General features: G+C 36.2%; 4 protein-coding genes across 5 annotated transcripts; 3 read left to right on the forward strand and 1 right to left on the reverse strand.

The window, feature by feature from the left end:
• Positions 1-16,604: 16,604 nt before the first annotated feature.
• LOC131644135 (zeta-carotene desaturase, chloroplastic/chromoplastic-like) lies at positions 16,605-22,439 on the forward strand. 2 transcript variants are annotated; one of them, XM_058914550.1, is made up of 14 exons: positions 16,607-17,008; positions 17,681-17,805; positions 18,011-18,145; positions 18,309-18,381; positions 18,528-18,601; positions 18,778-18,882; positions 19,160-19,404; positions 19,489-19,576; positions 19,668-19,710; positions 19,801-19,957; positions 20,091-20,219; positions 20,974-21,046; positions 21,162-21,326; positions 22,003-22,439. In XM_058914550.1, the coding sequence occupies exons 1-14, from the start codon at positions 16,876-16,878 to the stop codon at positions 22,165-22,167; spliced, it is 1,710 nt and encodes a 569-aa protein (XP_058770533.1). In that variant the 5' UTR covers positions 16,607-16,875; the 3' UTR covers positions 22,168-22,439. The 2 variants fall into 2 exon arrangements, with proteins under 2 accessions (XP_058770534.1, XP_058770533.1); XM_058914551.1 differs by lacking the exon at positions 19,668-19,710 and having other exon boundaries at positions 16,605-17,008; positions 19,489-19,514; positions 19,879-19,957.
• Positions 22,440-22,857: 418 nt separating this feature from the next.
• On the forward strand, positions 22,858-24,483 carry LOC131644136 (uncharacterized). The gene is made up of 7 exons (XM_058914552.1): positions 22,858-23,255; positions 23,364-23,467; positions 23,611-23,676; positions 23,773-23,855; positions 23,937-23,983; positions 24,073-24,151; positions 24,247-24,483. The coding sequence occupies exons 1-7, from the start codon at positions 23,026-23,028 to the stop codon at positions 24,334-24,336; spliced, it is 699 nt and encodes a 232-aa protein (XP_058770535.1). The 5' UTR covers positions 22,858-23,025; the 3' UTR covers positions 24,337-24,483.
• Positions 24,484-24,519: 36 nt separating this feature from the next.
• On the reverse strand, positions 24,520-25,080 carry LOC131644137 (uncharacterized). Its single transcript, XM_058914553.1, has one exon. It carries the CDS (start codon positions 24,922-24,924, stop codon positions 24,520-24,522), a length of 405 nt encoding a protein of 134 aa, XP_058770536.1. The 5' UTR covers positions 24,925-25,080.
• A 35,936-nt stretch (positions 25,081-61,016) lies between these two features.
• On the forward strand, positions 61,017-63,283 carry LOC131616468 (uncharacterized). Its single transcript, XM_058887806.1, has one exon. It carries the CDS (start codon positions 61,498-61,500, stop codon positions 62,401-62,403), a length of 906 nt encoding a protein of 301 aa, XP_058743789.1. The 5' UTR covers positions 61,017-61,497; the 3' UTR covers positions 62,404-63,283.
• Positions 63,284-72,089: the final 8,806 nt, after the last annotated feature.

The raw sequence follows: 72,089 nt of genomic DNA on the forward strand, positions 1-72,089 counted from the left end.
ACCCTATATATATATATATATATATATATATATATATATATATATATATATATATATATATATATATATATATATATAAAACAAGTGCTAAATAGGTTCACTTATATATGTATATATAGGTCGACCTACAAGACTTCTTAAGTTATACAGATTAATTGAAAACTTTAATAAGATACAGGCTTTTTAAATAGGCTTTCAGGCCAGGTCAGACTTTTAAAAAGGCCAGGCCAGGCTAAAAAACTGAGCCTATGATAGGCCTTAGGCCAGGCTTAGGCCTTTTAAGTTTATCGTAGGCCAGACTCAGGCCTTCTAAAGCCTAGCCTAGCCTAGCCTATTTCCACCCCTAATCATAATCATTATTGGATATTCCTTTTCCTGTTGCACGCTTCTTGATAAACACAACGTCATTAGTCAGCTTTTGAACAACCAATGAAGCCTTTTGAAGAATTGCAAGAAGGGTTGAAAACATTTATTTAGTTGAATATCCTTGATGATACTTGTTATCATTTGCTTCCATTGGAATATCCTTTAAGCCTCTATCACCAACTTTGATAAGTAATAGGCTTATAGACTTTGAATCAATCTCCAGGGAACCTGGAATTGAGAGTTTATTATCTAGATTATTTCCAATTTAAACTAGGATCTTGGTGATCAAACTTGTGTAAGGTAACCATGTTTCATTGCTTCTTTGGCACTTGAACATGTAGTAAATCATTCCATAAGTCCAATGAACTTGAAAATAATGAGTTAGCAGGAACATAACAACCACTTTTTTTAGGAGGTCATCACAATATCCCCTTCTTAGAAAAAGTCACATGTTACAAGGTGATACACAACGAGACAACTTGTTTTTACGAATTTCTCATATAGAGGAATTTTCTTATCTTTTGTTGGGTTGATAAGGAAACTTGCAATTTCAATAAAGTGATCGAAATTGAGATAGTCGTCAAGATAGTTAATATTGTATATTTTTCTATAAGTGGATATTTTACACAAAACCCCAAATTCCTATATGGTGAAACTAATCATGGTTTTGTTAATTTTTGATACAATAGACATGTCTTTAAAAATATGGCTTTTCTATAATGTTTTGAATAGCTATGGATGCACTTATTCTGGTTTGGTGATGAAGAATTCTCTAAGTAACCCTGGACATACATTCTCATAGAAAGTGAAATATTTGAGAAACTTTCCTCCATGTAGTGGGACTTGAGGACTTGGCGGTTTGAGAAATCCTTTTCTTCTTGAGCTTTGGATGAAGAAGCCTTTGAGGGAGACCCTTTTGATAAAGAATTTTCAATACAAAAATTCTTTGATGGATCCATAGTAATGATGATAATAGTAACAAAAGTTAGACACTTGCACAAACAAGAGAAGAGATAAAGGATTGGGATGTACAAAAGGTAAGGAGTTTGTACCTTTATATAACGTGTTTCTGAGCTATTTTTGGTGTGAAAAATCATGTAAAATCAGAGTAGTCTAAGAGGAAGTTAATTTTAAAAACTCCCTAAAACGAGACTTCTAATTGATTAATACCTTAGTTAATCAATTAGATCTTTATGAAAATGTGTATCTTCAATGTTTTTGATTGATTATTTGATTTGATTGAGATTAAGGGAAGATATGGCCTTTTGCATGATTGATCTCCTCTTAATTTAATGAAGATTTGAGTAAAAAATAGATTTAATCGACTGGGCCCATAGGGTTAATTGATTAGGTGGCACAAAATTTGAATTTCATCCGCGCCTAGTCAATTAGCCTATTAGGGTTAATCAGTCATAAGCATCTTTTTTAGATTTCTTGGTTCATTTGGACCTTTGATGACTTTAGGCTTAACTTATTTTTGCATATGTTTTCTTTTGGCTTTGCACCCATTGCTTAAATTCATATTTTCTCAAACTAAAAAGGTTAATACCAATAAACCAAATGAACATGTCAAATAACTCACCACTTGTTAGAGGATTAATCAAAGCTTTCCGATTTTTATTCTCTATCAAGTTTTTTACCTCAAATAAAAAAAACACTTGAGATCTCCCTAATGAAAGAACGACTTCACGACATTGATTTTCCATCTCTCTGAATCGCTTGACATGAGATTTGGTTCATCCATCTCCAATGATGATAACTTTTCCAAAAACCTTTCACTACAAACTTTTCAGAGAGTTCTGCAACCATTAAGATAAATGTTGCACCCCAAAATTTGCCCTCTTTATTTGAGCTATAAGTTATCCAAGACGTTTATTTCGTCATTCAAAAGGGAAGAAAAATAATAAAGAGTTTTCATGGTTTTGAGGAGATATGGTGGAAATGTGGTTTATACAGTGGAAATACGAGAAAATTCATAAGTCTTATTCGGAAGGTGCCATGAGTTGAGTTCCCGCGCCAGGAATGTTTCGACGTTCCTTATAACTTTTGTGTTTGACTCAGAAGCCAATTCTAAGAGGAAGGTGGTCGAATCAGCAAATTAATCGAGCTTTCACAATGAAAAATGGTGCTGAATGTAGGTTTTTGAGCCTTAGAAAATTCATCTCTCATGATCCGCTTGTCAGATCTTCTCGAGATTTTAACTGTAGCTCTATGCCATTATTATCAAGATTTTGTATGTTCGGGCTGTCGACCAATTATGCACCGAAAATGCCCAGCATTTTAAAGATCGTCGCGTTTTTCCACTAAAAAATGTGTTTTCGGGTATGTCGCGACAAGTTTGAAAATTCATAACTTCTTCGATTTTTATCGTATGTGGTTCATTCTGGTGGCATTATCTCGGAAATTTCGTTAGCTTCGATTCTTCGTCACACATGCTTGTTCAAAATTCGAGCCGAAGATGGAGTTTTATCGAGTTCTTTGAGCGATACGCACGAAATTCTGCACAGTCGCGCCAGATGAATCGTCGTTTCTCGTCATTCAAACGCGTGTAATTTCTTCATCGCTTATCGAATTGAGACAATTCTCGCGGCTACAATCCAAAATTTTAGTCATCTTCGAGTTGACGTTGGTCCCGCTTTCAAACTTCGCACTGATTTGCGTTTCCTCGAAAACTAGTCAAAAAAGAGATAATTAAGGGCGTTTTGGACATTTCACCACCCTCACTATATAAACTATTTTTCTTCACATTCTCTCATAACTTCACTTCACCCAAAAACATCAAAAACACTTTCTCTCAATTCTCTCTCAGTTCCTTGAGATCAAAACCACAAATATTATAAAACTTTTATCAATCTTCACGAACATTCATTGATCTTCATCAAGATCAAGAACAACATGGATTGAAGATCAAGATTCCGAGTTCGAAGTTCTTCTCCTCCTCCCTACATAGCTCGCGCGCCTCTCTCCCCTCTCCCTTGGGATTCGCGTTTCGACTTCGCTTCGTGCTCGCGTTCGTGTCGTGTTCGTGTTCGCGCGTCGGTTTAGATCTTCATCCGGTAAGCATTCGGATCTTGAATTAAGTACTTAATTGTTGATCATTATGTGAATTCGAATCTAAATTCATGTTTTGTTGTTGATTAATGTTGATTGATGATGATTGATCGGTGAATTTGCATGTTGATTAATCGAATTGATAGTGATCATGTGAATTTTGGTTAGATCTAATGATTGTTGTATACAATGGATGATTGTTGATGACGAATTGTGACCTTCGGGCTTTGGATCTATGAATTCTTGGTGGTTTTGTGTGCTTAATTGTTAAAATCCATGTATGTAACTTGTGGTGCACTCAAGGTGTTTGTACAAATGCATGCGATAATTCTTTTCTTGATAATTGCATTGCTAAATGCTTGAATCATGACTTGAGCTTGTTATGTAACTTTATTACTTGTGCATGTGTTAACTCTTGTGGTCTTTGTCGCATAATGTGATCATTGGTGATGATAATCGAATGTTGAAATTGGTTGACGCGTCGCACTTAGTACAATTGTTGGCATTAGGTTCATTTGATTGGTGGATTCATGGTTATCATTCTTTAAGATGTTATATTGTGTTCAATCATTGAAATCGGTACTTGTTTGGATTTGTTAACTTGGTGCTCAATTCTTGTTCGCTTGTTGCTAATAATGTGCTTCGCGTCGATGTTCGATTTGCATTGTGTATGTGTGTGCTTACCATTGCTAAATGCCTTGATTTTGTGCCTTGTGTTCATACATGTTTCATTGTGCACCGCATATATTTTGATGGCTCTTCATGACATGTTAGTTTTGGCATTGACTTGGATTGAGTGGGAGTGGCTCCCAAGCACTCAAAGTTATTAAAGTTTGGTTTTCCTACAGTGGAACCCGGTTCCCAGAATGGAGAAACCAGTTCCCGCTCAATCTAAGGCAAATTTAGAACTGGCAGCGTGTCCTGGAACCTGGTTCCCAGTTTGGAGTAACCGGTTCCTGGTGGCTTGATGTATTTTTGAAGACTGGCAGGGGGGTCTGGAACCCGGTTCCCAGTCTGGAGGAACCGGTTCCTGCTGTTTGTGTGTGGTTCGTGACTTGGGCAGAATGCCCTGGAACCCGGTTCCCAGTTCGGGGGAACCGGTTCTTGTGTGAGATTTTGTGCTGGAACCCGGGTTCCCATATAGGGGAACCGGTTCCCTTACCTGTTTTTTGCCCTTTTTTTTTCTAACTTCGATCTTTCGTAACTTTTTGCTCGTAGCTTCGTTTTGCATGTTCTTTATATCCTTGCAAAGCTTATAAGATGTATTATTTAGCTAGATGATTGGTTTTCATTAATTTGTAGATTATTCATGTTTGTTCTCTCTTTGACATTTCATCGTCCATCTCATGTTTATATTACTCGCCCGTTTCTTTTGGTTTATAGCAATAACGCAATTCCATTGCGATGTTTGTTATCTCTAACTTGTGTGTTAGTGTGCAAGGCTTTTCGATAGTCACCGATCGACGCTTATTACTTGAGTGTTTCGCTTTATTTGCGGGACACGATTTCATTCACTCGCATCGTGTTCTCATCTTGGAGACACGTTCCTATTACTTTATATCTGCTTGTTTGGTTTGCTTGTTCCTCTTGCAGGTGTATTGTGATTATGCTCGACGCGCATGTCGACCTTTGTATGCTTTCATGGCTAATCGGTGTGCTGACTATTTGCTTTTGCTTTGCTAGCTCGCTCGCGGGATCCTTAGTTTTCTTTCTCTCTTCGCTACAGTTTACGGATCATAATCCGTTTGGTATTGATCCCGTTTCATTTTATTTTTCTCGCACTTTATCGCTTTCTCGCATCATCCTTTAACATGAGAAGTAGGACTTAGGCATGCATCTGGCCAAGCCCTCGAAAGAGGCTCTGTTTTTGTTGGTGTGTTTATATTTGTGCTTTGCGGCAGGGAGTCACGGTGTAATAAGACCTATATGGCACTCTATTAAGTCCTCTTGGAAGGCATGCGGAAAGGGTTAGCAATCAACCCTCGCCCAGTCTCATCGAGTCCGTTCGTTATGCGCACGTTACGCGTTGCTTGCTTCTGAACTAGCACAAGATCTTGTTATCGAGTATGTCAGGAAAAGGGTCCATGCAATCGGACCCCCGCATTTCCTATAGCTTGCGTCGCTCGACGTTGATGCTCGGTGTACGCATGCATCGTTTTCCTTTCAGATCCGTGACGGCTTGGTTGCTGAGAGGGACTCGCTCCTCTTGTCTAGGGCCCGATCATTTTCGCGAGGTCTAATGCTTGGTTGACTCGGGTGATTCGCTCCCCTTGGCTATGGCGGGACCGCTTTTCTACCGTTCGGCCAGTGCCGTTGGTTTTGTTTGCTTTACGAGCGGAGCTCGTTTGTGTGATACTTTTGTTTGCTTTCCATTTTCCCCCGTAGGTTTTTAGTTTAGTTTAGACTTGTACCCTTTGTATGATAACATAAGTAGCAAGCTTTCCCCCTTAGCTTAGGTTTTCCTCATGCATTCTTTAAAACACAAACCACACTCTTTGATTTTCTTTTCTTAAGAGCTTGTTATTTCCGCTCCATTCCCAAGCCTAAGCCTCCAAAGGTCGAGCAACGGAGTGTGAATGTAACTTGTTCACCTAAAAAACATAAAACAAACAAAAATTAGTTAGCCGAGCTACGATACCTCTGATTCCTCAAAAAGGATACGTAGGCAGCGGGGTAGGGCCCGTGCGAGTATAACTCTTTCTTTTCCCTACATTTTGCATGCATTTTAGTCCAGATTAGCACAGTTTGCTTACACACCCATAGTTTTAGACACACACGTGGATACCATCGAGTACGATGGGCGCGTTGGGTGCTTATACCTTCCCCTCGTGTAACCGACTCCCTTACCCTCTTCTCTGGTCGTGAGACCGTTGTTTTGTTTTGTGGTTTGCTGGCATTTCCTTCCTTTTCAGGATAAATATGTTAGTGGCGACTTTGTTGATTTTCGCGGTAGCGACAATAAACAAAAACTATCTTCTGATCGAACCTTCAAACTCATGTTTTGCACAAATTTTCTTAAATTATAATTAATCCCTCGAAGCTGCAAAACATTCATGCAAAACAAGTTAAGTTTTCACCTTTGATACCCAAGTTGTTTTTGGTCTTTGAGTGTTAGTGGATTTAAGAGGTCTAGATAAATTTCTCTTTGACAATGATAAATCATGCACTTTCGAATAACAAAAAACTTATAAGTTAAAAAGCTTATTTTAAAAATTTCATTTAAAGACGCATCAATTGTATTTCTTTCTATTGTGGTAAATGCTAATGAACGATTTATTAGGTTGATACTATAATCCAATTTTATTAATGGAGGCCCTTTGATTAGATAAATTATGTCTAGATTCTCTTTACACTTAGTGAATTTTCCTAGCGTTTCATGCAATTTATTTACTTCAATTTTCAATGAATTACATGTTTCACATTTAATTGATTCTAAAGATTGGTTTCCAGTATTAGTTATCTCTTCCCCAAGAATTTGCTTACTATTTTCTAGAAAATAAATCTAGTCTTTAAACTCTAAGATGCTTCTTTCTAATTTTTTATCTTCTTTACTGATCCTGACACTTAACTTAAACGTTTGCTTATAAGTTAGAGTTTTACTTTAATATCATCATCTTTTTTATGGACTTGAAGCAAACATATTCTTCTTCGTCATATTCTTTTATCTTTCCTCTAGAGGATACTTCACAAAAATATTTGAACGAGCTAATAGATATATGTGTGAATACATTTTTGAATGAATCTCTTGAGAACTATCCTATTAATTCTCTTCTTTTTTAGATGCTTGATATGATGACTCTCCAAAAATCCCTCGAATAGTGATCTTCAAAACTTCTTTTGGATATTGATTCTTCAGAGGATCTTTTATTTACTGTGGTATTTCTTTCAAACGAAACATATAATGTTGATCTTTCAACCACTTCTTCAAGTATTCTCTTTGAAGCCAATGAAGATTATGATGATTCTTTGAATGTTCTTGAATTTTATTCATCTTTTAGAAGCTGCACTACTTCTTTGAGTTTCAATATGATTTCTTCCTTTATGGGTTTTTCCCGTAATTTAACACAAGTTTTTCTATCTTTGGAATCAATGATTGGATTATATTTGTGATACCAATTATTGAGTTTGAGATATATGTTAGAAATATACTTTCTAAAACAGTCCAAGGATTCCAATATTTAAAACCATTTGTAAAGATGATATTCACTTTCACTTGGTGACTCATCTTCTTATATATGTATGTTAATTATATCTTACTTGACTTTGGAAAAATATACCTAGACTAATTCAAGAATGACCAATACTTCCTTTGCTGAATTACAATTAAAATAGGTAGTTACTATCTGGTGCTTAGAGCACTCATCATCGAGTACTTAAATTTAAAGTCAAGTCTGACTTTTATCTTATCATCTTGATTCAAATATTATCTGGTTTATTCACTATTTTATTATTGATGTAATAAGTAGGAGTAAACAGACCATTGATAACAAAATCACACATTTCAAAATCATTCAATTTAGCAAAAAAATTCATTATAGTTTTTCATAACTTTCACCCTCAAAAGATGGACATGTATTTATGAAAAGACCTTTGTTAAGAACAGAAGAAGTGTTCTTAGTCATCATTTTACCTCCTAAGATAATTATTCTTATAATATGAGTTAGGCTTTGTTGTCGCTCGTTGATCAAGTGACTCAAAATACAAGAGAGCGAGTAAATTTTGTAGGTTGAAAAATGATATCCAGTTATAAAAATCATGATTATAGAAATGATTAAATCCATTAAATTAATCAAATAGAGAATATGCAGCAAAATATTTAAAATATAGAAAACAAAAGAGATGTAGAGGTGGAAATGCAACAGAAAGAAATAAAGAGCTGAAATGCAAAAAATCAAGGGAATCGAGAAATGAAACCGCGATTTATATAGGTTTAACCTAACCACTTAGCATATTTCTATCCCCAAGAATTTCTTTTTGATAGTTTCCACTATAGCTGATGTGAGCTTTTTGTTAAGTGCCAAAATGTAGTTATTTTGTGTTTGTAAATAGTGGCACTTATCGATACTTTTTGTTAATAACGTTTGAATAATACCCCGTTTTGTGTATAAATACGTATACTTTGTGCATAGATGTATTTTCATATACTTTTATACTTTTTGATAGTTTTCTACTCTTTTTGTAGGTATTCTTGCGTATTTGGAGCATGAGCAATAAAGTGTCGAAGACACGGCTTCAAACGCGCGATTTTAAGCGACGAAATCAATTCATTCGGTGGTTAAGGCTCATAAAAATCATAAATTGGACTTCCATTTATTCATTGTTAGATAGAAAATTGAATAAGCTTTCCAACGCTTCGAACCGGGCGCAAATCGGAGTTACGGTTCTCAAGTTACGCCTTTTTTACTAAAAGCTGTTTTTTCAAATCAGCAGTTTGGGCGCGATGCGCGCTGGACAGAACTCAAAATTGCATAAATAGGCGGAAATCAGATTTTTTAGGTTATGTTTTGGGTATTTTTGAACCCCAACTCATCTTAGGTCATTTTTGGTTAGATTTAGCTTGGAAACACCATTGGAACTTGTAATTAGATGATCGGAGGTCGAATTTCTCATCGATTGGTGTTGACAAACCAAGAAATGTTTGGTTCCTCTTCTTCTCTTCTCTTTGTATTTCTCTTTCGGTGAGTTTGTATGTAAATTACTCTAAACCCATGGATGTTTGTTACTCTTTCTACTAGTTGTATAAAGTTTACTTTATAAATCTTAATCGGTGTTTCCTTGATCTTTTTGCTTAAATGTTTTGGATTTGTGTTGTTATAGAAATAGCCATCATAAATCTTGATTAGGGGAGCACCTGTTAGCTTTTGATTCTAGACATAGGGTTGAGGTTAACATCCACTTAATATCTGAGTTTAATGTCTCTGTGTTGTTCGATCGGTTGAGACATCGTCGAAAGAGCAATATAGTTAAACTCTGTCGGTATTGCAGACATGGACATTGATGTGAGGGATATGTGGCGATTCTGGCGAGTATTGTAGATTGAGTACGGCGGAGTGATAAATCTAAGTTTGTGAGGAGTAGTTTAGATTCAAACCAGATAAGTTATTATCTATCAAGAATGAATTCTTTTTATGTTTATAGTTACTTTTTAGTTTTTGCCGTCTAAACCCATTTTAACCCAAACTCATAACTAAGATTCCGTCGAACGGCAGTTCAGTAGCACTAATCTCTGTGGACACGATAATTTCCTGGATAAATATTTCCAAAACTTTTGTTGCTTGCCGCTTTACCGCTCCAACAAATTAGAGATTATGCTCACGAAAGTTCTTACAATCAAACAAAAAAATTTACACAGGCTAATCCCCAAGTCAAATGAAAGGTTTTACATTGGGATAATCTCAGAACCAAACAAAGTTTTTACACAAGGCTAATCTTAGTAACTAAACAAAGTTTTTGATGACTAAACTCAATAACCAAGTGAGAGCGTTTAATAGAATAAGCTCACGAACCAAACAAAGATTTTATCCGGTTAATCTCAAGAACTATATAAAGCTTTTTAACTGGTTTAACTTAAAAACTAAGCAACAACTTACTTCAAAGATATTGCACAAGAGACAAACTCTCTTGAGTAACTTATAAAAATTCTCACAACACCAAAACAACGAAAGCCTCACTAATATTTTCACTCTCAAAGCTCTAAGGCAATTGCGTGAGGACAAAAAAATAAATGAAATGTAAAGAGTAAAAAGTAAGAAAGTATTATATAAATGTGTTTTCTAATTTATTTTAAAATGAGGAGAAACCCTCTATTTATAGGAGAAAATTTTGGCTAAAAAAAGAAAAATATCTGTGAGATATTGGATCTAACTCTAGTATGGTCGAAGGGTAGCTTCTTGGTTCGACAGGATTAAGCATGAAGTCGAAGGTTGTTCACATGCTTGTGTCGAAGATGCTAAGGTTGTTAGCATGTTGAATTAGGTTTTAGTGTTTAAACCCTAATTTGTTAAGTTTGCTTGTTTATTAAGTTGGCTTGTGTAATGGGACTTGTTGAAAAAGCCCATTAGTTAGTATGTTAGGTTTTATTATAAATAGCATACTAGTCTCTCATCATTGCTAAGTTGCAAATCCTAATTTAGGGTGAGAGAGGTTATTTGTTATTCTTGTAAACTTGTAATCTTGTTTTAAGAGAAAGTAAAAGAATAGCAGTTATAACCAATTCTTGTGTTCTTCTTATCTTCCCTAATTCATATTATATTTTGTTCTTGACATCATTTTTCACAACAAATTGGTGCGGTGAGCGTGGAGAAGATTCCTTCAACAAAGTATGAGATTGAAAAGTTCACCGGAGTGAATGATTTCAGTCTGTGGCGCTTGAAGATGAAAGCCCTACTGGTTCAGCAGGGTTGTTTGGAAGCGTTGAAGGGAGAGGCAGCTATGAATGCTGCATTAACGGCAGCGGAGAAGACAATTATGATCGAGAAAGCACACAACGCAATTCTGTTAAGCCTTGGTGATAAGGTTCTACGACAGGCATCAAAGGAGACGACGGCATCAGGGTTATGGGCGAAACTTGAAAGTTTGTATATGACCAAATCGCTGGTAAATCGACTCTACCTAAAGCAGGCTTTGTATTCATTCAAGATGATTGAAGACAAAGTGTTGGCTGAGCAGTTGGATATGTTCAACAAGATGATTCTTGATCTTGAAAATATTGATGTGAAGATCGATGATGAAGATCAAGCGCTGTTACTATTGTGCGCTTTGCCTCGATCACATGCTCACTTCAAAGGAACTCTCTTGTATGGAAGGGAGTCCCTGACCTTTGAAGAAGTTCAATCAGCCCTATATTCAAAGGACCTGAACAAACGAAAGAAGCATAAACCTTCGACTGTTGGTGAAGGTTTGGCCGTTAAAGGAAAACTCTTACGAAAGGATGGTAAGTTTAAGAAGAAGAAGGGCAAAAGCCAGTCGAATTCTTACAATGGCGAAGCATCTGGCATTCGATGCTATCATTGTAAGAAGGAAGGTCACACAAGAAAGGTGTGCCCTGAACACCTGAAAGATCATGGAGGTAAGGATAATGGCAACGCTGCCATTGTTCAAGATGATTTCGAATCATCCGATGTCCTTGTGGTTTCAAGCAGTGACTCTAGGAAGGAGTGGATTATGGATTCAGGTTGCACTTGGCACATGACTCCAAACAAAGACTTGTTCGAGGAATTATGTGATCAAGATGGTGGATCAGTATTGCTGGGAAACAATAAGGCTTGCAAGATTGCAGGTGTTGGATCTGTGAGGTTCAAGCTCCATGATGAGTCAATAAGGTTGTTGACTGAAGTCAGGTATGTTCCTGATTTGAAGAGAAATCTGCTTTCTCTTGGTGAATTTGACAAGAAAGGATATGTTTTTCAAGGAGAGAAAAGTATCTTAAAAGTCATGAAGGGGTCGAAGGAAGTCTTGAGAGGCGTGAAGAAACAAGGCTTGTATACCCTTGAGGCTGAAGTTGTAAGTGGTTCGACAAATGTTGCATCCACGAAACCATTGTCGAAGACAGAAATCTGGCACATGAGATTGGGCCATGTCAGTGAAAGGGGTCTGGTCGAATTAGGGAAACAAAATCTGCTTGGTGGAGACAAAGTCGAAAAGCTGAAGTTTTGTGAAGCCTGTGTACTTGGAAAATCTTGCAGAGTAAAGTTCAACAAAGGCAAACAAAGAACACATGGATCCCTTGACTACATCCATGCTGATCTTTGGGGACCTGCAAGGTGTGCATCACATTCTGGGGCGAAGTATTTCCTATCCATAGTAGATGATTATTCCAGAAAATTATGGGTATTCATCCAGAAGACTAAGGATGAAACTTTTGAGAATTTCAAAAGTTGGAAGACTCTGGTCAAAAATCAGACTGGCAGGAAGGTCAAGAGGTTGAGAACCGATAATGGCCTTGAATTTTGCAATGAAGCGTTCGACAGTTTTTGTGCTGACTCTGGTATTGTAAGGCATAGAACTACTGCAGGTACTCCACAGCAAAATGGTTTGGCTGAAAGGTTTAATCGAATTATTTTGGTGAGAGTCAGATGCATGTTGACTAGTGCGGGGTTAAAGAAGGTGTTCTGGGCTGAGGCTGTTTCGACAGCAACATATCTGATAAACAGATGTCCTTCGACAGCGTTAGATATGAAGACACATGAAGAAGTTTGGTCGGGACATCCACCAGATCTTGACAAATTGAGAGTATTTGGCTGCGTAGCCTATGCTCACATTAGGCAAGACAAGGTCGAACCTAGAGCTCTAAAATGCATGTTCATGGGATACCCTGAAGGAGTCAAAGCTTATAGGCTATGGTTCCTAGAGCCAGGTCACAGGAGGTGTATCACCAGTCGAGATGTAGTTTTCAATGAAGCTGAAATGGCTTTCAAGAAAACTGATGATGATGATGGTCGAAGTGCAGAAAAGCTGGAACAGGTACAGATTCCTGTTGAGATGGAGCATGTTGATGCTGAATTGCATATCCCTGATGAAGTCGAAGAAGAAGCAGAAGATGCTGAGGAAATTGAGGAAACAGTCGATGAATACCTATTGTCAAGAGATAGGTCGAGAAGAGCCATCAAGCCACCTCAGAGACTTGGATATGCAGATCTTATAGCTTATGCCTTAATCTCTGCAAGTGAGGTTCTAGACGAAGAACCTAGAGACTACAAGGAAGTTATGAGGAGTCAAAATAAGACTGAATGGCTGAAGGCCATGGATGATGAGATGAAATCTCTTCATGATAATCATACCTGGGAACTGATCAAGAAACCTGATGGATTTTCAAAGTAAATGGATTTTCAAAGTTAAGGAAGGAATCGAAGGAGTGACGTCGAAAAGATACAAGGCAAGGTTAGTTGCAAGGGGTTTCACTCAGAAAGAAGGTGTCGACTTCAATGATGTGTTTTCTACTGTCGTGAAGCATAGGTCCATTCGAATGTTACTTGCCATGGTGGCACAGTTCGACCTTGAACTGGAACAAATGGATGTGAAGACTGCGTTCTTGTATGGTGATCTAGATGAAACAATCCTGATGAGACAACCTGAAGGGTATGTCGAAAAGGGGAAGGAAGAATATGTGTGCAAACTGAAGAGATCTTTAAATGGGCTGAAACAATCTCCTCGACAGTGGAATAGGAGATTCGACAAGTTCATGGCACGCATAAGTTTCATTAGAAGTCAGTTCGACCACTGTGTTTACTTTCGATTTCGACCTGGTAATTCATTTGTTATTTTGTTGCTTTATGTGGATGATATTCTCATAGCAAGCAACAATGTCGAAGATGTGATGAGGGTGAAGGTTGAACTCAATAAGAAGTTCGATATGAAGGATCTGTGAGCTGCTTCTAGGATTCTTGTAATTGACATTCAAAGAGATAGAAAGAAGTCGAAGTTATGCTTATCTCAAGAGGCATATCTACGAAAGATTCTCGAAAAGTTTGGTATGTCGAATTCGAAGCCAGTTGTGACTCCAACAAACCCTCAATTCAAGTTGAGTATTGATCAGTGTCCCAGTACTGATGTCGAAAGAGCCTATATGAATAGCATCCCATATGCTAATATAGTTGGTTCTTTGATGTATGCTATGGTCTGTACTAGACCCGATATAGCATATGCATTGTAAGAAGGTACATGGCGAACCCTGGAAAGGCTCACTAGCAAGCATTGAAGTGGATTTTAAGGTACATAAATGGGTCTCTGAACATAGTCCAAATTTATGGTGGAGCCTTGGGTGAAGATAGTAAAGCAAAAATTGAAGGATATGTCGACTCTGATTATGCAGGTTATATGGATTCCAGAAAATCTATTTTCGGATATGTTTTCACTATGTTTGGCACTGCAATTAGTTGGAAAGCAACACTTCAGAAGGTTGTTTCTCTATCAACCACTGAAGCGGAGTATATTGCCCTAACTGAAGCTGTGAAAGAAGCATTGTGGCTTGAAGGTTTTGCGAAGGATCTGGAACATCAAGGTCGAGGTATCACTGTTAAATGTGATAGTCAGAGTGCAATACACCTGTCAAAGAATTCAGCCTATCATGAGCGAACTAAGCACATTGATGTGAGGCTGCATTTCGTCAGAGGAGTAATCGAGCGTGGAGAAGTCCAAGTGCTGAAGGTTTCGACTGAAGACAATGCTGCTGGTATGATCACCAAGACATTGTCGAGTTGCAAGTTTTTCCACTGTATGCAGTTGATAAAGCTGCATGAAGAAAGCTAGTTTGTTCCCTTGACGTTGTAGAGTTAGGTCCAAGGTGGAGATTTGTGAGATATTGGATCAAACTCTAGTATGGTCGAAGGTTGTTCACATGCTTGTGTCGAAGATGCTAGGGTTGTTAGCATGTTAAATTAGGTTTTAGTGTTTAAACCCTAATTTGTTAAGTTTGCTTGTTTATTAAGTTGGCTTGTGTAATGGGACTTGTTGAAAAAGCCCATTAGTTAGTATGTTAGGTTTTATTATAAATAGCATACTAGTCTCTCATCATTGCTAAGCTGCAAATCCTAATTTAGGGCGAGAGAGGTTATTTGTTATTCTTGTAAACTTGTAATCTTGTTTTAAGAGAAAGTAAAAGAATAGCAGTTATAACCAATTTTTATGTTCTTCTTATCTTCCCTAATTCCTATTATATTTTGTTCTTGACATCGTTTTTCACAACAATATCCATGGTCTCTAAATGATCTAATATATTAAGTCATAAGGTTTAGTAGCTAGAAGCTTAAAAAATACGACAATCCTAATTCCAAAAAGGAAACCCTACAACAGTTATGTAAATTAATCAATTAGGAGTATTCTTAATTGATTAAAAATCTTTTTCCTTGTTCTAATCGATTGTGTGTGTATATATATCTAGAATTTTTTTACTCATTGGTTTTTAGAGATTGGTATAGTCCGTCAAAAGTGTGGATTCTTATTTCACTCACCGCCTTCTTTCATTCCACCACCATGATTCTTTGTCTCTAGGTCCAAAATCTATTGATTCACTCAACTTCTCTTTAGCCACGTTTCTAATCTCTCTGGCCATCTTATCAATCTCTCTCTCTGAATAACTTTTATATTACTAACAAAACTTCCTATTTAACTTTCTGATAAGAAAGAAATCTATTTGAGAACATGTCACCCCACTTTTATATGTGATAAGAAGTTCATCCATTTTCCTAAACAAAGTATTTACTATTGTCAGGTCAAAAGCGGATGAAAATTCCAAGATGGATTTACTCTCCGCATTCACCTCCCCTAGACTAAACCATCCATGCACGTTATCAAAACTTTTTGCCCCGCTACCTACATGTCCATTGAGATCCCCTCCAAGAAAAACTTCTCTCCTTGGGGTATATCCTGAAGTAAGCCTTCTAAATCCTCCAAAGTTTTTATCTTAAGTTATTTTGCGGACCCAACCTAAGATTCGTAAACACTAATAACATTAAAGATGTCTTGTTCCATTACAAAAATTCAAGGCTATGATTCAATCTCCTATTTTTTCACAACCACAATATCCTTCTTCCACTCGCTGTCCACAATAATCTCCACCCCATTTCACAATCTAATTTTTTTCGGTGTACCGAAGCTTAAATTGCGAGCTGATTAATTCTTTCACTTTTCACTCGTCTTTTTAGTGTCTTGTAGGCACATAAAATCAATCTTCCTCTTAACCATATTGTCTACTATTTTCATGGATTTTCCAGTAAGCGTGCCTATATTCCATGATCCAAAACCAATCCTACTTTCATGAACTACCTTCTTTACCCACACATTTTCACGAAAATATGGGAACCCTTGCTTATTTTTTACTACATCCAAACGATGATGCAACGACCCTAACTCTCTTGACATTGTACTTGAGACATACAATGTGTTGCTTACAAGCAACGATCTAACATTCACATTATTTCGCAGTTGATTCATGTCATAGAGATTCAACAAAATTTTACACTAATTGCCGACTGTTTACCACAACTTTTTTTTTTATCTGAACTTAAAATCGACTATAGATAGTAAAACTAAGCTAATCAAGATTACCCCAAAGGTTCAACGATCAACATATTAAATTATTGATGTAATTATCATTTCTCTGAATAATAAGTGGATTAGTAAAAAAACAATAATAAAGTGTGAAAGTGGAGTCTCCGAAGTTGTATTATTTGTTGTTCGATTATGCATCGCTAATGCCGTAGGAAGTGGCATCTCCATTTTCCATAAACACTTTAGGGGATTAGTTTACTACTACCACTCACAAGTTGTAACCCTCTCAACTAACTACCAGACAAATTCACCAATCTCAGCATCTCCTCCCAACCCACGTACCTAGATACCCTTCCTTCTTTCCATTCCTCCAACTCTTCATGCTCTTTCTCTTCTACACTTATAACATAACTACCTTTTTTTTCTCTTCCTTTTTTTCCTACTAACTAACTCGCTTTTCATATCTCGACCATGGCTTCTTTGATTCATTGTCCCGGGTTCATTGTTCCCACCCGTAGTAAACGTTTCATGAAGACCCATACCTACAAGCTTCGACGACTTCGTTGCTCTTTGGATTCTAATGTTTCCGATATGAGTACCAACGGTTAGTATTCTCTTTACTTCTACTGCTGCTACTGCTTTATATATCATCAAATTTGTGCTGAAATTTTCCCTAAATTATTCTTTGATTTTGACTCTGTGGCGACCAGAATTGATTCGGAGTAAATTAATTTTGTAGAATTGATTATGGTTAAAAGTGAGTTGGAAGTAAAGTGATTATGTTTGGATACATTTATGTGAAAATGAATTGAACAATACATTTTTGTGTAAAAATCTAGTTTAAATTCAAAAGCTACAAATTTTAACTTTAAATAGAATCAATTTTGGAGGCAGAAAGAATTCTACTTTAGAAAAACCAAACATTTGAAAATCATTTCTAAATCAATTCTACACAACTAAAATTGTTTTTGGCTCTTCCAAAAGTTATTCCAAACATACACTAGGTTAAAAGGTGATTCTATAATACTACAATTAGAATATCAATGTTTGAATACCTAAGTTCAAAGAAGTTTGATTTTGACATGAGTTGTTAATGAATGTTATTGCTGGATGAGAACTTGTTGTTTGTTGTTTGTGCTGGATGATGTTCAGATTCTAGGTGGGTTTTGTGGGATTATGTATGTGATTGTTGATATTGATAATTGGTAACTCTATGTAACATTTCCTAAGATGAAAATTTGACACAAAAGAAATGTTTTTTACTTTCACCTGCCAGCGCCAAAAGGACTGTTTCCTCCTGAGCCTGAACATTATCGAGGACCGAAGCTAAAAGTTGCTATCATTGGAGCTGGGCTTGCAGGCATGTCAACTGCAGTGGAACTTTTGGATCAAGGCCATGAGGTTTTGCTTCTTCTCGAATCTCAATGATATTTTGAAATTGGATGTTATTATGGTGCATACTGCATACAGTGAAGTTTTCCTTTTGAAGGAAACTGAAGTGTGAATATTTTATGTGTTTTCTTGTGTAAATATGCTGTTTTAGTTAAGATCTCTGGCCAATGTATTGTGTTTATCATCTTTCATTTTTTAAAATCGTCTCGTTCAGGTGGATATATATGAGTCGAGATCTTTTATTGGTGGAAAAGTTGGTTCTTTTGTTGATAAACGTGGAAATCACATTGAAATGGGATTGCATGTTTTCTTTGGTTGCTACAACAATCTTTTCCGACTAATGAAAAAGGTAAACAATCTTTAGATGCAATCCAAATGAATGTGCTTCTTCAGTTGTATTCTTCCTCCTTATTTTTGTTGGTATACTTGTACTATTGCCTTTCTTGCTCTGTCCATTTTTTGTCATATAAATCCATAATTAAATTACCTTTTCTTCATAATGTTGGGGTTAGGTGGGTGCAGATAACAATCTACTTGTGAAGGATCACACTCACACTTTTGTAAACAAAGGGGGTCAAATTGGAGGTATGTTATAAGCTGCTAATTGTAATACCTCTTGTTTCATTTTGTTCATTATTTTCTTGTTTATTTTTCCTATCCTTGAGAGTGTCACTTTTATGAGTAGACAATAGTTTATAATGCACTGTTCTTAACTTAGTTTTACAGTGCAGAACTAGATTTTCGGTTCCCGGTTGGGGCTCCATTACACGGGATAAGAGCATTTTTGACCACAAATCAACTTAATGTAAGTGCGTTGTGTATTCTATTACCATACTGTTCTGATGGCGTGACTGGATCAAGAGTATTCTGCAAAAAAAGAAAACTATAGCTGTGTGTGTGTGTGTGTGTGTGTGTGTGTGTGTGTGTTTGCCTCCTTGGGGCTGTCACTGCATCTAACTTTACATATTGTTTATGTATCAGACTTATGATAAGGCTAGAAATGCTGTGGCTCTTGCACTGAGTCCAGTTGTCCGAGCTCTTGTTGATCCAGATGGAGCATTGAGGGACATAAGGAATCTAGATAGTGTAAGTGGATGCTATTTTCTTGTTATTTTTTGTCCCTTTCCAAATACTATTTCCTGATCGTTTGTCTTCTGAGCTTTATATTTGGACGATTTTTACGCTTTCACATGTGCACGCCCATCCACACAATCACATTCACACATGCACTCACATACAAAGGTCCCAGTGGAAAGATATCTTTTGTGGCGTTGGCTGTACACCAAATCTAAGTCTATTGTTTCACTTTGTACCAAGTTTGTTGATCTTCTGTTCTTTTAACTGTTACGTGCATTTCTTCCAGATTAGCTTTTCAGACTGGTTTATGTCTAAGGGTGGCACGCGCACGAGTATTACAAAAATGTGGGATCCAGTTGCCTATGCCCTTGGGTTTATTGACTGTGATAATATCAGTGCACGTTGCATGCTCACCATATTTGCATTGTTTGCCACAAAGACCGAGGCTTCCCTTTTGCGGATGCTGAAGGGTTCACCAGATGTTTATTTGAGCGGACCTATCCAAAAGTACATCACAGATAGAGGTGGAAGGTATAATCCGGAAATAAGGATATTTCCATCATCGCAACTATCCAAATTTCTCCATATGTAGATTCTAATTCATTGCTGGAACAGGTTCCATCTTAGGTGGGGATGCAGAGAAATACTTTATGATAAATCTGCTGATGGGAGCACTTATGTTACAGGACTTTCCTTGTCAAAGGTGATGAGCTTTACCTGTTTTATTTAAAATCTTTACATGCTTGGTTAGATTTCAAATAATATTCTGAAAGTCATAATGTTTATTTTTTCAGGCTACTGAGAAGAAAATTGTGGAAGCTGATGCTTATGTTGCTGGTTAGTAGTTTACTTGTCATTGTTTTTGTATTGATCTCATTTTACCGCAACAATCTACAATGCCTTAGCCAATCATTGACTTGATATCAGCCTGTGATGTACCTGGAATTAAAAGATTAATCCCACCAGAGTGGAGGGAAAAGGAGTTGTTCAATAACATATACGAACTTGTTGGAGTTCCTGTGGTCACAGTGCAACTCAGATACAATGGTTGGGTTACAGAATTGCAGGATCTAGAACTGTCAAGGTAATTCTCAAATTTTGGCTTCATATTGAAACTATGATATTAGATATTTTTGTTTCAAGATCAAGCGATCAGATAATTCCTTTGATCACTACTCGGTACATTTCCTTATGAACCCTTACATTCTGGATGGCAGGCAACTGAGGAAAGCTACTGGGTTAGATAACCTTCTCTATACTCCTGATGCTGACTTTTCTTGCTTTGCCGACCTTGCTCTTGCATCTCCTGAAGATTATTACATTGAGGGACAAGGATCGTTACTCCAGTAAGTGATGTTTATGTTGAGTTGTTTGAGAATTAATTTCAAGAGAGACTTCTGTGAGTTTCTTTAGTGTTTTTCACGCTCACTATACTGATATTTAGATACATGGAAAAATAAACAGGACTTATAATTACTATGATTGGACTATTTTCTACAATCATAATAACTACTTTAATCATTTCCATCAATTTACATATATAATCATCTATGGCTAAGTATGTTATGCAACGGATGAAACTGCACCATCAGTTCATCATGCAACTTGTAGTTCATGTAGTAGTGCTAGTTTGGATAAATGTTTTCTTAGAGGAAAAAGAATTGAAATGATCTTTCAATGGCCATGAATCTTCTCTGTGTTAACTTCTTGCATAAGTTGAAATTTGCTTATGCACCTCTACTTTTTTAGAAGCTCTCTCATCTAACTTCTCCATGAGCACTTAGAAATATATAATGACGTTTTTGCAAGTTAGGAATGAAATAGTTACAATGGGACTATATATTCTAATACTTTATAAGCTTCTATTATTACCACTTACAAAAGCTATAAGTTATAATAGCTACCATTATCGTTTTCAACTATTAATACATAAAATCACACACAAATATGTTGTGTAATGGTTGCATCGTCAGTTCAGCATATGTGAATGCACCAGCTTTACTGGTTTTCCCCTCTCACTCCAAATCCAACATATGTTCACATAACATTTAGTTTTTTGTTGACCCTCCAAGTATGTAATTTCATTTATCCATCTGTCAGATGTGTTCTGACGCCTGGAGATCCATACATGCCCTTGCCTAATGAAGAAATTATTTCAAGAGTAGCAAAACAGGTATTTTAAAAAATGTGTGGTATTTGTTATGGTTTTGTTTTAATGATAATTTCATTATTGTTTTAGTAATGGCATGAAAATGCACATCTTCAATTGATTTTAAAATTATTATCAGGTCATATCACTGTTCCCATCATCTCAAGGTTTAGAAGTGACTTGGTCATCTGTTGTTAAAATTGGCCAATCTCTGTACCGTGAGGGACCTGGCAAAGATCCATTTAGACCTGACCAGAAGACACCAGTGAAGAATTTCTTTCTTTCTGGTTCTTACACAAAGCAGGTAAGCTCAAAATACCCTCCACCCTCTTGACTAACATTACTCCCATACCTTCAAGTTTGCAGCTACCGATATTTTTTGTGGCTGAAACACATGAGATCCTATAGAGGATCAGTTAATCTTTAAATTCTTGCATAGGTGCCTCTTTGGGCTTCAGGTGTGAATGAAAAGATTTTATAAAATGATGTTATGTTTCTCTAACAAGAAATTCCTGCTTGCTGCTGCATTTGATTGAATGAAGGATCAATTGCCAGTGTTGTTATGATGTTTTATTATATCCTCAACAGTTTACTGGCATACAGAAAAAATAATATAAGGCTAAAGAAATATAGTATGCACCTTTCTTTAATAAAGTTTGTATTAGTATGTACTTTTTTTCTATGCTTGTCTTCATCTTAAAACAAACTCAACTAGTATTCCACTTCCTGCTGGGAATAGAGCTTGCTCCATTTTTTCAAATGGATTTCACCTTTCCTTTTGACTTTGTATACAACCTTTTTATTAACCTACTTCACTTTCTAGTTGATGCCAACATTTTGAGGAACCCTTACAGTGTGTTTGTCCTGCAATTGCTACATGTTTTTGCCAGTGTCACAGTAGTCTATATATCTAGTTTCACGGATATTGCTGACTTCTATTGTTTTATCTAGTTGCATGCTGAAATATTTAACCTCTTCAGGATTACATAGACAGCATGGAAGGCGCAACCTTATCCGGCAGGCAAACCTCAGCTTATATCTGTGACGCAGGGGAAGAATTGGTGGCATTGCGGAAGGAGCTTGTTGCACAGTCTAAAGACGACATTAAATTTACAAACACTAAAGATGAATTGAGTTTAGTATGAGAGGAATATTCAGATAAGCTAGTCACGTTATATGAAGTAAAGCTTGTTCTTTATGCATGTAATATTTTATGTTGTATATTTAATCAAAAAGCAATTACGAAAATTGTTAGTATTGCAGCAAGTAGTGCTGTTTATACTTGTGAATTATGGTGTCTATAAATTGTGATTCGCATTCAGTGGTAGACATTCTTAATAATGAGGTAATGCTGGTGGAACTGATCACTGTAAATGGGGATTCATTTAGAGTAAATACTAAATTATGTCTCTATAAACTCTTTTACAATATTTCTTTAACTTATGTTCCCTCTCCTACCTTGCCCCCTCAAATAAGTAAAAATAATAACAATGATATCACTATCAAGCTTTTCCATGCAGAGTAAGTCTGAATTTGAAGTTTTAAGCAAATAAAAAATCATGTATACCATATGCCAAGGTTGGACTATAGGCAATTCTAAAGCTAACTCCAATTTGTTCTCTACCAATTTTTGAACTAACAAATTATTGTCACTTCTAGCCAAATCAAGGTTAAGGTAAAATATGCATCCCTTGATAACAATCATACATTTCTTGATCTTAACAAAAATCATGTTTAGTAGAAGGTGTAATCAAATACGAAATATTTCATCGAAAAACCAGACATCCACTGTAGGCAGTTATCTTTTTTGTTGCCATTGTCAATTGAAGAGCTTATATAAATAAGTTAGTTCTGTTGGCTTTTATTTGTGCCAATATTGCTGTTGGGCTTAACTCAAAATAAATTGGGCTAACGTGAAGAAGTTCTGAATTTATTGACCAAAGACACTTTGGTTCATCCGGAAAGGATACATGTAGAGAAGCCTTAGCCACACATATGAATGAATGATAAAGAAGTGGTATGAAATGGCAAAAATATGCTGGTTCAACAGAGCATCCTCTGCACCACCCTTACAGTTCCACTCCCAGGTACTACTAAATACTAATAATAGCAGAAAGCATTATGCAATATATAATATGGCAAAAGAAAAAGACAAAACCCCTCAGGTATTGAAGATTGCTGTCAGTGGAGTAACTGAGCTTCTGAGGCTTTTCTCTCCTTCCCACCAAACAAGGTATCTATGGTGTCTAACATGTGTATCTGTCTCTAGTGTCTGTGTGCTATGTCTCGATCACTTTTATTTTCTAAAATTATTATCGTGTGTGTCTGGTGTATGTATAAGTGCTTCAAGTGTTGAGAAACAGAACAATGAATTCACAGTTTCAAGTGTTGATGATGTTCTAATCATCATCAAGTCTGATTATGACAACGCATATTTTGTCACAGGTACTTTAACAAATATTTTGTCACAAAATTGCTCTTACTCCCTAGTTTAGTACTAGTATCTTTTTGCTATTAGTTTTAAATTTCAGCATCAGCTTCTTTTCTGGTATGTTATCTAAAATTGTCTCACTTTTTTTGACATATAGGGAACTTCACTTCTTCAATTTATGCAGAAAACTGTATCTTTGAAGATCCAACTATTAAATTTAGTGGTAAGAATCATAGTTTTGCTATCCTCAACTTAATTGATCATTAACTAAAAGCTATGTATTGCTGTCACTTTCTCTCTTGATGTATCAACCATACAGGTAAGGAGTTATACGCGCGAAACTTGAAATTGCTTGTTCCCTTCTTCGACAGTGCCTCAATTAGACTACTAAAGATAGAAAAGGTAAATATTCTCAGTAAATTAACATTTTTTTCTTCACAGAAACGGCACCATGCTTCACTCATGATATACATTCTAATGCAGGATGTTAAATCTGACACAAATTTTCTGCGCGCATCTTGGAAACTGAGGTGCTTAACTTGCTCATCAAGCATGTTAATTTAACATAACATGTGAATCTATTTTCTCAAAACACTATAATCCTCAATCTGTTATGCAGAACGAACTTAAAGCTTCCTTGGAGGCCTCTGATTGCTATCGATGGAAGCACTTCTTATGAACTGGATGATGATTTCAAAGTCAGAATCAAAGTCTCTCTGCCATATATAACTTTCCACTCATTAATATGATTTGAGATCCATATTAACTAATGGTTGCAACTTTTCTTTCGCAGATCATTAGGCACGTCGAGAGTTGGAATGTTTCCGCACTCGAAGCAGTTTTGCAGATTTTCACTTTCAAGTTTGAAAAATCGGGCGGTTAATACTTTAATGTCACAAAGTTTCGCAATCATACTAATCTCTTTAGTACAAATTAAAGAAAGATTATAAATAAAAGAGTTTTATTACAATGTATTTTACAGCCAGAAGCAGAAATTAAAACGTACAAGAAATAACTCAAATCAATTAACACATCAATGTTAAACAAAAGACATAATAACTATAATTCATGAAGGACATGATTGTGTTACCAATTCTCTTTGAACAGCCTTCATAAGCAAGCTATCTTTTTCAATAGCAACAATAATAGGCGAACCACCAATTCCACGAGCCACCGCATTCATAATCTCCGTCATTAACGACTTAAACTCGTTTAAATCGAGTGATCCGTTTTGATCTTCGTCGAATCTCGTGAATATTAACTCCAACATACTATCAACCTCTTCTTGTGGATGTGAATATGAGCCTAATGGCATAAACATTCCAAATCCGCCACGGACTTGATCTCGCGAGAGACTACCGTCGCCATTGGTGTCTATCATGGCAAACCATTCGTTCACAAAAGTGTCGAAATCCGTTGCGTCGTTGACGAATTCTGTCACAGTGTGGCTGTTTACAACTGCTACATTCATTTTTAGTAATGTGGAATAAATATCAATACTAACAAAATTCAATTTACGTTGGAATATGGTTTTTGATGTTTGTAGATGTATGTATAACGTAATGGTTGCCCTGTGTTCACGTTTCTGACTTTTTCGATGGTTGATTAGCCTTTATTTTAGAGTATTATTTTAATGTTATATGAGCATGATATGCATCATGTAATAAATATATTTTTGTGACAAAATCGTGTAATGTTGAATATACACAAACACACTCAACCGTTGGCAGTTGCTTGTGAGTGAATCACAATATTTAATTATCAATAAAGAATTAATGTAATATCTATAAAATTGAACTAATCAAGTAAGCCTCTATATTGGGTTTGAGAAATAATAAAATTGGAGAAATAAGTATATTGATACATTTTTTAAAACAAAAAAAAATTATATGTTCTTGTTGAGCCCTGAAATCCAATTCACTTAAATTTTTTGGGACCAAAAAGAAGTAGAACAAAAGATGGATCTCTTAGCAATGTGATATGATCAAGGCTATGAGTGTTTATGGTGATGATGTTCTATTAGCAATGGTGTTGTAGAGAAGACTTGGAACGTGTAGGGTTATGAATAGCTTAGCCTTTAGAGGTATTATGGTGTTTGAAGGTTAATTGGATTTTTGGGTGGGTTTTATTCTAAATGGACTATTTGGTATGAAGTCTTTGATTAGACAATTTCTTTATAGACCCCATCCTTCTTGGTCACCCGCGGCGAAATTTTCAAATTGTCTTTCTATTTCGGAAATGCATCTCCGAAATCACCTTTGTATGAAAAAAAAGCTGGTTTCGGAGACGCATCTCCGAAATCACAACAAAAAAGGTAATTTTGGAGATGTACTGTTAGAACAAGATTTGTTCTGATCAATTATCTTAGTTTTGATGATAACAATAATATGAATTTTGCTTAAGATAATATGGTACTCTAATTCAATGCAATTTCCTTTTCAGGAAATATATAAAGAGTACGCATAATTCAGCGCTCAGAAGCTTTGTCTCAAGGGTTCAGCATGCAACATCAGAACATGGTCTGGCAAGACATCAGAAGATGGTCGAAGCAGAATCAGAACATGGGTCTATGGAAGCATCAGAAGAACAAGAGAACAGAAGCACTGAAGTTCTGATGGTATCACGCTCAGAAGCACTTCAAGGTCAGAAGATCAGAAGATGCTATGCACCAAGCTGTTTGACTCTGATGATATTCAAACGTTGTATTCACAAACATCAGATCAGAAGAAAGTACAAGTGGCAAGCTACGCTGACTGACAAAAGGAACGTTAAAAGCTATTCTAGGCTACGTCAGTAGACACAGCGTGAACAAGGCTCGAGGTAGTTGACAAAAGCGTATAACATTAAATGCGATGCTGTACGGAACACGCAAAGCATTAAATGCACTTCAACGGTCATCTTCTTCAAACGCCTATAAATATGAAGTTCTGATGAGAAGCAAGGTTAACGATTCTGCACCAAAACAACTCGTATCAAACTTGCTGAAACGCTGTTCAAATCTAAACTCAGAATCTTCATCTTCATCAAAGCTCACTACATTGCTGTTGTAATATATTAGTGAGATTAAGCTTAAACGATTAAGAGAAATATCACAGTTGTGATTATCGCTTTTTAGAAGCATTTGTAATACTCTTAGAATTACATTAAGTTGTAAGGAACTAGAGTGATCGTGTGGATCAGAATACTCTAGGAAGTCTTAGAGGTTATCTAAGCAGGTTGTAACTAGAGTGATCGTGTGGATCAGTAGACTCTAGAAAAGTCTTAGAGGGTATCTAAGCAGTTGTTCCTGGAGTGATCAGTGTGTGATCAGAAGACTCTGGAAGACTTAGTTGCTGACTAAGTGGAAAACCATTGTAATCCGTGCGATTAGTGGATTAAATCCTCAGTTGAGGTAAATCATCTCTGCGGGGGTGGACTGGAGTAGTTTAGTTAACAACGAACCAGGATAAAAATAACTGTGCATTTTATTTTTATCTGTCAAGTTTTTAAAGCTACACTTATTCAAACCCCCCCTTTCTAAGTGTTTTTCTATCCTTCACTTGGCATCAGAGCGCCGGTTCTAAGGTGCAAGCACTTAACCGTGTTTAGAAAAGATTCAGGAAGAGAAAAACGCTTCAGTAAAAGATGGTTGATGAAAGTGAAAAGTCTACACCTACACCTGCATCTACATCTGGCTCTGCTGAGCAATACAACGGTAACAATGGTTATACTAGACCGCCGGTATTTGATGGTGAAAACTTTGAATACTGGAAAGATAAACTGGAAAGTTACTTTCTTGGTCTAGATGGTGATCTATGGGATCTTCTGATGGATGGTTACAAACATCCAGTAAATGCCAGTGGCGTAAAGCTGACAAGGCAAGAAATGAATGATGATCAGAAGAAGCTTTTCAGGAATCATCATAAATGCAGAACTGTTTTGTTGAATGCTATCTCTCATGCTGAGTATGAGAAGATATCTAACAGGGAAACGGCCTATGACATATATGAGTCCTTGAAAATGACTCATGAAGGAAATGCTCAAGTCAAGGAGACTAAAGCTCTAGCTTTAATCCAGAAGTATGAAGCCTTCAAGATGGAGGATGATGAAGACATTGAAAAGATGTTTTCAAGATTTCAAACTCTTACTGCTGGATTGAGAGTTCTTGACAAGGGATACACCAAGGCTGATCATGTAAAGAAGATCATCAGAAGCTTACCCAGAAGATGGGGTCCTATGGTGACTGCATTCAAGATTGCAAAGAATCTGAATGAAGTTTCTCTGGAAGAGCTTATCAGTGCCTTGAGGAGTCATGAAATAGAGCTGGATGCAAATGAGCCTCAAAAGAAAGGTAAGTCTATTGCATTAAAATCAAATATCAAGAAATGCACTAACGCTTTTCAGGCTAGAGAAGAAGATCCTGAAGAATCAGAATCTGAAGAAGAAGATGAACTGTCTTTGATTTCCAGAAGGCTAAATCAACTCTGGAAGACCAAGCAAAGGAAGTTCAGAGGCTTCAGAAGTTCAAAGAAATTTGAACGTGGAGAATCTTCTGATGACAGGAGATTTGACAAGAAGAAGGTCATGTGCTATGAATGCAATGAGCCTGGACACTACAAGAATGAATGTCCAAATCTTCAGAAGGAAAATCCCAAGAAGAAGTTTCATAAGAAGAAAGGTCTTATGGCAACCTGGGATGAGTCAGAAGATGATTCAGACTCTGAAGATGAGCAGGCCAACTGTGCGCTGATGGCGACAGAAGATGACGGATCAGAATCAGATTCTGAAGAGGTATTTTCTGAACTTACTAGAGATGAGTTAGTTTCCGGTCTAACTGAACTTCTGGAACTAAAGTCTCAGATTAGTCTCAAATACAAAAAGCTGAAAAAGCTATTTGAATTTGAAACAAAGAAGCTTGAGTTGGAGAATTCTGAATTAAAAGAAAAACTTTTAAAATTATCCAATAATGTTGGATCTCCTTCTGATTCAGAAAAATCCACTCCTAGTCTAAACCATATTCTGAAAGAATATGATTTAAGTTTCAGGAAGTTCTTATCTAGAAGTATTGGCAGAAGTCAGCTAGCTTCTATGATATATGTTGTGTCTGGAAACAAAAGAGTTGGCATTGGTTTTGAGGGTGAAACCCCATACAAACTTGAACCTGTTGATGAAATGAAATTCACATACAAGCCATTGTATGATCAGTTCAAGTATGGCCACTCCCATGATATTAGGCACACTTCACATGCTCAAAGTTTTCACATAACACACACCAAAAAGCATGTGACACAACCTAGGAAATATCATGGAACTCACATTAAGAATTATCATGCTGTTCCTCCTATTGCTTACAATGTTAAACCCAAGTTCAATCAGAACTTGAGAAAATCTAACAAGAAAGGACCCAAAAAGATGTGGGTACCTAAGGATAAGATTATTTCTATTGCAGATATCCTTGACTGCAAAAAGGACAAAGCACAACATGTCATGGTACCTGGACTTTGGATGCTCACGACACATGACAGGAAGAAGGTCTATGTTCCAAGACCTGATGCTTAAGTCTGGAGGAGAAGTCAAGTTCGGAGGAGATCAGAAGGGCAAGATAATTGGCTCTGGAACTATAAAGTCTGGTAACTCTCCTTCCATTTCTAATGTTCTTCTTGTAGAAGGATTAACACATAACCTCTTATCTATCAGTCAATTGAGTGACAATGGTTATGATATAATCTTTAATCAAGAGTCTTGCAAGGCTGTAAATCAGAAGGATGGCTCAATCCTATTTACAGGCAAGAGGAAGAACAACATTTATAAGACAGATCTGCAAGATCTTATGAGTCAGAAGGTGACTTGTCTTATGTCTGTTTCTGAAGAGCAGTGGGTCTGGCACAGAAGATTAGGTCATGCTAGTTTGAGAAAGATTTCTCAGATTAACAAACTGAATCTTGTCAGAGGACTCCCTAATCTGAAATTCAAATCAGATGCTCTTTGTGAAGCATGTCAGAAGGGAAAGTTCTCCAAACCTGCATTCAAGTCCAAGAATGTTGTTTCTACCTCAAGGCCATTAGAACTCTTGCACATTGATCTGTTTGGCCCAGTCAAAACAGCATCTGTCAGAGGGAAGAAATATGGATTAGTCATCGTAGATGATTATAGCCGCTGGACATGGGTGAAATTCTTGAAACACAAGGATGAGACTCATTCAGTGTTCTTTGATTTCTGCATTCAGATTCAATCTGAAAAAGAGTGTAAAATCATAAAGGTCAGAAGTGATCATGGTGGTGAATTTGAGAACAAATCCTTTGAAGAATTCTTCAAAGAAAATGGTATTGCCCATGATTTCTCTTGTCCTAGAACTCCTCAGCAAAATGGAGTTGTAGAACGAAAGAATAGGACTCTACAAGAAATGGCCAGAACCATGATCAATGAAACCAATATGGCTAAGCATTTCTGGGCAGAAGCAATAAACACTGCATGCTATATTCAGAATAGAATCTCTATCAGACCTATTCTAAATAAGACTCCCTATGAATTGTGGAAGAATAGAAAGCCTAACATTTTATATTTCCATCCTTTTGGATGTGTATGCTTTATTCTGAACACTAAAGATCATCTTGGTAAGTTTGATTCCAAAGCACAAAAGTGTTTCCTTCTTGGATATTCTGAACGCTCAAAAGGCTACAGAGTATACAATACTGAAACATTGATTGTAGAAGAATCAATCAATATCAGGTTTGATGATAAGCTTGGTTTTGAAAAACCAAAGCAGTTTGATAATTTTGCAGATTGTGATATTGATATATCAGAAGTTGTTGAGCCAAGAAGCAACGCATCAGAAGCAGAGCTTCTCAGAAGCAAAGAATCGGAAGATCAAGTATCAGCTTCTCTGGAGAATCTAAGCATTTCTGAAGAACCATCTGTCAGAAGATCATCCAGACTCGTCTCTGGTCATTCAGAAGATGTCATTCTTGGAAAGAAGGATGATCCAATCAGAACAAGAGCATTCCTTAAGAACAATGCAGACTGTCAATTAGGTCTTGTATCTTTGATCGAGCCAACTTCTGTTGATCATGCTCTAGAAGATCCAGACTGGATAATTGCTATGCAAGAAGAACTGAATCAGTTTACAAGGAATGATGTTTGGGATCTTGTTCCTAGACCAGATGGATTCAATATAATCGGTACAAAATGGGTCTTCAGAAACAAGCTCAGTGAGAAAGGCGAAGTGGTAAGAAACAAAGCCAGACTGGTGGCTCAGGGTTATAGTCAGCAAGAAGGGATTGACTATACAGAAACCTTTGCACCAGTGGCCAGGTTAGAATCTATTCGTCTATTAATTTCATTTGCCACTCAACATAACATCACTCTCTATCAGATGGATGTTAAGAGTGCCTTCTTAAATGGTTATATAGATGAAGAAGTTTATGTCCATCAACCTCCTGGTTTTGAAGACTCTATGTCTCCTAATCATGTTTTTAAACTAAAGAAATCATTGTATGGATTGAAACAGGCTCCCAGAGCTTGGTATGAACGCTTAAGTTCTTTCCTTCTGGATAATGGTTTCACTAGAGGAAAAGTGGACACTACTCTCTTTTGTAAAACCTTTAAAAGGGATATTTTAATTTGTCAAATATATGTAGATGATATTATTTTTGGAACATCTAATGCTACACTTGGAAAGGAGTTTGCTGAGTCTATGCAGGCTGAGTTTGAAATGAGCATGATGGGAGAACTCAAGTATTTCCTTGGAATACAAATAAATCAAACATCAGAAGGAACTTATGTTCACCAAACCAAGTATGTGAAGGAACTTCTGAAGAAGTTTAATCTTCTAGACTGCAAAGAAGCCAAAACTCCTATGCATCCAACATGCATCCTAGGTAAGGGTGAGGTAAGTAAGAAGGTAAATCAGAAGTTATACAGAGGTATGATTGGATCTCTTCTATATCTGACTGCTTCTAGACCTGACATTCTGTTCAGTGTTTGTTTGTGTGCTAGATTCCAATCAGATCCTAGAGAATCTCATTTAACTGCTGTTAAGAGAATTCTAAGGTATCTGAAAGGTACTACTAATGTTGGCTTAGTTTACAGAAAATCTAAAGAATACAACTTAGTAGGATTCTGCGATGCTGATTATGCTGGAGACAGAATTGAAAGAAAAAGTACTTCAGGAAGTTGCCAATTTCTTGGAAGTCATTTGATCTCCTGGTACAGCAAGAAACAAGCAACTATTGCTCTATCAACAACAGAAGCAGAATATGTCGCTGCTGCTGGTTGTAGTACACAGATGCTCTGGATGAAGAGTCAGCTAGAAGATTATCAGATATTTGAGAGTAACATTCCTATATTCTGTGATAATACTTCTGCTATATGTTTATCTAAGAATCATATTCTTCATTCAAAAGCTAAACATATTGAGATTAAACATCATTTCATAAGGGACTATGTTCAGAAGGGTGTAATATCTTTAAACTTTGTTGATACAGACCATCAATGGGCTGATATCTTTACAAAACCCCTGGCTGAAGATAGGTTTAAGTTCATTCTGAAAAACATCAGTATGGATTTATGCCCAGAATGAGAAGATGAGAAGTTCTCATGTATGAGTATCTTCTGAAATGAATGTGGAACAATTTTTTTTTAATCAGAAGTTCTGATTGAAATCTTTTAGAAATTATGATTCGGTTATTACTAACGTTTCATTGTCTAAGTTGATTCAGAACCTCTTTTAAAGCAAAACAGCTGTAACGTTTTATCTCGGGATGGTAAACCTGTCGTTACTATTCATGGATAAACGTGCGTGCAGTTGAAGGGACGCCGACCATAGGTAACTGTGCTAGTCACCTCGTTCGTCTTTATTATCTCTCCTCATGTCACGTAACATTAAATGCTATTCAACATTCGTTTCATTTTTTTTAAATTCTCTTCAAACGCTTCTCTTTCCCTATCTCTTTGCATTCCTCATCAAGTTTTTCTCTCTCTCTCTTCCGTTTTCGTCTCTTGCTCAAACAAGTTTTTCATTCTTTTAAAAAGAAATCCTAGCTCAAACCTAGCGTTCATCCTAAGCCTGTTGAAGATCTATGACTCAAAGGCGACAGATCTCTGCATATCTCGGGATGGCTCTCCTAATACCTCTCAAGTCAGACCTCTTCTTTGATGTTGTTATCAACTTTCACCCAAAGACAGAAGACTTTCTTGAGTTATGGGAGGAGGTTAAGAATGATATTCTTAACTTCTATGTTGAGGGAAAGCCCCGTTTGCAACATTAGCTCTCTGTCTGTGAACGGTCCCTCTCTTCCTCTTTGGACTCTTGGATCTCTCCTACAGTGGAGGTTCCAGTCTGGAAGACAAGAGTCCACAGGGATTCTTGATGGGTTGACACAGAGCGTGTCCTGCTAGGGTGCTGTTTTTAATTTTTGTAGTCATTTCCTCTTGGGATGACTTTTTATGTATTTGCTAGGAATGTTTCTCATCTTGTTAAACATAGGAACCTCATGTAATATCTTTTGATTATCAATGAAAAGTTTCCTTGTTTTACATTCCAGTTATTTTATTTGTCGTTTTATTCATCTAAATCTTTTGAATAATTCTTTTTGATGTTATGACAAAAAGGGGGAGAAAGATAAATGATAAATGATTTGATTAAATCTATCAGTTGCTGGGTAAAGCTCCCACACATTCACTAACAAGAACTGCAAGTTCTATATGGTTTAAGTGTTTTGCAGGTATAAAGAAGTGAAGAAAATCTTCAAAGCAAACACAAGAAGCAAAACCATGGAAACTGAAGCAAGCTGAGTGCTGTCAAGCTTCAGAGATCAGAAGCACTGATAATAGAAATTGATCCATATTTGTCTATTTGCTATGACAAAATTCTATTTGCTCTGATACATTATTTTAGCCTATATGGCTCTGATACATATTATGTGTTCAAATATACATTTTATGTTCTAACTCGTTCATGCTGACTGTTGTCGTTTAGTTTTTGTTCTGTAACATTTCAGGATGTAGAGATGCTCAGATGATGCTCTGGTACATTCAACAATGTTCTGATAAAAATCTAGCATGAAGTGATGCTGGTAGGAATTCAAAGCTCTGAAGCTATCCGAGGGAAGCAGAAATCAGAAGCTGCGAATGTTCTAAAGATCCAGAAAACTCAAGTTCTGAAGCTGTCCTAAATGGAAGCAGAAATCAGAAGCTGTGAATGTTCAGAAGATCAAAGAAATTCAAGTTCTGAAGCTGTCCTAGATGGAAGCAGAAGTCAGAAGCTGTGAATGTTCAGAAGATCAAAGAAATTCAAGTTCTGAAGCTGTCCTAGATGGAAGCAGGAATCAGAAGCTGTGAGTGTTCTAGGGATCTAAGGAAATTCTAGTTCTGAAGCTGTCCAATGGAAGCAGAAGTCAGAAGCTATGAATTCTCTGAAGACAAGAAGCTTATATGATCGTCTCTACCGAAATAATCAGGGAAGTCTTTTATTAAAGTTCTTCGAGTATTTATTTCAGGGGGAGATTATTTATCTCAGGGGGAGATTGTTAATCTCAGGGGGAGACATATTCATATGCTTATGCTATAGCTGTGTAATTTGTCTTTTGCCGTCTGTTCTTTCTGATCGCAAATTCATATCATTTATATATGTTTTTGTCATCATCAAAAAGGGGGAGATTGTTAGAACAAGATTTGTTCTGATCAATTATCTTAGTTTTGATGATAACAATAATATGAATTTTGCTTAAGATAATATGGTACTCTAATTCAATGCAATTTCCTTTTCAGGAAATATATAAAGAGTACGCATAATTCAGCGCTCAGAAGCTTTGTCTCAAGGGTTCAGCATGCAACATCAGAACATGGTCTGGCAAGACATCAGAAGATGGTCGAAGCAGAATCAGAACATGGGTCTATGGAAGCATCAGAAGAACAAGAGAACAGAAGCACTGAAGTTCTGATGGTATCACGCTCAGAAGCACTTCAAGGTCAGAAGATCAGAAGATGCTATGCACCAAGCTGTTTGACTCTGATGATATTCAAACGTTGTATTCACAAACATCAGATCAGAAGAAAGTACAAGTGGCAAGCTACGCTGACTGACAAAAGGAACGTTAAAAGCTATTCTAGGCTACGTCAGTAGACACAGCGTGAACAAGGCTCGAGGTAGTTGACAAAAGCGTATAACATTAAATGCGATGCTGTACGGAACACGCAAAGCATTAAATGCACTTCAACGGTCATCTTCTTCAAACGCCTATAAATATGAAGTTCTGATGAGAAGCAAGGTTAACGATTCTGCACCAAAACAACTCGTATCAAACTTGCTGAAACGCTGTTCAAATCTAAACTCAGAATCTTCATCTTCATCAAAGCTCACTACATTGCTGTTGTAATATATTAGTGAGATTAAGCTTAAACGATTAAGAGAAATATCACAGTTGTGATTATCGCTTTTTAGAAGCATTTGTAATACTCTTAGAATTACATTAAGTTGTAAGGAACTAGAGTGATCGTGTGGATCAGAATACTCTAGGAAGTCTTAGAGGTTATCTAAGCAGGTTGTAACTAGAGTGATCGTGTGGATCAGTAGACTCTAGAAAAGTCTTAGAGGGTATCTAAGCAGTTGTTCCTGGAGTGATCAGTGTGTGATCAGAAGACTCTGGAAGACTTAGTTGCTGACTAAGTGGAAAACCATTGTAATCCGTGCGATTAGTGGATTAAATCCTCAGTTGAGGTAAATCATCTCTGCGGGGGTGGACTGGAGTAGTTTAGTTAACAACGAACCAGGATAAAAATAACTGTGCATTTTATTTTTATCTGTCAAGTTTTTAAAGCTACACTTATTCAAACCCCCCCTTTCTAAGTGTTTTTCTATCCTTCATGTACATCCGAAATAAACTTTTTTTTTCCAGAAAAAAGGTAATTTCAGAGATGCATTTCCGAAGTCACCCCCTTGGAATAATTCGGAGATATATTTCCGAAATCTTGTCTGATTCAGAATTCACAAAACAAACGAATAACGCTTCGATTTATTATAAAGCATCAGAATTACAAACATTACATAACATGAAATTAAAGTTACATATTATTAAACACGGGTAGTTGAGGATGAGTCAACATTTTGATAACGTCGGCTCCCGATCTTTGAAGTTTCGCATCCAACTAGATCAGACCCTTCGAAGAAAATTGGTCGAAAGTTGTCCATAAAACCGCTAAATCTTCGTCGTTCTTGACCTCAAATGGGGTGAACTGAACGTCTCCCTCGTCGTTAAGCGAAGACGAGCAGTACTCAAGCTTGACAACCTTCCAATTTTTCAGGTAATGCAAAAGAGAGTTAAGCAACGTTATCAATTCCGCGAATGGCGTGTCGCGCGAGAAGCGAAATTGGAACGGCATCGGGTAACCACTAGTGAAGTAGACAAAAGTTAGGTGGGGTAGGTTTGTGTCATTGTTGTTTGTGGGTTGTGGTTGACGAAAATGCATTGTCTATTATTTATAGACTTATTGGAGCAATAACGATTCAACAAACCTTATCTTGCTTTCAGTGGATGTTTCAGAAATGTACTTCCAAAAACAACCATGAAGCATTAAATTTTCGAAAATGAACTTCCGAATTTAGCAGAGACACAAGAGAAAATTGAATTTTTGATGTCTGCAGTCTGTTTTGATATTTTGCACCAATTGAAGCAATACAAACACATGTAATGAGCATAACATAAATAATGACAATATTAAATATAGGTATATTATATATGCATTGAATCAGTTTGATTTTACATTCTAAACGACAATACATATAAAAAATGACACACATCCGGTCATTACAAAAAATATTCGGTAAATCTAAAATGCTCCAAACCAATCCTCACTGCTTAGTTCTAAAACCGGTAACTTCTTAGACCGCTCTCTATTTTTCTCACGCTCTTGCTTCATCATATCTTCAAACTCCGCCATTCTTTCAATAAAAGGATTCGGCCAAGTCTCCGCCTCTTTTGTATGATATGCCGTCCATTGACAAGAAGTAGCCGGTATATAACACCCCAGTTTCAAAAAAACTTGCACAAATGGCGCGATCTTAGATACCCGATACAGATGATGCGGCTAAACGTGTCCAAAGGCGGTTGACTATGAAGTGGAAAAAATTTCTCACATAATCCAAATCTCGTCAAATCGATACACACTTGGTCGCACGCACTTGCTATAAGATGGCCCATTTCAGGGAATGACATCCACTTCAAAAACGGGGCGTGTCCGCTTAGTGATGGAACAAGGGAATCATGAATTTTATCAAAGTTTTCTTGATTTTCATAACTTCGGCCGTAGATGTCCCTATGCAAAGTCAACTCCCAAATAAGTGTCCGTCGAATAAGTGTGTGATTTTCTTCTCCTCTTCCAAGCAAACCGACAACGGCTCAATACCCACAATTATCGTCCGTGCCAACATCAACTATGTAATCAATAAATTTGTGCATAAAAAGCGGCATATTGTCAATGTAGATCATCGGAGGTTTCTCGATCAGAGGTGTGCGCGGCGACTTCGAAATATGGGCTCCTATGTTAGCACTACAATTGGACTTTGGTGTTGGTGAATCCGGGATCAATGCATCAACATGTTCAAAGTAAGAAGGATCCTGTTTAGTTGATATGTCCTCTTGTGTACTTTTCGGCTTTTTAGGCGCACCTTTGGTTTTAACCGGTTGAGATAGCGGTTTCAAATCAGTGGTCACCGGAAATGTAATTTTTCGCAATTGTTCTTTTACATGCAATTTCATGGTGTCATCCGCTTTTAAAAACTTATCCATTATCTCTTCCAACTCGTCGGAGATGGTAATTTTGGATTCACCCTCTTTCGCCGGCTCGAAATCATCAAAGCGGAGCTTTTTCCAATGATCAATTACTTCATCCATGCGTATCAGGGAATTTAACTTCAACTTTTTAGAAAGTATAAAAGAACATGGAGGCCTGTAGATTTTTCTAATTGTGCACCCTCATTTTGAACTATCCGGACCCGTTGTCTCCGCCCGCTTCGCCTCATGAAAAATAAAATTCAAGCCCGAACGAGATATGTTGTAAATCAATTGCGAGTATAGATTTTCCCCTTAAACTGGTATTCCATAACCGTCTTGCTCCGACCAAACGATGTTTGTATTTCATTATGTTGATTTTGGAGTATTTGGTTCACGGTGTCCCATCCCCTACACAAATCTCCCTTGCTATCACCCAACCATTTCTTCAACGCCGCATGTGCGGATTCAACTCGGTTAGTTGTAGTGCAACCAAGATGTCTCACTCGATTCATCGAAGCACGAACTACTTTTTCTTTTACTTTGTGAAGGATGGTACTTTCGATGTAATGATAAGAAGTGTTAAATCTCACACGTTCGAAAGCTTAAAACGTATTGATTATCGCCCAAAAGTTTCAAAAGGTGTTGCATTTCCGACCTCGGGACCATTTTCATGACTTTAATATTGTGTCGTTCATTGTATACTTGATTGATATTTGAAACACTATCTGGTTTTTTCCGCTTCAAATCGGAAAGTATGTTTCTCGGCGCCACTTTGATTGTCGGTAATTCCGAAATAACTACCTTCTCTTCACGGGACAATCGACAAGCAATTGGATGTCCGTGTAACTTGCTTTCCAAGGCATGATTATGAACTCCAAAAATGACGCCGAAACGCCACAAATCATCAATCCTACGAGTCACGCGCAACTTAAACGGACGCGCACACTTTCTCGATCCCGTGTCATCGTGCTTTAACACCCGGGTAGTTGGTACATACTTCCCACCCATCTCGCAATTCAACACGACAAAAGCTTTCCGTCTACTACTTCTATTGTCGGACCTTAATATAACAATGCCAAATCCAAGTCTACTAGCTTCACTTCGCACCCAATCAAGCAATTTTTCACGACAAACGAAGCTCATATCATTTGTAAATTATTGTCAAACATCCACCGTAACAGTAATTGTTTTAACATCGTTTACCGGCTCTTTATCAATGTTGACCTCTTCCGGAACTTCTAACTCATCAGCGACAATGTTGTCCGGATGCACCATACCTAACATATGCAAAAATACATAAAAGCAGTTAAATTTTTTTTTTAATTCTTCTAGAACATTATTTCAGAAGTACATTTCCGAAATTTTTTAGGTGGTTTATTTCGGAAATATACTTCCGAACTGACGCAGTTTTCTTCATCCTAAATCAGCATTAATGTAGTGGAATAAAAGATTAAATGATTGATGTTTACCTCAAATTGTAGCTTTGTATGCTCCCTTTAGTATGATCAACCACTTGAAACTTGATTTGGAGACGGAAATTTGATTGAGAATGATAGAGGTTTTGGGGAGGGTTTATGTTTTGGTTTGAATGAAAATGATGAAATAGTGAAGTAGGAAAATCTATATGAAAAGCTATTTTCGGAGATGCATCTCCGAAAAAATACCTAACAGTTAAAAATCAACGTTAAATTTGAAATTTAAGTGTTTCGTAGATGCATCTCCGAATTCTGGGAAAATCTGGAAAAAAATACTTCGGAGATGCATCTCCGAAGTAGGGATATTTTGGGATTTTCGGCAGGGGTTCTCCCCATAAGGGGGTCTACAAAGAAATTGTCCTTTGATTATTGTCCTCTGATTCATAAGTTTTTTTCTACGTTATGGGGCCAAAAGTCTTTTAGGTTTAATAATTTTTTTTCAAACATAAATATTTTCATAAGGTGGTTTAGAAGAGTTAGAATGAGAATGTGTGCAGATGAGTTTATTCTTAAAGAGATGCTTAAATCCCTTAAAAAGGATCTTAGACGGTGGTACACAGAGGTAGTCGGTGATATGGACATATAGATTTTTGTTGTCAAAAAAGAGATTGACAAGAGAAACATAAGTTCTCTCCCTCACAATGAGGCCTCTTCCAAAACAAAGGCCTTTGCGGAAATGTGGCCCCTTCTGAAGTTTTAGTACTCACTTACTTTCCAAAGTTTAATATTCTGTTCATTGAAATAAAGAGATGTTAATTCCAAGTTCTTTGACATTAGTATTCAGGCTAGATGTAAGAGGAATCATATTGTAGTGCTGAAAGAGGGCAGTTATTGGTTCGAAGAGATCATTTATGCATGCTCAAAGGTCACTAGTTACTTCTATAGTCACTTAACCTCTTTATGACAAATAGGAGCTAGATGAAGTCATTTTTCTGATTCTTAATCTAGATCAAAGGTTGACCTATCATCTCGTTTCTTGTAGGAGTTAAATGAAGTAGTTGATTGTATGATGGGAATAAGAGCTTGGTCTATAAGAATTCAACTTCTCTTTAATCAAATCTTTGGTACCTCTTTATGTATGCTTTTTGGAAGATGTTTCAACAATAATCTGATAATCCTAGACTTTTTTAAGAGTCTCTTGTCCTTTTTTTCTCTTGTTCCGAAGTTTATCTTTCCCCACCATTTAAGGGACTTTAGGCCTATCTCATAATATTTTGGTGTGTGTGCTAGCTATGGTTATGTATCACATTATCTCTTAATAAACTTTTACTAAAGAGAAGTAGTTGGTTAATGAGGTCTTGGTGGTGAATGAAATTATTCATTTGGCTAAGAAAACTAATAGAGAGTGTTTGCTATTTAAGGTGAATATTGAGAAGGCTTATGGCTCTATGAGTTAGAGTTTCTTAGACTATATATATGCTTGACATGTTCGAATTTGAAGCTAGGTCTCTTGGATTCGTGCACATGTGTTCTCTGGTAGCCTCTATATTTTGGCAAATGGATGTCTAGTAAAGAAAATGAATATATAAATGGGTCTTAAATAGGGAGATCATATGGTTATCTTAATCTTTCTGGTAGTAGCAGAAGGATTAGGCGGGTTGATTCAGAAGGCTTAGTCATTTGATTTGTTTAAAGGTTTTTTTTCGGAATATGGCATGTCTATTTCTTATTTGCAATATGCATATCACATTCTTTTTATTTGTGAGCCTACAACTCATAAAATTTGGACCTTTAAGACTACTCCCCGCTATTTTGAGCGAGCATTTGACTTACATATTGATTTTCCAAAAGCAACATTCTAGGAGTGAATGTTGTGGATCCTTTTACGTGGATGTGGGAGCATTTTCTTAAGTGTAAAATAAGCTTAATTAATTTAAGGTGTCTTGACATTCTAGTGGGGAAAATAGTTGCAAAATAGAATGTATATGAACCTTTTGCTTCGATTTGTAACATACTTGGCTCATTGAGGCATAAATATGTTAGTCTGAATGGCGTGATCATTCAATAGAAATCTGTCTTCAATAACATCCCTATGTTTTACTTATTTTTTTTGAGACTACATGTCAAGGAATGAAAGCATATTATCAACTTCCATAAGCGGTTCTTACGGGAATGGGTGAAAAGAGGTAATACTATTTTGTGGTTCAGGTGGTCTGATGTTTGCATGCCTAAAATATTATGGGGATATAGGTGAGAGACTTGGGGATAATTTATTTGATACTATTAGGTAAGTCGAGGTAGAATGTGATTGTTGGTTATAATTCCTTGTGGCGTAGGGTTCTTGTAGCGAGATATGGTATAAATGTCATCCTTTCTTTGAAATGTAGTCACATTGGACTGAATTGTCGATAATCTTATTGGTGGAATAATATTTCTCATTTAGGCGCTTATTTTATTACGTTAGCTGATTGGTTCTTGAAAGGTAGTAGAAGTGATAGGTAATAGGCTTTAGACTAACTTTTGGTTGGATAAGTGGGCGGGCGAGGCTATACTTTGTCAGAGGATTCCTAGGTTGTTCTTAGTTTTGAACCAAAAGCTATTAAATATTGCAAAGGTGGATCACTGGGTTAGTGGTACTATGGTTTGAATGCTTTCTTGGTGAAACTTATGATTCTCGTTAAAAGGGTAACTATTAGTTGAGTTAATAATAATTGGCCTTGCACTCACGGCTATATGACCAACTTATAGAGTTCTCCTAGGTAAATTCTCTACTATATATGCCATAACTTTCAGGCGATCATCTGAGGTCTATGTCCCTCCTTTGGAAGAGTTTGACTTTGCATAAGGCTATTGTTTTCTCTTGGATGTTTTTCCTAGGTAGTTCAAAGATCGAAGTGTATATTGTGAAGAGTGAATTAGGATTCTTAGAACCATTTTTTCTTAACCTTGAACTTTGAATCTTCAAAAGTATGATGCTTGATGGTTAATTAGCTTAATTAGAATTTCGTTCTTGCATGAGACTTATTATGTTTATTCTTATTTTTTGTTCCATTGAAGGTGGCTTCCACCTTAAGCATCACTTAGTGTTGGTATGGCACTAAGTAATTTGGTAGCCGTAAAATTATGATATCTTCTCTTATAATGAGGTAAATATGGAGCACTTGGTGGATCATATTAACTTTTACTCGTAGAAGTGGTTATAGATAAGTCCTTGGATCTCTATGTACTAGTCTCTTTTTATATATATTATCTTTTTTTTTAAAAAAAAAACATAGATGATTATATTTATATATGGGGCCCTAACTTCTTTTTTTTAATGCTATTTGGAGTCTACAGCTGATATGGCTTCACTAGACTATTAATATCATATCTAAAGTAAATTGTGGATTAACAAGTGTACTTGTCAAAAAGTACAAAATATATGGAATTATTATGCTAGTAGAGGTGACAAAGGCCTTAATAATTTTTTTGGGGTTAAGGCTTGTTCACGGCTGTAAGAGACCTTGTTTTTTGTATTTACTATGATGAGAAAGCAAGATCATGTGAGGTGAGAAGCTCTGTAGCTTTGAAGGGTATATCGTGTGTATTACGATCCGCGTCTCTCAATCCTGAGGTTGTGGTATTTATAGAGGCCTATGGGCCTAGAGTTAGGGGAACTCCTAATAAGTGGCAATCGTTCCCTCTTGACCAGGGGAGCTGTTGACCACGTATTTTCTAAGGAGTCATATCTATGACTTCACACATGCAATTATAGGATGGATAAACGTTCTTATCCTCATTTTCCCCTAGGGCGGGCCCTGTGCCACGTGAAAGTTACCCTCCACGCGACGCGTGCCCGGTGAGGGACATGTGTCATCCCATTTAGGAGCCCGTACAAATATATCACTACACAGTCCCTCAAGCACGAAGGCTTATAAAGGGAGAACCTATCAGTTGGAGGTGAGTCATTACCTCATTTTCAGGTTTCTCCTAAGTAGCCAGAGTGTTTCCTGGGGATGTTAACCATCAATCACTCAAACGAACACACTTAATTTCATTTAATGTAAGCAATGATGGCTTATTTTTAGAGTCTAAACAATGTTAGCACGTGTTAAAAACATGCTAAGTTCTTTAAAAAAAAATTGGGTGAGCCTAAAAGGATTTTGAATGCTCGTGGCTTCAATTTTCTTATAAAGGCTTCCCTATTCGCCTTTTTCATTTCTTTACTCATTTTGCTCACACGACTTTCTACAAGCTTCTTCTGACTTTATATTTGCCTCATTCTTCTATAAGTTTATTTCCGTATGTGCTTCTACAGAACGTGTTAAAACGGAGTGTTCCGTAGATGCACCTACGGAACAATCTGCTATATTTTCAAATGACATACATTTCACTCCAAAACCCCTTTTTTATAACAACAATGGAAAACCCAATTACAGTAAATTAAAGTAATGCAATTTAAAGGCAATAGTAAATAGTACACCAAAAATTAAATCGTATGAATCATCGGCCAATAATGTCGAATACATAAATCAAAACCTCGTAAAAAAATGAAATCAAAATACATATATAAAATAAATCACAGGCATCACTACTGTGTATGCCGAACATCATCACGCACCTCTCCGCTGCCTCTGGCCCCGCCTCCGCCTCTGCGTTCACCGCATCATCAGCTGGCTACTCTGCCTCTAACGTCAAGTTCCCTACCGGTCCTGGAACGATTTATACAGTACAAAAATGCCTCCTCAGCCACCCTAATGATACCCTCCACTAGACGCAGGCCAGCAGACCCCTTACGGAATAAACCATCGGCAATGCCTTCCCGTGCCATGTCAGCTATCTCACAACACCGAGGAAGAACATCCTGAGTGTGGTCCATCTGAGCCTGATGAGTCTGCAAAATCTCCTCGTGGGCTCGTCAGAACGGTGATCCAGGTGCGGTGGGAAGCATGTTTGGGTGTGACACTCTGTAGTATCATGTGATGTACCCCTCAACACAACACCAATTTCTCTCTGATGTGGTTGCCCGAGCCTCGGCAGGAACCATGTGGTGCTCCTAGTCTACAAAGACCTCATCTAGCTGCCGACAGATCATGACGATAGGAGCAGAGTTAGAGGGGGGGGAGTTATCATCTGCTGGTAGCCGAACTGACGCATGATGCGCTCCAAAAGATAACGAACAATGATGGTCGAACTAGCAGCCAACCATCCAGAATATATTGCGATCTCATCAAACGGAACCGTCTCACGGTCGTAGCAGTCGTAGTGGATGTCCTCAGCAGCCATGCGGTCAAGACAACGCCTGTAAGGATCCGACACCTAGTTCCCTCTGAGGGGGGCGAAGGCTCTGGCACGCGAAATGTCCTTAGTGTAACCCAACACCTCTTCCCAGCCAATAATGTCAGGGAAGTGCTGTAGTAACCAACCCTAAAAAAAACACGGTGATCAAACATACTATCACAAATATATAATTAACTTTGAGAAAATGTAGTAGGATATAAGATTGTTACCGCTAAGAGGGTACAACTGCCAGCCACAGTCCTTGCCTTCGACAGGCAACCCTCTCTGAATCTGTGGTAGGTGTACGCCAGTGTAGCCGCTCCCCAGTTGTACTCATAGACACGTGCGATTTCCGATAAGTACGTCAGTGTGTACGTCGAGCTCATGTCCACAAAGAGTTGAGTGGCACAAGCACAGGCACAGGCACAAAAGTAGAAGAACGTCCCTGTTGACGTCTGCGGGCGGAGGGCATCTGTGAGGAACTCTCAGCACCATCCCGAGTCCTCCGTGATGCCATGGTAGATGGAGAAGGCCTCTCAACTGGAACAAATGGAGAAGGCCCATCGACTGGAATGGATGTAGAAGGCTCGACTGGAACAGGTGTAGTAGGTACATCAGTTGAAACAGCGGCTCCATCTGTCACCTCTGATACTACATGCATCCGTTCACGCTGTACGGATGCATATTGTGTAGTCCTTCCATGTATAATGCGATATGGATGGTCGGCCATAATATATGCATTGTGATTTAATAAAATCGAATAAGTTACTAGGTAGTTATAACAAGAAAAAGAAAGAAAAAATATCAGAACCTTCCGTAGATGCATCTACGGAAGTACCTTACATTTCCAAAAATGGGTTTCTTCCGCAGGTGCATCTACGGAATGACCCAACGTTCCATTCTTCTGTAGACGCATCTACGGTGAAGGATAGAAAAAACACTTAGAAAGGGGGGGTTTGAATAAGTGTAGCTTTAAAAAACTTGACAGATAAAAATAAATTGCACAGTTATTTTTATCCTGGTTCGTTGTTAACTAAACTACTCCAGTCCACCCCCGCAGAGATGATTTACCTCAACTGAGGATTTAATCCACTAATCGCACGGATTACAATGGTTCTCCACTTAGTCAGCAACTAAGTCTTCCAGAGTCTTCTGATCACACACTGATCACTCCAGGAACAACTGCTTAGATACCCTCTAAGACTTTTCTAGAGTCTACTGATCCACACGATCACTCTAGTTACAACCTGCTTAGATAACCTCTAAGACTTCCTAGAGTATTCTGATCCACACGATCACTCTAGTTCCTTACAACTTAATGTAATCAATTCTAAGAGTATTACAATTGCTTCTTAAAAGCGATAATCACAAACTGTGATATTTCTCTTAACGTTTAAGCTTAATCTCACTAATATATTACAACAGCAATGTAGTGAGCTTTGATGAAGATGAAGATTCTGAGCTTTGATTTGAACAGAGTTTCAGCAAGTTAATTTGAGTTGTTTTGTTCAGGATCGTTAACCTTGCTTCTCATCAGAACTTCATATTTATAGGCGTTGGAGAAGATGACCGTTGAGTGCATTTAATGCTTTGCGTGTTCCGTACAGCATCGCATTTAATGTTATACGCTTTTGTCAACTACCTCGAGCCTTGTTCACGCTGTGTCTACTGACGTAGCCTTTAATAGCTTTTAACGTTCCTTTTGTCAGTCAGCGTAGCTTGCCACTTGTACTTCCTTCTGATCTGATGTTTGTGAATACAACGTTTGAATATCATCAGAGTCAAACAGCTTGGTGCAAAGCATCTTCTGATCTTCTGACCTTGAAGTGCTTCTGAGCGTGATACCATCAGAACTTCAGTGCTTCTGTTCTCTTGTTCTTCTGATGCTTCCATAGACCCATGTTCTGATTCTGCTTCGACCATCTTCTGATGTCTTGCCAGACCATGTTCTGATGTTGCATGCTGAACCCTTTGAGACAAAGCTTCTGAGCGCTGAATTATGCGTACTCTTTATATATATTTCCTGAAAAGGAAATTGCATTGGATTAGAGTACCATATTATCTTAAGCAAAATTCATATTATTGTTATCATCAAAACTAAGATAATTGATCAGAACAAATCTTGTTCTAACAATCTCCCCCTTTTTGATGATGACAAAAACATATATAAATGATATGAATTTGCGATCAGAAAGAACAGGCGGCAAAAGACAAATTACACAGCTATAGCATAAGCATATGAATATGTCTCCCCCTGAGATTAACAATCTCCCCCTGAGATAAATAATCTCCCCCTGAAATAAATACTCGAAGAACTTTAATAAAAGACTTCCCTGATTATTTCGGTAGAGACGATCATATAAGCTTCTGTCTTTAGAGAATTCATAGCTTCTGACTTCTGCTTCCATTGGACAGCTTCAGAACTAGAATTTCTTTAGATCCCTAGAACACTCACAGCTTCTGATTCCTGCTTCCATCTAGGACAGCTTCAGAACTTGAATTTCTTTGATCTTCTGAACATTCACAGCTTCTGACTTCTGCTTCCATCTAGGACAGCTTCAGAACTTGAATTTCTTTGATCTTCTGAACATTCACAGCTTCTGATTTCTGCTTCCATTTAGGACAGCTTCAGAACTTGAGTTTTCTGGATCTTTAGAACATTCACAGCTTCTGATTTCTGCTTCCCTCGGATAGCTTCAGAGCTTTGAATTTCTACCAACATCACTTCATGCTAGATTTGTATCAGAACATTGTTGAATGTACCAGAGCATCATCTGAGCATCTCTACATCCTGAAATGTTACAGAACAAAAACTAAACGACAAAAGTCAGCATGAACGAGTTAGAACATAAAATGTATATTTGAACACATGATATGTATCAGAGCCATATAGGCTAAAATAATGTATCAGAGCAAATAGAATTTTGTCAGATCAAATAGACAAATATGGATCAAATTCTATTATCAGTGCTTCTGATCTCTGAAGCTTGACAGCACTCAGCTTGCTTCAGTTTCCATGGTTTAGCTTTTTGTGTTTGCTTTGAAGATTCTCTTCACTTCTTTATGCCTGCAAAACACTTAAACCATATAGAACTTGCAGTTCTTGTTAGTAAATGTGTGGGAGCTTTACCCAGCAACTGATAGATTTAATCAAATCATTTATCATTTATCTTCTCCCCCTTTTTGTCATAACATCAAAAAGAATATTTCAAAAGATTCAGATGAATAAAACGACAAATAAAATCACTGGAATGTAAAAACAAAGAAACTTTTCATTGATAATCAAAAGATATTACAAAAGGTTCCTATGTTTAACAAGATGAGAAACATTCCTAGCAAATACATAAAAAGTCATCCCAAGAGGAAATGACTACAAAAATTAAAAACAGCACCCTAGCAGGACACACTCTGTGTCAACCCATCAAGAATCCCTGTGGACTCTTGTCTTCCAGACTAGAACCTCCACTGTAGGAGAGATCCAAGTGACCAAAGAGGAAGAGAGGGACAGTTCACAGACAGAGAGCTAATGTTGCAAACGGGGCTTTCCCTTAACATAGAAGTTAAGAATATCATTCTTAACCTCCTCCCATAACTCAAGAAAGTCTTCTGTCTTTGGGTGAAAGTTGATAACAACATCAAAGAAGAGGTCTGACTTGAGAGGTATTAGGAGAGCCATCCCGAGATATGCAGAGATCTGTCGCCTTTGAGTCATAGATCCTCAACAGACTTAGGATGAACGCTAGGTTTGAGCTAGGATTTTTAAAAGTAAGAAAAACTTGTTTGAGCAAGAGAAGAAAACGGAAGAGAGAGAGAAAAAAACTTGATGAGGAATGCAAAGTGAGAGAGATATAAGAGGGAAAAGAAACGTTTGAAGAACATAAAAAGAAAACTGAAAGAGAGAAAATGATGAAAAGCATTTAATGTTACGTGACGTGAGGAGAGATAATAAAGACAAATGAGGTGACTAGCACAGTTACCTATGGTCGGCGTCCCTTCAACTGCACGCGCGCTTATCCATGAATAGTAACGACAGGTTTACCATCCCGAGATAAAACGTTACAGCTGTTTTGCTTTAAAAGAGGTTCTGAATCAACTTAGACAATGAAACGTTAGTAATAATCGAATCATAATTTCTAAAAGATTTCAATCAGAACTTCTGATTAAAAAGAAATCCACATTCATTTCAGAAGATACTCATACGTAAGAACTTCTCATCTTCTCATTCTGGGCATAAATCCATACTGATGTTCTTCAGAATGAACTTAAACCTATCTTCAGCCAGGGGTTTTGTAAAGATATCAGCCCATTGATGGTCTGTATCAACAAAGTTTAAAGATATAACGCCCTTCTGAACATAGTCCCTTATGAAATGATGTTTAATCTCAATATGTTTAGCTTTTGAATGAAGAATAGGATTCTTAGATAAACATATAGCAGAAGTATTGTCACAGAATATAGGAATGTTACTCTCAAATATCTGATAATCTTCTAGCTGACTCTTCATCCAGAGCATCTGTGTACTGCAACCAGCAGCAGCGACATATTCTGCTTCTGTTGTTGATAGAGCAATAGTTGCTTGCTTCTTGCTATACCAGGAGATCAAATGACTTCCAAGAAATTGGCAACTTCCTGAAGTACTCTTTCTTTCAATTCTGTCTCCAGCATAGTGAGCATCGCAGAACCCTACTAAGTTGTATTCTTTAGATTTTCTGTAAACTAAGCCAACATTAGTAGTACCTTTCAGATACCTTAGAATTCTCTTAACAGCAGTTAAATGAGATTCTCTAGGATCTGATTGGAATCTAGCACACAAACAAACACTGAACAGAATGTCAGGTCTAGAAGCAGTCAGATATAGAAGAGATCCAATCATACCTCTGTATAACTTCTGATCTACCTTCTTACTTACCTCATCCTTACCTAGGATGCATGTTGGATGCATAGGAGTTTTGGCTTCTTTGCAGTCTAGAAGATTAAACTTCTTCAGAAGTTCCTTCACATACTTGGTTTGGTGAACATACGTTCCTTCTGATGTTTGATTTATTTGTATTCCAAGGAAATACTTGAGTTCTCCCATCATGCTCATTTCAAACTCAGCCTGCATAGACTCAGCAAACTCCTTCCCAAGTGTAGCATTAGATGTTCCAAAAATAATATCATCTACATATATTTGACAGATTAAAATATCCCTTTTAAAGGTTTTATAAAAGAGAGTAGTGTCCACTTTTCCTCTAGTGAAACCATTATCCAGAAGGAAAGAACTTAAGCGTTCATACCAAGCTCTGGGAGCCTGTTTCAATCCATACAATGATTTCTTTAGTTTAAAAACATGATTAGGAGACATAGAGTCTTCAAAACCAGGAGGTTGATGGACATAAACTTCTTCATCTATATAACCATTTAAGAAGGCACTCTTAACATCCATCTGATAGAGAGTGATATTATGTTGAGTGGCAAATGAAATTAATAGACGAATAGATTCTAACCTGGCCACTGGTGCAAAGGTTTCTGTATAGTCAATCCCTTCTTGCTGACTATAACCCTGAGCCACCAGTCTGGCTTTGTTCCTTACCACTTCACCTTTCTCACTGAGCTTGTTTCTGAAGACCCATTTTGTACCGATTATATTGAATCCATCTGGTCTAGGAACAAGATCCCAAACATCATTCCTTGTAAACTGATTCAGTTCTTCTTGCATAGCAATTATCCAGTCTGGATCTTCTAGAGCATGATCAACAGAAGTTGGCTCGATCAAAGATACAAGACCTAATTGACAGTCTGCATTGTTCTTAAGGAATGCTCTTGTTCTGATTGGATCATCCTTCTTTCCAAGAATGACGTCTTCTGAATGACCAGAGATGAGTCTGGATGATCTTCTGACAGATGGTTCTTCAGATATGCTTAGATTCTCCAGAGAAGCTGATACTTGATCTTCAGATTCTTTGCTTCTGAGAAGCTCTGCTTCTGATGCGTTGCTTCTTGGCTCAACAACTTCTGATAAATCAATATCACAATCTGCAAAATTATCAAACTGCTTTGGTTTTTCAGAACCAAGCTTATCATCAAACCTGATATTGATTGATTCTTCTACAATCAATGTTTCAGTATTGTATACTCTGTAGCCTTTTGAGCGTTCAGAATATCCAAGAAGGAAACATTTTTGTGCTTTGGAGTCAAACTTACCAAGATGATCTTTAGTGTTCAGAATAAAGCATAAACATCCAAAAGGATGGAAATATGAAATGTCGGGCTTTCTATTCTTCCACAATTCATAAGGAGTCTTATTTAGAATAGGTCTGATAGAGATTCTATTCTGAATATAGCATGCAGTGTTTATTGCTTCTGCCCAGAAATGCTTAGCCATATTGGTTTCATTGATCATGGTTCTGGCCATTTCTTGCAGAGTCCTATTCTTTCGTTCTACAACCCCATTTTGCTGTGGAGTTCTAGGACAAGAGAAATCATGGGCAATACCATTTTCTTTGAAGAATTCTTCAAAGGATCTGTTCTCAAATTCACCACCATGATCACTTCTGACCTTTATGATTTTACACTCTTTTTCAGATTGATTCTGAATGCAGAAATCAACGAACACTGAATGAGACTCATCCTTGTGTTTCAAGAATTTTACCCACGTCCAGCGGCTATAATCATCTACGATGACTAATCCATATTTCTTCCCTCTGACAGATGCTGTTTTGACTGGGCCAAACAGATCAATGTGCAATAGTTCTAATGGCCTTGAGGTAGAAACAACATTCTTGGACTTGAATGCAGGTTTGGAGAACTTACCCTTCTGACATGCTTCACAAAGAGCATCTGATTTGAATTTCAGATTAGGGAGTCCTCTGACAAGATTCAGTTTGTTAATCTGAGAAATCTTTCTCAAACTAGCATGACCTAATCTTCTGTGCCAGACCCACTGCTCTTCAGAAACAGACATAAGACAAGTCACCTTCTGACTCATAAGATCTTGCAGATCTGTCTTATAAATGTTGTTCTTCCTCTTGCCTGTAAATAGGATTGAGCCATCCTTCTGATTTACAGCCTTGCAAGACTCTTGATTAAAGATTATATCATAACCATTGTCACTCAATTGACTGATAGATAAGAGGTTATGTGTTAATCCTTCTACAAGAAGTACATTAGAAATGGAAGGAGAGTTACCAGACTTTATAGTTCCAGAGCCAATTATCTTGCCCTTCTGATCTCCTCCAAACTTGACTTCTCCTCCTGACTTAAGCACCAGGTCTTGGAACATAGACCTTCTTCCTGTCATGTGTCGTGAGCATCCAGAGTCCAGGTACCATGACATGTTGTGCTTTGTCCTTTTTGCAGTCAAGGATATCTGCAATAGGAATAATCTTATCCTTAGGTACCCACATCTTTTTGGGTCCTTTCTTGTTAGATTTTCTCAAGTTCTGATTGAACTTGGGTTTAACATTGTAAGCAATAGGAGGAACAGCATGATAATTCTTAATGTGAGTTCCATGATATTTCCTAGGTTGTGTCACATGCTTTTTGGTGTGTGTTATGTGAAAACTTTGAGCATGTGAAGTGTGCCTAATATCATGGGAGTGGCCATACTTGAACTGATCATACAATGGCTTGTATGTGAATTTCATTTCATCAACAGGTTCAAGTTTGTATGGGGTTTCACCCTCAAAACCAATGCCAACTCTTTTGTTTCCAGACACAGCATATATCATAGAAGCTAGTTGACTTCTGCCAATACTTCTAGATAAGAACTTCCTGAAACTTAAATCATATTCTTTCAGAATATGGTTTAGACTAGGAGTGGATTTTTCTGAATCAGAAGGAGATCCAACATTATTGGATAATTTTAAAAGTTTTTCTTTTAATTCAGAATTTTCCAACTCAAGCTTCTTTGTTTCAAATTCAAATAGCTTTTTCAGCTTTTTGTATTTGAGACTCATCTGAGACTTGAGTTCCAGAAGTTCAGTTAGACCGGAAACTAACTCGTCTCTAGTAAGTTCAGAAAATACCTCTTCAGAATCTGATTCTGATGTAGATTCTGATCTGTCATCTTCTGTCGCCATCAGCGCACAGTTAGCCTGCTCATCTTCAGAGTCTGAATCATCTTCTGACTCATCCCAGGTTGCCATAAGACCTTTCTTCTTATGAAACTTCTTCTTGGGATTTTCCTTCTGAAGATTTGGACATTCATTCTTGAAGTGTCCAGGCTCATTGCATTCATAGCACATGACCTTCTTCTTGTCAAATCTTCTGTCATCAGAAGATTCTCCACGTTCAAATTTCTTTGAACTTCTGAAGCCTCTGAACTTCCTTTGCTTGGTCTTCCAGAGTTGATTTAGCCTTCTGGAGATCAAAGACAGTTCATCTTCTTCTTCAGATTCTGATTCTTCAGGATCTTCTTCTCTAGCCTGAAAAGCGTTAGTGCATTTCTTGATATTTGATTTTAATGCAATAGACTTACCTTTCTTTTGAGGCTCATTTGCGTCCAGCTCTATTTCATGACTTCTCAAGGCACTGATAAGCTCTTCCAGAGAAACTTCATTCAGATTCTTTGCAATCTTGAATGCAGTCACCATAGGACCCCATCTTCTGGGTAAGCTTCTGATGATCTTCTTTACATGATCAGCCTTGGTGTATCCCTTGTCAAGAACTCTCAATCCAGCAGTAAGAGTTTGAAATCTTGAAAACATCTTTTCAATGTCTTCATCATCCTCCATCTTGAAGGCTTCATATTTCTGGATTAAGGCGAGAGCTTTAGTCTCCTTGACTTGAGCATTTCCTTCATGAGTCATTTTCAAGGACTCATATATGTCATAGGCCGTTTCCCTGTTAGATATCTTCTCATACTCAGCATGAGAGATAGCATTCAGCAAAACAGTTCTGCATTTATGATGATTCCTGAAAAGCTTTTTCTGATCATCATTCATTTCTTGCCTTGTCAGCTTTACGCCACTGGCATTTACTGGATGTTTGTAACCATCCATCAGAAGATCCCATAGATCACCATCTAGACCAAGAAAGTAACTTTCCAGTTTATCTTTCCAGTATTCAAAGTTTTCACCATCAAATACCGGCGGTCTAGTATAACCATTATTACCGTTGTATTGCTCAGCAGAGCCAGATGTAGATGCAGGTGTAGATTTTTCAGATTCACCAGCCATCTTTTACTGAAGCGTTTTTCTCTTCCTGAATCTTTTCTAAACACGGTTAAGTGCTTGCACCTTAGAACCGGCGCTCTGATGCCAATTGAAGGATAGAAAAAACACTTAGAAAGGGGGGGTTTGAATAAGTGTAGCTTTAAAAAACTTGACAGATAAAAATAAATTGCACAGTTATTTTTATCCTGGTTCGTTGTTAACTAAACTACTCCAGTCCACCCCCGCAGAGATGATTTACCTCAACTGAGGATTTAATCCACTAATCGCACGGATTACAATGGTTCTCCACTTAGTCAGCAACTAAGTCTTCCAGAGTCTTCTGATCACACACTGATCACTCCAGGAACAACTGCTTAGATACCCTCTAAGACTTTTCTAGAGTCTACTGATCCACACGATCACTCTAGTTACAACCTGCTTAGATAACCTCTAAGACTTCCTAGAGTATTCTGATCCACACGATCACTCTAGTTCCTTACAACTTAATGTAATCAATTCTAAGAGTATTACAATTGCTTCTTAAAAGCGATAATCACAAACTGTGATATTTCTCTTAACGTTTAAGCTTAATCTCACTAATATATTACAACAGCAATGTAGTGAGCTTTGATGAAGATGAAGATTCTGAGCTTTGATTTGAACAGAGTTTCAGCAAGTTAATTTGAGTTGTTTTGTTCAGGATCGTTAACCTTGCTTCTCATCAGAACTTCATATTTATAGGCGTTGGAGAAGATGACCGTTGAGTGCATTTAATGCTTTGCGTGTTCCGTACAGCATCGCATTTAATGTTATACGCTTTTGTCAACTACCTCGAGCCTTGTTCACGCTGTGTCTACTGACGTAGCCTTTAATAGCTTTTAACGTTCCTTTTGTCAGTCAGCGTAGCTTGCCACTTGTACTTCCTTCTGATCTGATGTTTGTGAATACAACGTTTGAATATCATCAGAGTCAAACAGCTTGGTGCAAAGCATCTTCTGATCTTCTGACCTTGAAGTGCTTCTGAGCGTGATACCATCAGAACTTCAGTGCTTCTGTTCTCTTGTTCTTCTGATGCTTCCATAGACCCATGTTCTGATTCTGCTTCGACCATCTTCTGATGTCTTGCCAGACCATGTTCTGATGTTGCATGCTGAACCCTTTGAGACAAAGCTTCTGAGCGCTGAATTATGCGTACTCTTTATATATATTTCCTGAAAAGGAAATTGCATTGGATTAGAGTACCATATTATCTTAAGCAAAATTCATATTATTGTTATCATCAAAACTAAGATAATTGATCAGAACAAATCTTGTTCTAACATACGGAAGATTCTGAAACCTCCAAAACGCAACAATGGCGTCTGGTCACTGTTGCAGAGGGTTAAAAACCTCATTTTAATGGATTGATTGTCCATTTTACACATGAAACAGTACCTACATTCTAAACCATATTTCTTACACTACTCAATCATTTCTACACCTAAATATCAAATTCAATATCTATTACAAAAACTCTAAAATAACTCAAAAATGTCGAAAACTTACCGATTAAATGGAGTTTGGAACTTGTTGGAATGTGTTGGTAGCTGATGTTGACGTTATCGGCCGAACTCGAGAAGAAGAAAACAACTTCGGTGAAAGTTTGATTTTTGAGGGTGAGAGAGTTAGATAATTTAGAAATGAGAAAGTGAAAAATGGGGGGAGGAAGAGTCTGACGCGAATATAATATTAAATGCTTCCGTAAATACAACTACGAAACAAAACAACGTTGAACACAAAAAAAGATATTTCTAAAGATACATCTATAAAAATAGGAAGACATTTCAGATAATTCAGTGGATGTGTGAAAAATCTAAAGGATATAATAAGAGTTTCTTAAAAAAATAAAATAAAGACTTCTGTATTCAGCTTCCCTTCAAGATCAATTAATGAATATGTTACCCAACAAAAGCTGCTCCCATCATAGAATGAGACGAGTCAACCTGACATAGCACAATATATGACAAGAGAAGAACAAGTCCAACTTGTCAAACAATACTGTCACCCTTGCATGCTGTCCTTTTGTCTTCAACTAGGTAAATATCACGTGACTTAAGTAAAACAAAAACAAGATAATTTAATAGTCGAAGGTGATTGTAAACTCTAACTTTTACCCTAACTCCATCCTGTACATTTCATTAAATTAGTCCTATGCATACTAATGCATCATCCATTTATTATGGTTAAAAAAAACATCTATTTACGATGAAATGTATCTATAGCTTAAGAAACTTGTCCTTTGATTTTTAAGATACGTGATTGTTCAGTGATATATATTCCTTTGTCATCAAGGATGAATTAATGTATATGTGGACAAAGCCAGAATGTCAAGCACTAATTAATTACTTTTGGAGTTTCTAAATTTTCTATTGCACTGAGACATCAAAGGCTTAGCAAATGAGTTTAAATGATCACAACTTTTGTGGCAATGGCTTTTTTTTATAAGATAAATACTTAATGGACCCCATTAATGTAAGAAAATTGTTAAATTGTTACATGACTTGGATCGCAATTTAGAGGGTCACTCTTTTGTAGGTCATTTAAAACTTTGAAGAGAAAAAACTTGTTAGAGAGATGACAATAAACATGATTCTTCCTAAAAATATTATCATAACTTAGAAAAGAAAGAAGTTCGAGCGTGTGACTAATATTTAATAAGCTTGTAATATTCGCCACAAAAAGAATAAGACTATAAGGGGTTAGAGAACTGAAATGTAACATATATTAAAATTTGTTGATGAATACAAATATATCTCTAGGTATGTAATTAATTTTGACGATTTTAAAAATCCTTAAGGATATATTAACATAGTATTACTTATAGATTCAACATAGATAACCAACAAATACAAATCATATTTGCTTGAATTTGTTGGTGCTATTTTTGAAGAGATATCGAATTCAATTGAATTTATTTTTATGAACTATAAAAAAAGAGGATAATGTTAGTTGGACTCTAGAGATGTATCACAATTTGTTGAAGAATCTATATAATATGGTCCAAGTTATTGTCATTAATCATGATACTACATTAATGAATGTTGTTGCATTTTTTTCCAACTTCAGTTGCTTTATTGTATTGGTATCACATGACAAAAAAAATTAGATAGCTAGACGAAAGTTGGATGTAAAAGTCAAAAATCTCAATGCTAAAAAAGATAGTGCAAAAGGCGTCAAACTAAAAGAAATGTGGGATACCGTAATGTAAGCATGAAAAAAATACAATTAATTACTCTAAAGAGGAATCTTATATTCTAAACAGACTGGTGGTGGACATCTTTCTGCGGCGACTGGTGACGAACTGGTGTACCAACTTCCTTACCAACTCTTGATAGTTGTTAATAGTAGAACGGGGAGACCCATGTACCATCTAAAGGCAGCATCCCTGAGGGTGATCAACAATAACTGACATTTTAAAGAGTCTAACACTCCTATGATGTCCATCTGTGTGTTGATGGATGTTACATGTTTGTAGGGATCGTTGCGTCCATCGAACTTGGTCAAGAATGGAGATTTGAAACCTTCGAGAACAGGGCTCCTTATATTTTGTCCGAAAGTGGCTGAGGATCTAGTAGTTCCACCTCTTCCGGGAGTTGACATGCTGTTGGCGTTGCTTGATGTTTTGGACGTCATCTTCCAATGCCCAGTTATGGCATCATAGTTCATCCTTGGCAGCGTCCATCTCTGCATGGCATCAACATCGCCTGTACCGTTGGTATCCTCGGGCGTAGCGGATGAAAGTATTCTATTCACCCTGGCCGACAATGGCTAGGTCTAGGAGTTAAAGGTATGGTAGGAAATGTACGATGGTTATTAAAAGAGGTGTGGCCTAGGTTAGTTTTACAAGGGCCCCGCGGTGGGCGCCATTGTACTGGTTAAAAAGTAAAGATGTGTGTTCCTCCTCCAAGGGCATGAATACTTAGAGGCCTTTGTAGGTATATAACACATTTAAATTGTGAGAGTTTGCTCACAGTGGCGAGAAGCCTTATGTGGTGGTTTTTGAGGTTGTTTAAGGGACCAAAATCACGTGAGGTGAAAATCCCTGTTGGTGGCCGACACTGCTAGGTTGTAGGCGGGCGGTAAGGTTGATAGTGTGTTAGGGTTACAAGGAGCGTAATGTTCTTTGAGTAGTGGAGAGTGTGTATGACTTAAAGTTTGTCCCTTCCCTTTGAGGGGAAATGTATCTATTGGAGTTTTCGACACCTAAGGCTTTCAGCTCCTTGACATGGTCTTAAGTGCCCCCTTCTTACTAGGGGAGGTTATTGACCACCTATCTTCAAGGAGTCAGTGGGGGCTCTTTCTTACTTGACTTTCATGTTCAAGGAACCTCTCGGGCGAATCCCTTAGATTCGTCATGGGTTGCCCAATTGTTGGGCGAGGGCGCCCTAGTCTAGGATTTTACCAAATACAACACTACAAAACCAATGCTACTTGCTCAACAGCGCCAAATTAAATCTCCCACCGTGCTTCGAACCTAAACCACCTTCCTTCTTCGAAGACCAAATAAGGTTCCAACTGAGCCAATAAACTTTCTTTTTGTCCTTGATACCTCCCAAAAAAATTGTCGTTGAATCTTAGTTATCTCATTTAACACCAATTTCGACGCTTTGTATAACGAAAAAGTAATACACAGGCAAACTAGACAAAACAACGTTAATCAACTTGAGTCTACCACCAAAGGATAAATAGAGACCCCGCCACCTAGATAGTCTCTTTCGCAACTTTAACAACATTGAATTTTACGCCTCCTTCCTCCTAGGGTTAACTCCTACTTGATCCCAAGAAAATAGAAAGGATCTGAACCAATACTACTAGAAAGAAACGTTGACTCATCTAGAATGAAGACCTCCTCCATATTTAAGCCAATTATCTTACTTTTAGCGAGATTCACACACATGTCTGACACAAGTTCGAAAACTTCGAAATCTTCAGTAAGACTCCCCCCATTAACCAAAATGGACATCAAACTCGTGAATACCAATACGTCTAACCACTTGAGTCCAGTGCTGCCAAAACCATTCCCTCCAAAACAAACTTCAAATAACTCCACAAAATGCAATCATAATCTTTATGAAAGCCCACTTTCACCAACAAACAAGATTTCTTCTTTTTCTTTGTGAATTCCACATCTTCATTCAAAATAAGAACACCATCCTGCAATTGTGTTTGACTTAAGAAAGCAAATTGAGAATTAAAAATCAAAGAGTGCAAAACCTTCTTTAACCTGTTTGCAAGCAAGCAACTTAGAGAGAATCCAATAGATGTGCTTACGAGACATATGTGTCCTGATAAAATCCAAACCATTTTAGTTAATTATAAAATTGATGTCATATTCTCTAAATTAATTAAACTTCCTTGTTACTACTTTTTTCTATTTTCTCTCTTTTTCATTAGGCCATCTTTTAAAAAAAAATATTATCGTGCAAATGACTTGACCTAGCAAGGTTTCTTTTTTAATCTAAGGGTCTATTTCCAAGTGTACCGTAAAATCATAAGTGAAGGATTGAATTTGATATGAAGAACAAAATGATGGTTTACTGCTACTAGTACTCTCTGTCCTAAATTAGCAAGACATCGTTATTCTGACCTGTGCGGTGAGGACGTATGTTATTGTTCGCCTAGCTGTCTGATGGACAACGTGCTTGCATTTTCAAACCACTTTTGTGGGTCCCACTTCATCCCCTCCCCACTCCTTTTCTTTAAATACATGCATATCAAGGGAATATTGATTTATTCAACCTTCACTTTTCCATCTGTATAATATACTATTTATTATCTATTAAAAAAACTACCATGAAGTACACTCCTACATAAATTAAAACGACTTATCCTCTCTCGAGTTGTTCATCAGTGCTTGTCACATTATGTTTTTTTTTTGTTTAATTGGAATTTTATTTTGAATTTAAATTCATATATATATATATATATATATATATATATATATATATATATATATATATATATATATATATATATATATATATATTTGGTTGGATGTCATCTCATTTATTAATCAAAATAAAAATTTTGGTCGAGAATCTCGAAATTTAGTGATCATGAAAGGTTTTTATTTTATTTTTTATAGAAATACTAACATGTTACTATCTATTAACAAAATTTGAATTCAAGTTAAAACCTTACCAAGTGAAGTAATTTATGTATATCTTGTTTCACATGTAAAATATTTTGTAGATGGATAAACTTTTAAGTAGAATTGATTGTACTTTTTAGAAATGATTCTATTATAAGTTAGAATTTATATATTTTGAGTTTAAATGTGTTTTTTATATTGTAATATCTTGTTCAATTCAGATTTTGTATATTATCTTAATATAAATTATTTTATATTTAATTTATTTTTAATTAAAATCAATTCATTTAAAATCAATTTTTTTTATCGTAGAATCAAACACACAATATGTATGTGTTTCGATACTCACAAATTTACTCAAAATCATGTTGAAAAGCTACGTCACTCAAAAGCTCCAAATATTATTTTGACATTTTATTACATCAAGATGTTGTTTTCCATCGTAATTTGGTGCGTGCTTGCTTTTTCATCAAAGTCACCGCCACTATACGTCCATGCTAATGCTAATGTTATAAGTTGTATATTCTTAAAAGTTACGATGGATTAAACAATAATTTTTAAGGAGTTTCTAAGATTCAAATACCGACGTGACTTTGTTAAAGATGTCTTATTTAATATATTTTGGTATGCCGAAGTATCTGTGTTGAAAGAGACACATGTAAATTTCTTTACTGATCCAAATGAGAGGACATTGAAATTTAGGCCAGCAGATGTTTTGTTGTTTGGTTGGGTAGGAGGGAAACATGCATGTGTAGACTTGACTGAGATTTCTCCTCTGGTGGATTTGAGGACTACAGGTTTTAATGTGGGATATACAACTCTCAAAGTCGTTTCAAGTAAAGTGACAAACACATGAGAAAGCGTATTCGACAACCAACATGCTTTCATATCATTTGGCTTTGACACTTTTGATTTTCTAGCACCAGAAAATCAAAAGGGGTAGTGAATGAACAGAGTCATGCATAACAATGTTGTCTCTCATAGAATAGTGAATGTAACTTAACAAAAAAAAGAATAGTTTTGTCATTCAAAAAGGGGTAGCAGCACAATTTGTTGTCTATTTGCCTGTTATTTATATGTAACTTTATTATATATAATACACATTAGACAGTAGAGATTATACATAAATAGATGATAAACAGACAACAAAGTTATGCATTACTCTTTTTTTGCATAACAAAATCAATCATCTTAAAAATTACATCCATTGAGCTAGAAAACAACACTCTTATGCATGAGCCTTTAGACTATCTATAAACGAACCACTGCCTCTAGTGCTAAGAAATCAAAAGTGTCAAAGACAAATGATATGAAAATATTTTGGTTGTTGGAATATGTTTTTTCATGCTTGACCACTTGAAGCTGCTGTGAGAACTGCCTGTTCAATAATAAAATATTCAATTTTCAGCCCTTGGTTCCACCAATAGAACAACTTCATTCAAGTCCACACATATATGTCTCGCTTACTATTTTTTATTGATGGGTTAGACCAATACAGATCATCAATAAGATATCATGCTATATCCTTAGATATTACCTTATGATTCATTTATTTCTTATTGATGATGTTTGCCTTTTTTTATCGTAAGACAAGCTTGTATATATTTGAGGAACACACGATTTCTTATTCGAAATTTCTCTGTTTCAAATTCTAATACGATTTTTCTAAGAATATCATATTTGATATATTTAAAGAGTGAAAAGTATGTTTAATTTTTAAATCAAAACACATCCTAAATCATTTTTATGGCATTGTATTATGACATAGCAATAGAAATTAAAAAAAGATGCTTTTTCTTATTCCATCTCAAACCTTACCTTTAATAAGTGTTGAGTAACCCTCACAATTCAGCCTTTACAGCATCATACCCAGTTTCCATTCTCTTCCCTATTGTCTCCTTTCTCTTTCCCTGATCTGTCACCATCTCATTTCCCATCTCTCCCTTCACAATTCATCATCAAAATACATTATAAAATTACACACTTTATTTTATTAAAATAAAAATAAAATTTTGAGATTTGTTATTAGAAAAAAAAAAAAAAACAGAGTGATTGACAGTGAAAGTGTGAAAGAACTATACTTTTTTGTCTGCTTCTCTGTAACCTTGTTTTACTCTCTTACATTCCATTTCCTTCAATTTTGTCTTCAACTTTCCACGCTCCTCTCTCTAGATTCACTCACCAGTGGGGTTCAAATCTCTTCTAAACTCTCTCACATGCCTTGAAACAGGTGAATACTCTGTTTTTCACCTCTCTGCCATTTCTCTGTCTTTGCCTCAGATACCACTTTTTTCGGTGACCCTTTTCTTTCAATTTGGTAATTCCATCATAAAGTTTGAAAATTGAAGAGAAAAAAAAATGAAGGATTTCCCATCTTGTTTTGGGGAAAATGCAGTTCAGGTTTCAGATTCATCCTCTTCAAATTCAAGCAAAACAGCTCAGAATCTTGTGATTTGTGTCTACCAATGTTCAATTAGAGGTAGATCTTGCTTAATTACAATCACATGGAGTAAAAGTTTAATGGGTCAAGGGTTTAGTGTTGGGATTGATGATTCTTCAAATAATCAGTGTTTGTGTAAAGTTGATATAAAGCCTTGGGTTTTTTCCAAGAGGAAGGGTTGTAAGAGTTTGGAAGCTTATTGTTGTAAGATTGATGTGTATTGGGATCTTTCTTCAGCTAGATTTGGTGTTGGGCCAGAACCATTGGAGGGTTTTTTTGTAGGAGTAGTTGTTGATAAACAAATGGTGCTTCTTCTTGGTGATTTGAGGAAGGAAGCTTTTAAGAAATCTAATGCTGTTCCTTTACCTTTGAAAGCTGTTTTTGTTGCTAAGAAGGAACATGTTTTTGGTAAGAAGTTGTTTGGTAACAAGGTTGTGTTTTGTGATAATGGTAAAGTTCATGATCTTGTTATTGAGTGTGATACTTCCACTGCTAAGGATCCTTGTCTGATAATTCGGTTAGATAGTAAGACTGTGATGCAGGTGAAGAGGTTGAAGTGGAAGTTTAGAGGAAACTATACTATACTTGTGGATGGATTTGAAGTTGAGGTTTATTGGGATGTTTATAATTGGCTTTTTGGTAGTTCTATTGGAAATGCTGTTTTCATGTTTAGAACATGTTTGTCTCATGATAAGATTTGGAATGCTCAACCTGTTTCGGATGCGAATGTTTTGCAGTGGTCTTTCTCTCAGAGGTTTTCTGAGTCCAAATTGCCACAAGGTCTTGGTTTCTCTCATGTTTTGTATGCTTGGAAGAACGAGTAGAGTTGCGTTGTTTCGGCGTCATCGGTTGCGTACTAACAGAACTTTTAATGAGTTGGGATTGATTGATTTATCAAAGATGAGAACTTTTGTTTGTATTGTTTCAACCCTTATACCTTTAATTTCTCTGTGCATTTGAACAGATCTTAGAATTTTTCATCACCAATGGTTGTATATTTATCTTCAAGTGTTAATTTCATGATTCATATTACAAAAACTAAATGGTTAAGTGTTTGTTTTATGTGTTATTCAAGTGCTGCTTCTTCATTCTTGGGATATTCTTTTGTTAGAATTAGTAGTAATGAACATATCCTCTATATCCTTAGTTCTGTCGTATCATATATTCGAAACTTTTTGTATTGAAAATTTGAGTTATCAAATATGTAATTTAGGTGCAAACTAGTAATGTCCTAAAATAGAGGATATATTATCACTGTAGTCACTAATGCACGCATTCGGTGCATCACTGACCATTGGATCGAGATCTAAGTTTAAAGAGGGCGGCCTTGCTGCTCTACTTTGTTAGTTTATGTTTGGATCGATCGGCGGTTTGGCAAAGATAACGGGACACTGATTTTGTTGAAGCTCCAAAGTGTAGTTTTTGTCAAAATTGCAGTGTCTCGCCGTGATTCTGGCAATCTCACTGTGAATTCAAACATTTGTAGATCTTTTATTCTCTTTCACAGCCAAATCTAATAGTTTTATGATTCTGTCATGCAAATCATGGCACAGGTGTAAACAATGATTGTTGCTGACAATGGTGATTTCTTGAAAAACATACAGCTGCAAATTCAGATGCCAATCTCATATAGATTTTGTTTTTGACATGAAATGTTCTAAACAAAGGCAAGTATATACTACATTAAAAATTTGATGTATTTAATAGAGTATATCAGATATGCACTAACTAATCAGTATCTTAAGGACACTAGTTCAGACAACTATAAGATGATTACATGTTGGTGTTTCTCTAGTTGGGTGGTAAGATGACATAAGTATTGTTTGTTTGCTAATATATTCCAAAAGTTAGGTGTTTCTACCATTATTGGATAGAAGAAATAAAATTGTTCATATAAATTCAATAGTGCCCAAGTGGTTCTAACAATTTTGAAGAAGGCTACTACTAATATCCTCCCTAACACATTTTTAAGACCATTAAAAAAATCCCATAAAATTGAATGGAACCACACATCCAAATTGAATCACACTTAATTGAACAAAAATGTATGTGACCCGAATTTTGTTTTATTTGAGTGGTTACATTATATATGTGATTTAAATTTGAAACAATCTTATTATGCTGAAGTTAGCTCCAACTACTAAATATATTATACGAGTGGTTGAAATTGATTTAGCTATTAATATGCTAACTTCTTAATGCATGAATTTTCTAACCGCAAAGAATCTATGTAGATTTTGCTCATAATACATCCTAACCAATTTTTGTGTGTGAATGTGGATAAAAGGGGAGAATTTAGTACTTAAAAGAGCTTCATAATTTTGATGATGAAGAAGATCTTGCGAGTTAAATAATTTAGGTCAACTTTAAAGTTTAGAATTTTTAGCTGATTTGGATATTTTAGATATCATGTATATAGTGAATTCTATTTTTGGTATAAGAAATGATTTGACTGAATTTTGTTTTAATATTTTGCAAAATAGGTATGTTAGTGCTTCACTTTTGTCTGAAAAAGTAATTAGATATTGTTCAGTCTCGTTAATTTGGCTTTGTTGATAGTTGTGCAGATATATCTGATTACAGAGACGCGAATTTGAATCCGTGACATTTTACAGATTACTTTTTAAAAAGATGAAATTTACACCATTTCACTAATTTTGTGGAACTTTTTTCTATTTTAATATGAAATTACGTGAGGTTTAATTTGATTTTAGATAACTAATTTTTTTATGCTAAGGAAAAAAAAGAGAAAAAAAAGAAAGACTAAGGACAAGGAAAATAACTCATATAGCATCCTCTATCAAGAGTTAAATAAAAGAATTGGGCCTTGAATCTAACATTCTTGTAATCGTCCTAACCCAAGCAAAATTTAGCTGGCAGGTATGCACACATATTCCTTTTCCTTAAAAGGACAATGGAAAGAAAGTGTCCAAGGATATTCTATGAAACTACAAAGGCAAATGATTATGGGAGCATACAGATGTGTGGGAAGCACACCATATTCAATCAATGCAAAAGCAGTTTTGTAATCCTATTCACGCATGACTCTTATGAAGTCTTTATTTCAAGTAGCTTCAAGAATAGCCTTCGACTCTGCGTTAATATTAGTAGTAATACAAAGACTATCTGAGAATCCATAAATTCAATTAATTAATGGATCTCGAATCAATCTTGCATAATCAAAACCTTTTCAATTGTTTAATGTGCTACCATCAACTTTGTTGGGTGGGTAGACAAGATGTTGTGACATCCTGAGCAACTGTCATAACAGGCACTAAACTGCTGTTATTTTTTTTTGTTGACAAATTTGATTTGATTTTATGAGATTATATGTGGATATATCTCACTTATTTGCACAAGTCAAGGATATTTTATTTAAAACAATTGATTTAAATCTCCAACTGTGCATAAGTTTCTAAGATTGGATAATGAGACAATTTAGGAAACTTGTGATGTTTTGTTCCAAGATTCAAGGAGATTTTCTACATATTTAATGCAGCCCTCGGCTTGTGGATCAAAAAATATTTGGGTGAAGAATACGAAGCCCGTGGATAACTGAGGAGTACTTAAAGAGAAACCTAATCCTAATGTTTTTCATAGCTTTCACAATTTTGTAAAATTAGAGGAAGTTTAGAGTCTTAGGTTTTAAGAGTGTCTTGTGTTTTTGTAAGCCACCCTTGTATCTTTTGATACATTGAGGTAGATTGATTGTTACTTGCCAATCACTCATAAGCTTTTAAGCAAAGAGCAGATTGTGTGTCAAGTTAGTGTTCTCAGTAAAAAGCTTTTAAGCAAATCTGAGTTACTTATTTGCACAGGTCAAGGATATTTTATTTAAAACAATTGATTTAAATCTCCAACTGTGCATAAGTTTTTAAGATTAGATATTGAGACAATTTAGGAAACTTGTGATGTTTTGTTCCAAGATTCAAGGAGATTTTCTACATATTTGATGCAGCCCTCAGCTTGTGGATAAAAAAATATTTGGGTGAAGAATACGAAGCCCGTGGACAACTGAGGAGTACTTAAAGAGAAACCTAATCCTAATGTTTTTCATAGATTTCACAATTTTGTAAAATTAGAGGAAGTTTAGAGTCTTAGGTTTTGAGAGTGTCTTGTGTTTTTGTAAGCCACCCTTGTATCTTTTGATACATTGAGGTAGATTGATTGTTACTTGCCAATCACTCATAAGCTTTTAAGCAAAGAGCAGATTGTGTGTCAAGTTAGTGTTCTCAGTAAAAAGCTTTTAAGCAAATATGAGTTGTTTGTATTTGAAGTGTAGTATACTATTTGGTACTTTTGATATTGTCACTGGTTTGTGACTGGTTTTATCACTGAGGTGATTGTAAGTGAGAGGGGGATCTCATATCTAGGAGTGTCCTGCGTAGAAGTTGCACAAGGTAGTGATTAGGCGATAAGTTGTAAACTAGGGTTGTTTAGCTTTGAACTAATACTATCATAGTGAATTTCCTTTCTGACTTGGTAGCCCCTAGAGTAGGTGAGTTACACCGAACTGTGTTAACAATTGACTGTGTATTTTACCTTCTGCAATTTACTTCTGCATACTTCATAGTTTGATAAAATTTGTTATGTCAGACAAATGATTTCTAAACATCTGTCTTAACATTGTTTTTGATGTTAGGGTATCAATCTTGACATCTATTGTAAAGTGCCAGAATTTCAGGATCCAGTCCTTTTGAAGCTTCGTAATAAAATGGTTGCATTGAAAGGTAAGAATGTCTCCCTCGGTGGTCGAGTAAACTTCATAAATGTTGTCTTGAACTAAATACCTCTCTTCTTCTTCTTCTTCTTCTTATTCTTCTTATTTTTCTAAAGCCCCAAATGGTGTTATTTAAGAGATCATTAGAATTCAGTGTGCGTTCTTTTGGAGTGGGGTGGAGAATAAGAAACGATTCAATTAGGTTTCTTGGGCCTCCACTTGTAAACTTAAGCTAGAGGGGGTGGTCTAAGAATAAAAAAAATGAGTCTTTCAATTTGGCGTTGCTTGGTAAATGGGCCTGGAGATTTCTTTTTTCACACGAATTTAATTTGGCACTCCTTGTTACAATTCAGATATGGTGACATTAAAGCATTGGTTCTTAATCATTTTGAGAGTGTAAGTTGTAAAAATAGTCAATGTGGTGGCGTGATCTTAGGCTTTCTATCAATTTTTTTAGGGAATACACAAGTTGGTTTGGAGACAATATATCTTGCAAACTGGGAAGAGGTTCAGAGATTGATTTATGGAATAAAAGGTGATGCGGTATTGTTCCTTTGAAGCATTTATTTCCAGAACTCTTCGAAGCGGCCCAATTCACTAGACTTAAAATGAAGCAGGTTACTAGTTACATGGTCTGTGGGATTGAAATATTGGTAGTGTAGCTATCCTGAACTCTGGTTTTGCAGGTAGCGCTTGCGAGGAGCTAGGTGACATTCTTATTAATGTGTGTCCCAATCCGGACTCAGACGATTCCTTTGTTTAGTGGTGAGATGCTTTTGTTTTTTTTTAGTAAAATCGACCTATGCTGCTTTGGTGGACATCCATTCTATTGGCTCTCTCTTGGAAGATAACAAGGCTGATGCCTTGAAGCTGTTGTGGTCCACTAATGTTCTCAGCAACATTCAAATAATCGTCGGAGATTGCTTCTCAACAAGCTACAAACAAGGGACAAGTTACTAAAGTGTGGTGTTTTATCGGGTCAACATAATCTAGTGTGCCCACTCTGTTTGGGGCTTGAGGAATCTCATCTTCATCTATTTCTCCTTAATTTGTCCTGTTGTGGTTTTTATTTGGTAGGGTATGCATAGTTGGCTTCGTTTGAATAGGTTATCATGTGATGTCTCGATGGTGGACCACTTGTTGGACTTTAACATGCAGACGAAAGATAGGATCATTAAGAAATTGAGGCTTTTATTTTGCCTGTCTATTACTTGGCCGATTTGGCTCATGAAGAATGAAGTTCTTTTCAAAGGCATATGCAAAGGAGATCTTGAAATCGTGAAACTTTTTATTAGAGTTTGACCTAGTTCATCCTTACAAAACTGACTTGTAAGGTTAAGGGTATCACTTTATATAAATCCTTTCAATGCTCTATCTCTAATCAATGTGGGACTTTGAATCTTCCCAATACACCCCCTCACGCTCAACACTCTTTTGAGTTTGGTGCGTGGATTTAAACAGTGAGTGACTCAATGTCCAATCGATATGCTCTGATACCATATTCGAGTTTGATCTAATTCATCTTTACAAAACTGACTTGTAAGTTGAGGGGCGATACTCTATATAAACTATTTTATTGCTCTATTTTTAACCAATAAAAAACTTAAAATCTTTCTAATATTTTCTAAAACGCTTTCGTGAAATAGGCTAGGTGTTATATCCAAAAGGCCGATGACCATTGTTAACCTTTTCTATTTAGTAGTTGATTTTGTTTGTGGGCTTCGTTTGGTTCACTTTCCTGTCATATTTGGGTTAAACACCCCCGTATGCTTGTTTTTAATGCAAATCCTTTTGTTTAGGAAAAAAAAAGTAAAGAGAAGTATGTCATTTTCATTTTCAATTGTAAAAAATATTACAGTTTAGTTAAGCTCACGAGATGTAGTGTAATCATCAATGAGGCCGTGATCAGCGGATAAATAAAGGGGGGGTGTTCAGTTCCTTTGTGGGAAACAGACAGATCAATCAGCCATGCATGTTGCTGCTTTATCAGTTAATTGAATTCCTATTCATTTTTTTATCCATTCTCCCCTTCCAATCAGGAGTGATTCATGGCTGGAAAATATGATTACTCAACTATAATAATTTGGATTAAATATAATTCTCACTTTTGCTTCCTATAAAATTTTAATCATGAGATGTCTAAGGTCATGCAATTCAGTTCATTGTTTTAGCGTTCAAATATTTGTGTTTGCGATTATCAAATGCATTATTATTTTTCAATATTGTTTGCAAAATAGCCTTTAAGACGCACAAAATAGAGATTAAAATTTGTCAATTATCACGTTTATTGTTAAATAAAATCTAATAAAATTTGTAATATTTTAAAAATATTATCAGTGAACAGAATCATCTCAAATAATTTGAAAGTTCTGTTTCAATAATTAAAAAATTCCTAATAAAAAAATTTAAAGAATTCCTACATCATCAATAACAATATTCAAAATTTCAAAAACAAAAATTTGTAATTTCAATCAAGTGTTTTTCTTTGAGATTAAGAACATGTTTGTTTTAGCTTTAAAAAAATAAAATTTTTATTTATATTTTCAAAAATGATTTTTATAAAAATATAGTTCAAAATTTTACAAGTTTTTTATAATTTATTTTTTTCAAAATTCAAAGATTAATTTTGACAACTTATGATATAAATATACATTATTGAAATCAAAACATAGTCTTCATCAAAAAAAAAAAAAAAGAAATCAAAACATAGTCGAAATTCCAATTTTTTTTTTAAAATTGTATTTAAAAAATTATTTTTTAAAAAAATTATTTTAAATAGCTTCAAAATAAAATAATTTTTTTAAAATTTTGATATTCACTTGTTTTTCAATAAAATGATGAAATACATAAAATAACATTTTAAAAATAACTATTTAAACGAAATTTTTATTTGAAGAATTTATAAAAAAAATTGTAATTTTTTTAAACAAAAATATATAACACTATAAAAATTATTTTTTTAAAAAATGCTGAAACAAATATGTCATAAGTTGACTCTTCAGTTTTTTCTTCTTTTCATTTTTAGAAGATAAAAATAACATAAAAATTAAATGAAAGATAGTGATTTTTAAATTAAATGATATATATATATATATATATATATATATATATATATATATATATATATATATATATATATATATATATATATATATATATATATATATATATATATATATATATATATATATATGTTGGACTGGGCATGTGGCTGGCCCACCGTCGGGGAGCTTCTCACCCACGTGCTTCTCTAAGGACACGTTGCCAACTGTCTTCCGGAAAAACTGGCCTTCCACCATTCGAGGATCACAGGCGGTTGACCCAGGACGAAGATCACACACTGGTCTTGCCTTATTCACGTAGGATCCTTGTAGTCTTCTGATTTGGGCCTAAGAATCCAGTCCAAAACAGAAGATCTTGGCTCGACGGTGGGGGCACTATAAATACCCTCTTTCATAAGAGGGTCAGGTATTCTAACTTCATTCTTAACTTCGTACTTGCTCTATTCACTATCAACCTCACTTTGGCATCGAAGTGTCTTGCAGGTTCAACCCCCATTTCTTTACACGGACCACAAACTCAAGTGTTCCAGGCCACTGAAGATTCTTCTGATCCCGGTAAGATCAGTGGTGCCGTCTGGGGGAACCCTTTGCTTCCTCGTCTTTTCCTGAAACAGACCAAAGCAAAAAATTCCAAAATCTACCGACCATCATGGTCAGCCAACTCGACGAAAACGTCAATACCTTCGCTCCCACGGGCAACCTCTGTAACACCCTCTAACCCCACGACAAATATATTGCATAATAAGAGTAAAACATGCATATCAAAGAGTGCGTCACATGTATTTGGAATACAATTCAACAAAATAAAAATACAAAAAAACAACATAATGCATCTGGTCTTGTTCGCAACACACATATGAATATCATATTTCATATGCACATCACAATGGAATAATAAAATGATACCATAATAATATCTCATAACATGAAGTAATTCATGCATCAAAGCAATTAGGCACTAAGGTCACATCACATAATCCAACATGTTCAAAATCATAAAGAGAGCATAACAATATCTCTTGAACATAAATATGAAATCAAACATAAACCTCATGTGTTACATAATTAGAGCATGAGTTCTCTACCTAAGAAAACTATAAACTAAGGAAGTAGCTCATCGACTAGATCCCTGCAAAACGATCACCTTTACTCTTCAGTACCTAAGTGATGTCGTACAAAATATCATTTCAACAGAAGGGTGAGAATTCATATCATTATAGGAAACATATAATAATAAGCAAAGTATAACAATATACAACAACGAATTCCACACACTTCAAGTATACATGTATTCAACACTTTATAAATACATATTATAAGTTCACAAACGCGATATAGCTCAATTGATTCAAGTTATCAAGTAATCCAATCACAATTATCAAAAAAGTACCAATTAACACAATTAGCACATAAACAAAACAATTTAATTCACATCGACACATGTGACTCCAATGCGACTCAATGCATATGCATGTGGTACCAATGTTATCCTTAACGGATTCCCCGCATCTCTCTCTCAGACAATTAACCACCAAAAATAAGTTTGTCCTCTAGACTTCAAACCCATCTTCACAGTTTGGAACAAGTCACTAGTTTCCCACGAAACAAATGAACATTGCCTCTTTCTCACCTGATAAATGAATGCATCTGGAATTATCGACAACTATATGCAATTAAGAACATTCTCCCAATCTTAATTATACAAGCATATATCCCACCATTCATCACTTATAAACTCACCTCATATTTGCACAAACATACACATATCCATGTTATCCATCACACATGAAAACATCTTCACAACAACCACCAAATTATCACACCAGAATTAACATGTAACAAACAAGGTTCACAACTTTAATCTCACTAAATTTCTATTCTCAACATACATACATACATACATACATACATACGTACATACGTACATACGTACATACGTACATACGTACATACGTACATACGTACATACGTACATACGTACATACGTACATACGTACATACGTACATACGTACATACGTACATACATACATACATACATACATACATACATACAAAATTCAAGTATTATGTTTTTACCAAGAATTGCCTCAAAAGCCATCCATACAATTTCAGAAAATTATGGAAAATTCACCACAATTTATGATAAATTATAAGCATACAAGACCCAAATCAATTTTCAAAAATATAAAAAATTTTCTTCTAGACCGTGCTAAGCCCCGGTCTGTTGCACTAAGCGCGCACGCGATTCTGCAGAAAAATCTGCTACAGACAACATTCTGTCTCACACAAATTTCTCCAATAAATTCCATCCAAGTAAAAATTAATCATGGATTTAATGTATTCTAACATGTATCTAACATATAGCATCATATAGCAACATAAAAACATGATTTCAAAACATCAATTTCATCACTTCACACTTAAACCCTATCATGTCAAATCTATGAAATAAAGAACAAAATCCCTAATCTCATGTCACTACCCTTTGCATATCATTATATATAACCATGAATCAAGGAAAACCCACACTTACCTTAGGTTCTTCCTTCTAGGGTTGCCTCCTCTTTTCTCTTTCTCTCATCTTTTTCTCTTTTCCTCTTTTCTTGTTTTTTTACTATCTCTCTAATTCTGTCTTGTTTTGTTAAACTCTCTCTAACAAAATATCATCTAATGGGCTTACTAATTATCACCTCCACTATTTCTCATTCTAACACAATATTAGACCCA

This window comes from Vicia villosa, linkage group LG1, assembly GCF_029867415.1.
Source record: "Vicia villosa cultivar HV-30 ecotype Madison, WI linkage group LG1, Vvil1.0, whole genome shotgun sequence".
Classification (NCBI taxonomy): domain Eukaryota; kingdom Viridiplantae; phylum Streptophyta; class Magnoliopsida; order Fabales; family Fabaceae; genus Vicia; species Vicia villosa.

Excerpts from the sequence above, each read along its gene's own strand:
- LOC131644135 (XM_058914550.1), top strand. The coding sequence starts at position 16,876 with ATGGCTTCTTTGATTCATTGTCCCGGGTTCATTGTTCCCACCCGTAGT. Across the intron at positions 17,009-17,680 it reads TTCCGATATGAGTACCAACG|CGCCAAAAGGACTGTTTCCT; the intron begins GTTAGTATTCTC and ends TTCACCTGCCAG. Across the intron at positions 20,220-20,973 it reads GGACAAGGATCGTTACTCCA|ATGTGTTCTGACGCCTGGAG; the intron begins GTAAGTGATGTT and ends TCCATCTGTCAG.
- LOC131644137 (XM_058914553.1), bottom strand. The coding sequence starts at position 24,924 with ATGAATGTAGCAGTTGTAAACAGCCACACTGTGACAGAATTCGTCAAC.
- LOC131616468 (XM_058887806.1), top strand. The coding sequence starts at position 61,498 with ATGAAGGATTTCCCATCTTGTTTTGGGGAAAATGCAGTTCAGGTTTCA.
- LOC131644136 (XM_058914552.1), top strand. The coding sequence starts at position 23,026 with ATGATAAAGAAGTGGTATGAAATGGCAAAAATATGCTGGTTCAACAGA. Across the intron at positions 23,677-23,772 it reads TCCAACTATTAAATTTAGTG|GTAAGGAGTTATACGCGCGA; the intron begins GTAAGAATCATA and ends TCAACCATACAG. Across the intron at positions 23,856-23,936 it reads GACTACTAAAGATAGAAAAG|GATGTTAAATCTGACACAAA; the intron begins GTAAATATTCTC and ends ATTCTAATGCAG.